General features: G+C 44.1%; 1 protein-coding gene across 2 annotated transcripts; it reads right to left on the bottom strand.

Annotated features, from left to right (window-relative positions):
* Positions 1–26090: 26090 nt before the first annotated feature.
* LOC125461609 (endothelin-1-like) lies at positions 26091–64093 on the bottom strand. 2 transcript variants are annotated; one of them, XM_059652645.1, is made up of 4 exons: positions 63888–64093; positions 47259–47451; positions 37347–37507; positions 26091–26694 (listed from the first exon to the last, which is right to left on the bottom strand). In XM_059652645.1, the coding sequence occupies exons 1-4, from the start codon at positions 63934–63936 to the stop codon at positions 26651–26653; spliced, it is 447 nt and encodes a 148-aa protein (XP_059508628.1). In that variant the 5' UTR covers positions 63937–64093; the 3' UTR covers positions 26091–26650. The 2 variants fall into 2 exon arrangements, with proteins under 2 accessions (XP_059508628.1, XP_059508629.1); XM_059652646.1 differs by lacking the exon at positions 37347–37507.
* Between the last annotated feature and the right edge of the window lie 7996 nt (positions 64094–72089).

Raw genomic sequence — 72089 nt, 5'->3', positions numbered from 1 at the left:
CATCCTTCTCAAAAACAGAAATTGCTGGAAAAGCTCAGCATCTCTGACAACAACCAGAGGAAAGGCCATTAGACCCAAAACGTTAACTTGCTTTCTCTCCACAGATGTTGCTAGACCTATTAAGCTTTTCCAGCAATTAGGTCTAGCAGCATCTGTGGAGAGAAAACAGAGTTAACGTTTTGGGTCTAATGGCCTTTCCTCTGGTTGTTGCCAGAGCTGCTGAGCTTTTCCAACAATTTCTGTTTTTGCTTCTAATTTACACCATTTGCAGTCTGTTAGTCGGTTTTCACCTCCATCCTTCTCACTGGCAACTGTCTGAACCTGGGCTAGACTATTAACAACATTTGACTCTAAGCACTTAACTGCACTCAGCCTACCTTCTCCACGTTTCAAGCATTGCTGAACACCAATGCTGGCCCAGATTGTCAGCTGCTAAAAACCTTCATTATCTCAAGGTGCAACTATTTCAACACACACCCAGCCACTCTTTGCATGCACCCCTCAGTTTCATTTACTCATCATCCCTGTGTTTGCTTACCTGCATTGGTTCGCACATTTGCAAAGCCTTAGCTTTAAAATGGACTCCACTGCTACAAATTTTCCATTAGCCTCAGCCATGCCGAGCTCTGTAATCTCATCCAGGCCCGCAACTCACCGAGGTATCACACTTGTAGAGCATGACCACTGAGGACAAAAGGGACCTTGGTGTACAATTCCATAAATCCCTGAAGATGCCAGCACAGATGGACATTGTGGTGAAGAAGGCATAGAGAATGCCTGCCTTTATTAGCTCAGGTGCAGAATTTAGGAGCAGGGAAGTCTTGTTACAAATCTATAAAAAACTGATTACTCCACAGATGGAATACTGTGTGCAGTTTTGGTACCACATTATTGGAAGGACATGATTGTACTGGGGAGGGTGCAGATGAGATTCACCAGGATGTTGCCTGGGATGAATGTCTCAGTTATGAGGAGAGAATGGACTGGCTGGGTTTGTTTTCCTTGGAGTAGTGGAGGCTGAAGGGGGGGGGGGGGGGGAATCTGATGGAGGTGTACAGAATTATGACGGGCTTAGACAGGGTTGATCTTGAAAATGTTTTCCCCACAGCAGACATGTCTAAGACTAAATGGCTTAAGGTGATGAGTAAGTGGTTCAGAGGGAATCCGAAGAAAATCTTTTTCACCCATATGGTGGTAGAAATATGGAATGTGCTGCCTGAGAGGGTGTTGGAGGCAGATACTCTTGAAACAGTTCAGAAACAGCTGGATGAGAACTTAAAATGCCAGGGGCCTAGTAGGATGTGGAGCAAGTGCAGGTAGTTGATTTAAGTGCGGTTTGACGAATGTTGGTCAGCACAGACATGGTGGGCTGAAGGGCCTGTTCCTATGTTACTTGATTCTGTGATTGCATGAGAAGAAATTCTGTCTCATCTCAGTCTTAAGTTGCCACCATAATAAAAACTCAGAGACTGCAAATCAGAAACAAAAACAGAATTTGCTGGAAAATCTCAGTAGGTCATGCAGCAACTGTGAAGAGAAATCCAAGATAACGTTTTGTATCCAGTGACCCTTCCTCAGAGCTGATGGTAGCTCGGAAAATGTCGGTTTATGTGCAGAAGATAAAGTGAAAGTAGGGGGTAAAAAGTAAATGATGGGTAGGGATAGAGCACAAAGAGACAGAAATGCAGTTGGACAGACATAGGAGTAGATAATGATCTGGCTAGAGGGATGAATAGCTGTTAATGGAGACTTTTAGTGGCTAACAACAGGTAGTGTTCAATGGCAGATTATATGATAACAAGGCCTGGAATGTCGGGTAGGGGGCTAGGGCATGGAAGAGTTTAGGATCTCAAATTATTGAGCTTGTTATTGAGCCTGGAGGGCTGCAGGGTGCCCAAGTGAAAAATGAGGTGTTGTTTTTCCATCTTGTTCCAGTGAAACTCAGTACACTGCAGCAAGCCAGAGACAGAGATGTTGGCCAGGGATCGGGGTGGTATTTTAAAGCAGCAGGCAACTGGAAACTCAGGGTCATTTTTGCGGGCAGAGCATAGATGTTCTGTGAAGCAGTCAGCCAGTCCAGCTTCATTTCCCCACTGTAGAGGAGGCCACATTGTGAACAGCAGATGCATTAGGCAAGACTGTGTGAAGTGCAGGTGAAGTGTTGCTTCACCTGGAAGGTATGTTTGCCCTTGGATGCTGGGCAAGTGTTATGCCTTCGGCAGTTACAGGAGAAAGTGCCATATGGGGAATGTTGGGGGTGAAGGAAGACTGGACCAGGGTGTCTCAGAGGAAATGGTCCCTGCAGCAGCAAGTCCCTGGAGCAGCAAGTCCTGGAGTGTGAGCCTGGGGAATGAGCTGGAAAGCCATGTGAAGCTGCAAGACCTGGAGCCGTGTGGGGGATAAGCCAGCACAGTCTGAAGTACAAGATGGTACACTATAGGCTGCGTGGGGAATCACAAGTCCTGGGCCGCGTGAGGGAGACAAATCCCAGTAAAGTGTGACTTACCTTGTTGAGGCTGAGTGCCAGTAAGGAGCAGACTGGAAGCTAGTGTGAGGTGGGATAGTTGCTGGACTTGGGCCTGGTGCCACATGCTGAGCTGCTACTGTTTGGTGCTCTTACTGACAGTAATGTAAATCCTAACCTTTCAATCCTCTTGTATAACAACATTATATTTTTTCACTCTAAGATATGTATGCAGCTACTTGTACCTAAAATGGTGTGATTAAAACTTTTCACTGTACTCCTATACTTCTGTACTGGAGTACAAGTGACAATAAAGGATATGCTGTAGTCTAAATGTCTATGGAAGTTGTTTATTTGGACTTCCACAATGAATTTGATAAAATACAATACATGAGACTGTTAACTAAAGCAGAAGCGAAACATGTGGCTACAGGGCTCGTGTAGGAGGAGGGCTTCCATTATGTGGATAATTGGAGCACATTCTGGGGAAGGTGGGACCTGTACAGTAAGGATGGGTTGCACCCAAACCAGAAGGGCACAAATATCCTGGGAAGGTGGTTTCCTTGAGCTATATGGGTTGATTTAAACTAGATTGGCAGGGAATGAGGAACTGGATTTGTAATTCAGAGAATGAGGTATTCAGCCTTCCAACAGACACAACAGAGAATGAAGTTGTTTGCTAGTCAGGGCGAGTACAGCAGCTACTGACAGGCAGTTCGTGAATGGTATGTCTACAGATTCAGTTTGGGTTGAGGTCAGGAACAAAAAGGAGCAGTCACTTTGTTGGGGGGATTTTACAGACATAGTTGCAGAGAAGTGGAGGAGCAGATTGGGAGGCAGATACTGGAACGGTGGAGAAGTCACAAGGTTGTCATCATGAGTGACTTCAACTTTCCACTTATTGATTGGAAACATTTTAGTTGTAATAGTTTAGATGGAGTGAATTTTGTCCAGTGTGTTCAGGAAGGATTCCTGACACAGTACATAGATAGACCAACTTGAGGAGAGGCCACTTTGGATTTGGTGCTTGGCGATGAATCAGGCCAAGTGTTAGACCTGTTGGTAGGAGAGCATTTGGTGGTAGTGATCATAACTCTGTTACTTTTACAACAGTCATGGAAAAGATTAGGTACATACAGCAGGGTAAGATTTATAATTGGGGGAAGGGTAATTACAATTCCATTTGACAAGAACTGGGTAACATAAAATGGGAGCAGATGCTGTCAGGGAACAGCAATATTGAGATGTGGAGATTGTTTAAGGAATGCATACTATGTGTGCTCGATATTTTTTCCCGAGCAGGCAGGGAACATGCGGTTGAGTGAGGGAGCCTTGGTTCTCAAGAGAGGTCGAGCGACTGGTTAAGAGGAAGAAGGATGCTTATGTAAGGTTGAGGAAGCAAGGAATGGAAAAGGCTCTAGAGGGATACAAGTTAGCCAGGAAGAAGCTGAAGAAAGGGCTTAGGAGAGCTATAAGGGGGCATGAGAAAACCTTGGCAAATAGGATGAAGGAAAACTCGAATGATTTTTAAATGTATGTGAGGAATTGGATTTGTGAGGGGTAGATCCTAAACAGATAGGAGAGATCCTTAATGAATACTTTTCTTTGGTCTTCACAACTGAAAGGGACCTAGTTGTAGAGGAGGACAAAGTGAAACAGGCTGGTAGGCTAGAGGAGGCCGATGTTAGTAAGGAAGATGTGCTCGGAATTTTGAGGAAGTTGAAAGATCGATCAGTCCCCAGGCCTGATGGGATTTATCCAAGGATTCTATGGGAAGCGAGGGAAGAGATCGCAGTGCCTTTGGTGATGATCTTTTCATCTTCACTGTCCATGGGTATAGTGCCAGAAGATTGGAGAGTGGCAAACATCATTCCCTTGTTGAAAAAAGGAATAGGGATAACCGCGGAACTTACAGGCCAGTTAGTCTTATGTCAGTGGTGGGCAAATTATTGAAAAGGGCTCTGAGAGATAGGATTTCTGATCACTTGGAAAGGCACAGTTTGATTTATGATAGTCAGCATGGATTTGTGAGGGGTAGATCATGCCTCACAAACCTTATTGAATTCTTTGAAGAGGTGACCAAACATGTGGATGAAGGTAGAGCAGTGGATACATGGATTTAAGTAAGGCGTCTGGTAAGGTTCCCAATGGTAGACTCATGCAGAAGGTAAGGAAGCCTGGGATAGGGGGAAATATGGCAGATTGGATTCAGAATTGGCTGACCCTTAGAAGACAAAGGGTGGTAATGGATGGAAAATATTCAACATGGTGCTCAGTTATGAGTGGTGTACCACATGGATCTGTTCTGGGTCCTCTTCTATTTGTGATTTTTGTAAATGATTTGGATGAAGGAGTTGAAGAGTGGATTAGCAAGTTTGTGGCTGATACAAAGGTGGGTCGCATTGTGGACAGTGCAGAGGGCTGTTTTAGGTTACAAAGCGACATTGATAGGATGCAGAGTTGGGCTAAGAAGTGGTAGATAGAGTTTAACTCTGAAAAGTGTGTGATGATTCATTGTGGGAGGACTTGAAAGCAGAATACAGGGCTTAACAGAAAGATTCTTGGCAGTGTGGAGGAGCAGAGGGATCTTCATGTTCATGTTCATTGTTCCCTGAAAGCTGCCACCCAGGTGGATGGAGTTGTTAAGAAGGCGCACGGTGTGTTAGCTTTCATTTATGGAGGGATCGAGTTCAAGAGCCATGAAGTTACGTTCCAGTTATACAAAACCCTGGTTCTGCCACATCTGGAGTATTGTGTCCAGTTCTGGTGGCCTCGTTACAGGAAAGATATGGAGTCATTGGAAAAGGTGCAGAGGAGATTTAGCAGGATGTTGCCTGGAATTGAGGGAAGGCCTTACAAGGAAAGGTCAGAGAGTTAGGGCTTTTCTCTTTGGAAAGACAAAGGATGAGAGATGACTTGACAGAGGTGTGCAAAATGTTCAGAGGTATAGATAGAGTGGATCGCCAGAGACTTTTTGCTTGGGTGAAGGTAACTATTACAAGGGGGCATTGTTTTAAAGTGAGTGGAGGTAGATATAGGGGAGATGTCAGAGGGAGTTTCTTCACTCAGAGAGTGGTCAGGGCATGGAATGCATTGTCAGAGAGGGTAGTGGAGTCTGCCTCATTAGGGGCATTTAAGCAGCTATTAGACAGGCATATGGATGATAGTATAAGATCGGGTGGAGGTTGGATAGACCTTAGGATTAGGGTAAAAGTTTGGCAGAACATTGTGGGCCTAAGGGCCTGTATTGTGCAGTACTGTTCGATGTTCTAAACCCAAGGAAATGAGGACAAATTCCTGACATGGCTGGGAAATTGGTTGAGTCACAGTCAGCAGAAAGTAGAGATGTTCAAATGGGCATAACACAATAAATGATGTCTCACAAGGATCTGTGCTAGAGTCTTAACTATTCACACTACTTATAGCAACTTAGATTGTGGCTTACAAAGCCATACATCCAAATGTGTTTTTGACACAAACTTAGGCCGCATTGTAGAAATTATAGGTAATAGCACAAAATTACAAAGGCAAATTGAAAAATGTATAGATTAAGTGAATGGGCAAAACGGTGGCAGAGAGAGTTCAAGATGAGCAAGTGTGAGGTTATCCGTATTGAACATAGAACATTACAGCACAGTACAGGCCCTTCGGCCCTCGATGTTGTGCTGACCTGTCACACCGATCTCAAGCCCATCTAACCTACACTATTCCATGTACGTCCATATGCTTGTCCAATGACGACTTAAATGTACCTAAAGTTGGCGAATCTACTACCGTTGCAGGCAAAGTGTTCCATTCCCTTACTACTCTCTGAGTAAAGAAACTACCTCTGACATCGGTCCTATATCTTTCACCTCTCAATATAAAGCTATGCCCCCTTGTGCTCACCGTCACCATCCTAGGAAAAAGGCTCTCCCTATCCACCCTATCTAACCCTCTGATTATTTTATATGTTTCAATTAAGTCACCTCTCGAACTTCTTCTCTCTAATGAAAACAGCCTCAAGTCCCTCAGCCTTTCCTCATAAGACCTTTCCTCCATAACAGGTAACATCCTGGTAAATCTCCTCTGCACCCTTTCCAAAGCTTCCACATCCTTCTTATAATGCGGTGACCAGAACTGTACGCGATACTCCAAGTGCAGCGGCACCAGAGTTTTGTACAGCTTCAGCACAACCTCTTGGTTCCGGAACTCGATCCCTCTGTTAATAAAAGCTGAAACTCTGTATGCCTTCTTAACAGCTCTGTCAACCTGGGTGGCAACTTTCAAGGATCTGTGTACATGGACACCGAGATCTCTCTGCTCATCTACACTACGAAGAATCTTACCATTAGCCCAGTACTTTGCCTTCGGTCAATCCTACCAAAGTGCTTCACCTCACACTTGTCTGCATTAAACTCCATTTGCCACCTCTCAGCCCAGCTCTGCAGCTTATCTATGTCGCTCTGCAACTACAGCATCCTTTGTCACTATCCACAACTCCACCGACCTTAGTGTCGTCTGCAAATTTACTAACCCATCCTTCTACGCCCTCATCCAGGTCATTTATGAAAATGACAAACAGCAGTGGACCCAACACCGACCCTTGCAGTACACCACTAGTAACTGGTCTCCAGGATGAACATTTCCCATCAACTACCACCCTCTGTCTTCTTTCAGCAAGCCAATTTCCGATCCAAACTGCTATATCTCCCACAATTCAATTCCTCCGCATTTTGTACAATAGACTACGGTGGGGAACCTTATTGAACGCCTTGCTGAAATCCATATACACCACATCAACCAGTTTACTCTCATCTACCTGTTTGGTCACCTTCTCAAAGAACTCAATAAGGTTTGTGAGGCACAACATTTCCTTCACAAAACCATGCTGACTATCCCTAATCAAATTATTCTTTTCTAGATGATTATAAATCCTATCCCTTATAACCTTTTCCAACACTTTACCAACAACTGAGGTAACGCTCGCTGGTCTATAATTACCAGGGTTGTCTCTACTCCCCTTCTTGAACAGGGGAACCACATTTGCTATCCTCCAGTCTTCTGGCACTATTCCAGTAGACAATGACGAGTTAAAGATCAATGCCAAAGGCTCGGCAATCTCCTCCCTGGCTTCCCAGAGGATCCTTGGATGAATCCGGCCCAGGGGACTTATCTACCTTCACCTTCTGTAGGATTTCTAATACCGTTTCCTTGTGAACCTCAATCCCACCTAGTCTTGTTGCCTGTATCTCAGTATTCTCCTCGACAACATTGTCGTTTTCTAGAGTGAATACTGTTGAAAAATATTCTTTAGTGCTTCCCCTATCTCCTCTGACTCCACACACAACTTCCCACTACTATCCTTGATTGGGCCTAATCTTACTTTCGTCATTCTTTTATTCCTTAAATACCTAATAGAAAGCCTTAGGGTTTACCCTGATCCTATCCGCCAACAACTTCTCATGTCTCCTCCTGGCTCTTCTGAGCTGTCTCTTTAGGTCTTTCCTGGCTACCTCATAGCCCTCAAGCGCCCTAACTGAGCCTTCACATCTCATCCTAACATAAGCCTTCTTCTTCCTCTTGACCAGAGATTCCACCTCCTTCGTAAACCATGGCTCCCGCGCTGTACAGCTTCGTCCCTGCCTGACAGGTACATACTTATCTAGGACACACAGGAGCTTTTCCTTGAATAGGCTCCACATTTCTAATGTGCCCATCCCCTGCAGTTTCCTTCCCCATCCTATGCTCCCTAAATCTTGCCTAATCTCATCCTAATTGCCTTTCCCCCAGCTATAGCTTTTGCCCAGTGGTATACACCTATCCCTTTCCATCACTAAAGTAAACATAACACAATTGTGATCGCTATCACCAAAGTGCTCACCTACTTCCAAATCTAACACCTGGCCGAGCTCATTACCCAGTACCAAATCTAATGTGGCTTCGCCCCTTGTTGGCCTACCTACATACTGTGTCATATCGGGGCGATAAAGGATAGATCAGGGTACTTTTTAGATGGTATTCAATCACATACAGTGGATAGCTAAAGATTCTTGGGACTTCAGGTGCAGAGATCGTTGATATGTCATGACAAATGGAGAAAATACTCAAGAAAGCTGATGGAATGCTGGCCTTTATATCTATTAGGCTGCAGTATAAGGATGTAGAATTATGCTGCAGTTATACCAATCCCTGGTTAGACATCACTTGGAAAACTCTTCCCAGCACTGATTATGGATTGCCAAACTCATAAAGAACCCCTTATGCCCACTCAATGTTTCCTACTCATTAGCCAACACTCTATCCATGCCAGTATTCTACCTCCAACACTGTGGGCTCTTATCTTTCAACTTAACTATTTGTGAGGTACCTTGTCAAACACCTTCTGGAAGTCCAAATACAACGCATCTCCTGGCTCACGTCTGTCCACTCCAGTTCAGACTTCTTCTACAACCCTCAAATTAATCAGACACAATTTTCCTTTCAGCAAGTCATACTAATTCTGCTGGATTTGATTATGGTTTTCCAAATGTGTTGCCTTACTTCCTTAATTATTGCTTCCAATCCTTTTCTAACAATAGCTGTTAGCTAATCGGCATTTGGTTACCCAATTTTTGTTTCACTTCCTTTTTGAATAGAGTATCACATTGACCGTTTTCCAATCCTCTTATACTTCGCCAGGATCCAAGGATTTTTGGAAAGTTACAAACAATACATCCACTATCTCTGCAGCTACCTCTTTTAAGATCCTCGGGCACAAGCCATCAGGCCAGGGGACTTATGTATTTTCACCCACTAGTTTGAGTGTAACTGGAATTTGAAGAAACTCTAGTTTGGTGAAAGATGGAAGAAGTTATTGGTCCCTCCTTTTCTCTCATTGGTGAACTTCTGCTTTTAATATAAGAGTCAAGTCTGACAGAATTTGGGGCATAAAGGGAAAGGGTGACTTTCAGGAACTCTTACAGTACAGAGAACCAGAGGTCAGAGAGAGTAACCCTAGCCCTAATCCTAACCTTAAACTTAACCCTATTGAAGCTGAGCAGAGTAGCCGGAAAGTTGTCAAAGGAGTTAATCCACTCAGTCCAGAGGCTGAGTTCGTGAAGTGACAGCAGGATCAAAAGTGATATGAGGCAAGTGGAAGCTGCTGGCTGAGTGAATTAGACATTGAGAATTTGTGCTAATGTTAGCACTGATAGTTTGTGAAGTTCTTTATTTTGTTGTTTATAGTTTGTAAAAGCTATATTCCATATAGAACATAGAACATTACAGCATACTACAGGCCCTTCGGCCCTCGATGTTGTGCCGACCTGTCATACCGATCTCAAGCCCATCTAACCTACACTATTCCATGTATGTCCAAATGCTTGCCCAATGACAACTTAAATGTACCTAAAGTTGGCGAATCTACTACCGTTGCAGGCAAAGCATTCCATTCCCTTACTACTCTCTGAGTAAAGAAACTACCTCTGACATCGGTCCTATATCTTTCACCTCTCAATATAAAGCTATGCCCCCTCGTGCTCACCATCACCATCCTAGGAAAAAGGCTCTCCCTATCCACCCTATCTAGCCCTCTGATTATTTTATATGTTTCAATTAAGTCACCTCTCAACCTTCTCTCTAATGAAGGACGTCAGGGGAGAACGCCCTAAAGTAATTGATATTATTTGATTTGAAGAGCCCGCTAAAGTTTAAATCCAAAGAGGGTAAGTGATTGGAGGAGATCTCAAAGCCATTCCTGCTCTTTGTGTGAAAACAGGTACACTTCAAGTTCCTGGGACCGGCAGAAATGCCGGAAATCTCTCCAGCTGCAGTTTCTGGAAGCCCGGGTTTCAGAGCTGGAACGGCAGCTTAGGGACACTTAGGAAGCTGAGAACATTGTGGATAGCATGTGGGCACATCCAGGCTAAGGCAACACAGACACAAAGGGAAAGGTGACCAACAGACAGAGTAAGGGGATAAGGCAGGCAGGGTCGGAACACCGGTGGCTATTCCCCTGCAAAACAGATATACCACTTTAGAGGGAATGGCCTCTTAGGGGAAAGCAATAACAGCCAAATTTGTTGCAACATGGATGGCTCTGCTGTATAGGAGAAGGGGACAAATTCATAGAATCCCTATCGTGTGAGAAGAGGTCCTTCGGCTCAACAAGTTCACGCCAACTCTCAGAGCATCCCACACAGACCCATCCTGCGTAACCCACCTATATTTTTTTCCTTTATTCATTCACGAGATGAGGGCGTCAGTGGCTACACCAGCATTTACTGTCCATCCCTAATTTCCCAAAGGGCAGTTAAGAGTCATCCACATTACTTTGGGTCTGGAGTGACATGTAGGCCAGACAAGGTAAGGATGGCAGTTTCCTTCCCTAAAGGATACTAATGAACCAGATGGGTTTTTCCAACAATCGACAATGGATTCATGATCATCATTTGATTCTTAATTTCAGATATTTATTGAATTCAGATTCCACCCTCTGCTGTGGTGTGAGTCGAACTCAGGTCCCCAGAATATTGATAATGGGAGCTGCAGATGCTGGAGAATCCAAGATAATAAAGTGTGAAGCTGGATGAACACAGCAGGCCAAGCAGCATCTCAGGAGCACAAAAGCTGACGTTTCGGGCCTAGACCTCTATGCTCTCTGATGAAGGGTCTAGGCCCGAAACGTCAGCTTTTGTGCTCCTGAGATGCTGCTTGGCCTGCTGTGTTCATCCAGCTTCACACTTTATTATCCCCAGAACATTGCCTGGGTCTCTGGATTAACAGTCTAGTGATAATACCACTAGGTCATTGCCTTACCATCTACACATCCCTGAACACCATGGGCAATTTAGCATGGCCAATCCACCTAACCTGCACATCTTTGAACTGTGGGAGGAAACTGGAGCACCCGGAGGAAACCCTCACTGACGCGGGGAGAATGTGCAAACTCCACACAGACAGTCACCCAAGGGTGGAATCAAACTCAGGTCCCTGGCTCTGTGAGGCAGCAGTGTTAAACACTGAGCCAGTGTGCAATTGTGTGAATGCAATTGTTACAAGGAATTCAGTTGTAAAGGGAATAAATAGGTGCTTCTGTGGCTGCAAACAAGACTCCAGAATGGTATGTCGAGTCCCTGGTACCGGGGTCAAGGATGCCTAAGAGCACCTGCAGGACTCTGGAGCGGGAGGCTGAACAGTCAGCAGTCCTCGTGCACATTGGTACTAATGGCAGAGGTAGCAATGGGATGAAGACCTTAAAGCCAATTACAGGGATTTCGGAAGTAAATTGTAAAGTAGGGCCTCAAAGGGAGTGAACTCAGGATGATGGCCAGTGCCATATGCCAGTCAGAGTAGAAATAGCAGGATATACTGAATGAATAGGTGGTTGGAAAGATGATGCAAGGGGGTATTTCAGATTCCAGGGACATTGGGAACAGTTCCGGGGGAGGTGGGGCCAGTGCAAACTGGATGAGTTAAACCAGGGAAGACGAGTGCTGATATTTTAGAGCAAGTATTTGCTAGTGTGGTTGGGAAAGGTTTAAGCTAGACTGCTTATCCAGTTGTGCTGCCACTTTCACAAAACTTAGGTTCTGCCAGGGCCACTCAGCCCCTGACCTCATAACAGCCTTGGTTCAAACGTGGACAAAAGAGCTGAACCCCAGAGGTGAGGTGAGAGTGACAGCTGCTGACATCAAGGCTGCATTTGATTGAAGGAGCTTGAGTAAAACTGGAATCAATGGGTACTGAGGGTGGGAAAACTCATACTCAGAACAAAGGGAAATGGCTGTGGTTGTTGGAGGTTAGTCATCTCAGTTGCAGGATATTTCTGCCAGAGTTCCCCAAGGTTGTGTCCTGAGCCTAATCATTTTTAATTAGTTCATTGATGACCTTCCTCTGTCACAAGGTCAGAAGTGGGGATGTTCATCGATGATTGAACAATGTTCAGCACTATTTACAAATTCCTCAGATACTGAAGCAATTTGTGTTCAAATGCAACAAGATCTGGACAATATTTCAGCTATGGCTGAAAAGTAGCAAGTAATATTGGGCTAAGGGCTAAGTAATGACCATCTCCAACAAGAGAGAATCTAACCATTGCCACTTGACAATCAATGACGTTGCCATCACTGAATGAGGTTGTAATTGACCAGGAATTGATTGGCACCACTATATAAACACTGTGGTCACAACAGCATGTCACAGGTAGAAATCCTGCAGCAAGTAACTCACCCGCTACTCTCCACAGCCTTTACACAATCTGCATAATAACAAGAGATAGTAGGAACAGCAGATACTGGGTCATCTGAGATAACAAGGTGTAGAGCTGGATGAACACAGCAGGCCAAGCAGCATCAGAGGATCAGGAGGTTGATGTTTCAGGCCTAGACCCTTCTTCAGAAAGAAATTTTTTTTTGTTTTCTGAAGAAAGGTCTAGGCCCAAAACATCAGCCTTCCCACTCCTTGGCCTGCTGCATTCATCCAGCTCTATACCTTGTCATCTCTGCATAATAACAAGTCAGGTTTTCAGTTCTTTGATCAGTTGTGGGGTAGAGGTGACCTGTGCAAGTGGTTTGGGCAGTATTTGAGCTGGAGGGGATCCGACACACTTGTGGGGAGATTTGCTCGCGTTACCCCAGGAAGGATTAAGCTAACTTGGCAGGGGAGTGGGACTCTGAATAATAGAAAGGCCATCGAGAAGTCAGGGGAAAGTAAAGGGAAGGAAAAGGCTTCTGGATTAAATTGCATTTATTTCAACACATGAGGCCTGACTGGTCAGGCAGGTGAGCTCAGGGCATGGATTGGTTCGGGAGACTGGGATATTATAGCCAAAATGGAAACATGGCTGAGAGAGGGGCGGGGCTGGCAGCTCAATGTTCCTGGATATAAAAGCTACAGGCATGACAGAAGTACAGTAAGCAGGAGGGGGAGTTGCCCTTTTGATAAGGGAGGGCATAACAGTGCTTAGAGAGTGCGTTCTTAAGGGGTCATCAAATGAGGCCATTTAGAAACATAGAAACATAGAAGATAGCAGCAGGAGGTGGCCATTCGCCCCTTCAAGCCTCCTCTGCCATTTTTCATGGTTATGGCTGATCGTACAACTCAATAGCCGAATCCTGCTTTCTCTCAATAACCTTTAATTCCATTCACCCCAAGTGCTATATATTGTCGGCTCTTGAATACATTCAATGCTTTGGCATCAACTATTTCCTGTGGTAATAAGTTACACAGGCTCACCACTCTCTGGGTGAAGAAATGTCTCCTCATCTCCATCCTAAACGGTCTACCCCAAATACTGTGACTCCTGGTTATGGCCACACCTACATTTGGAAACATCCTCCCTGCACCTACCCTGTCCAGTCCTGTTAGAATTTTATACGTCTCTATGAGATACCCCCTTTTGTCCGAACTGCAGCGAAAACAATCCCAACCTAGTCAATCTCTCCTCATATGGTGGATCCACATCCCTGGAGCCAGCCCAGCAAACATTTGCTGCACTCCCTCAAGAGCAACAGGATCCTCCCTCAAAACTGCACAAAATATTTTAGACCTCACCAAGACCCTGTATAACTGCAACAACACACCCCTGTTCTTGTACTTGAAACCTCTCCCAATGAAGGCTAATGTACCATTTGCCTTCTTTACTGCTTCTTAGTTTATAGCCATTCAGGTAGTAATCTGCCTTCCAAAGTGAATAATGTCACATTTATCCAAAGTATACTGCATCTGCCATTGGTTTGCCCACTCACTCAACCTGTCAAAACCATGCTGAAAGATCTCTGCATCCTCCTCACAGTTCACCCACCCACCCAACTTGGTATCATCTGCAAACTTGGAGATGTCATATTTTGTTTCCTCAGCCATATCAACAATATATATTGTAAATCGCTGGTGTCCCAGTACTAATCCCTTTTGCACTCCACTAGTTACTTCCTACCAATTTGAAAAGGACGCATTCTGAAATGTCAGCCTTCTGCTCCTCTGATGCTGCTTGGCCTGCTGTGTTCATCCAGCTCTACACCTTATTATCTCATTATTTCCTACTCCTTGCTCTTTTTCTGCCAACCAGTTTCCTATTCATTTCAATGCACTTCCCCAATCCCATGTGTTTTAATCTTGCATATTAATCTCTTAATATGCCAAACATTTGTCAAATACTTTTTGAAAGTCAAAACATACTATATCGAGCCCCTTATCAACCATAATAGTTACATCTTCATAGAATTCCAACAGATTTGTCACACATGATTTCCCCTTCATAAATCCGTGCTGATTCTGTCTGATCCTGCCACTACTTTCTAAATGTTCTGCTATAAAACCCTTGACTGTGGATTCGAGAATTTTCCCTACTACCAATGTTAGGCTCACCATTCTATGATTCCCTGTTTTCTCTCTAACTCCCTTTTTGAATACTGGAGTCACATTCACCACCCTCCAATCTGTAGGGACTGTTCCAGAGTTTATAGAATCCTGGAAGATGGCCACCAATGCATCCACTATTTCTAGAGCAACTTCTGTAAATTCTGTGGGATGTGATTATCAGACCTTGGGGATTTATCGGCCTTCAATCCCAATAATTTTCCCAGCAGTATTTCTCCACCATTATTCATCTCCCTCAGTTCTTCCCTCTCACTAAATCATGCATTCTCAACAATTCTGGTATCTGATTTGTGTCCTTTTTTGTGAAGACATAACTAAAGTATGTATTCAGTTTCTCAGGCACCTCTTTGTCCCATATTATACATTCCCCCATTTCTGTCTGTTAGAACTTAGAAACTAGAAGGGGATGGTCACTCTACTGGGACTGTATTATTGACCCACAAATAGCCAGCGGATATAAGAGGAGCAGATATGTAGAGAGATTGCAGATACCTGTAGGAATAATAGAGCAGTATTAGTTGGAGATTTTAATTTCCCCTGTATTGACTGAACCACCCAAAATCTAAAAGGCCCAGACAGCGTGGAATTTGCCAAATGTATCCAAGAAAGTTTCCTAAATCAATATGTAAACGTCCTACTCAGGAAGGAGCAACACTGGACCTCCTCTTAGGAAACGAGGTTGGGCAAGTGACTCAAGTGTCAAAGGGAGAGCACTTTGGGTCCAGTGACCATAACTCTCTTACTTTTGACATAGTTATGGAAAAAGACAGGACAGGTCCACAAGGTTAGGTGTTAAACTGGAGCGCGGCCAATTTTGGAGGCTATAGGTAGGATCCAGCAGAGGTTGACTGGGCAAATCTGTATAAAGGAAAAGGAACAACTGGCAAATGGGAGGCTTTTAAAAATGTGATGTCAAGAGTCCAGGAACAGTATGCCCCTGTTGCTGTGAAGGGAAAAGCTGGCAGGTTTAGGGATCCCTGGCTGATGAGGGATATCGAGGGCCTGGTCAGGAAAAAGAAGGCGGCATTGGGTTTAAGCTGCCAGGCTCAAGTGAATTCCTAGCTGCCAATAAAAAGTGTAGGAGCACACTCAAGAGGGAAATCAGAGCGCAAAAAGAGAGTATGAGATGGATATGGCAGATAAGGTTAAAAATAATCCCAAGAGATTCTCTAGCTATATGAAGAGTAAGTGGGTGACTAGGGAGAGAAAACGTTCCCTTATAAATCAGCATTGCCATCTACGTGTAGAGCCACAGGAGATGGGAGAGATTTTTAATGAATATTCCTCCTTAGTGCTTATTGAGGAGTGAATCATGGATGCTAAGGAAATAAAGGAAACAAAGGGTGATGTTCTGGACCACGCTCATATCACCAGAGAGGGGGTGATTGCAGCCTTAAAGCACATTAAGGTGGATAAATCCCTGGGTCTGATTAAGTCCTTCCTCGGATGTTGTGGGAGGTTAGGGAAGAAATTGCAGAGGCACTTGCAGAGACTTTTGCTTCATTTTTAGCCACTGGTGAAGTTCCAGGAAGACTGGAGGGTGGCTGACATGGCTGCATTGTCTAAGAAAGGTAGCGAAGACAAGCCAGGGAACTACAGGCCAGTGACAAAAACAAAGTCGCTAGAAAATCTCAGCAGGTCTGGCAGCATCTTTGAAGGAGAAAACAAAGTTAATGTTTCAGGCCTGGTGATCCTTCCTCAGAACAGGCTAGTTAGCCTGACATCATAGAATCCCTACAGTGTGGAAACAGGCCCTTTGGCCCAACAAGTCCACACTGAACCATGGAGCATCCCACCCAGACCCATCCCCTTATAACCCACCAAATCTGCACCTCCCCTGAATACCTCAGGCAATTTAGCATGGCCAATCTGCCCAGCCTGCACATCTTTGGACTGTGGTAGGAAATTGGAACAACCAAAGGAAACCCACATAGACACAGGGAGAATGTGCAAACTCTACACCGTCACATGAGGGTGGAATTGAATCCAGATCCCTGGTGCTGTGAAGTTGTAATGCTAAACACTGAGCCACCATGCTGCCCTAAAGTGATAGGAAAGTTATTGGAGAGGATACTGACAGGATCAATCAACATTTGGATAGTTAAGGTCTGATTAGGGATAGTCAGCATGGTTTTGAGCAAGGTAAGTCATGTCTGACAAATTTCTTACAGTTTTTCACAGATTAACCAATAGGATAGATGAGGGTAGAGCAGTGAATGTTGTCTGTATGGACTTGACTAAGGCCTTTGACAAGCTCCTGCATGGCAGGCTAGTCATGAAAGTTAGGTTGCATGGGATCCAGGGAGGGCTAACTAATTAGATTCAAATTAGCTCTATGGTAGGAAGAAGAGGGTGATGGTTAAATGTTGTTTCTCGAACTGAAGGCCTGTGACTTGTGGTGTGCCACAGGGGTCGGTGCTGGGATCGTTGTTATTTGTTATTTGCATAAATGATCTGGATGTGAATGTACAAGGCATGATTAGTAAATTTGTAAATGATACAAAATTAGGTAGTATCGTTGATAACGAGGAAGGTTATCAAAGTTACAGATGGATTTTGATCAGATGGGGAAGTGGGCTGAGAATTGGCAAATGCAATTCAATACAGATAAGTGTGAGGTGCTGCATTTTGGAAAGTCAAACAAGGTAGGGCTTATACAGTAAATGGTAAGGTTCTGAGGAGTGTTGTGGAACAGAGGGACGTAGAAGTACAAGTACGTAGTTCAATGAAAGCGGTGTCACAGGTGGATAAGGTGGTGAAGAAGGTATTAGGCGTGCTGGCCTTCATCAGTCGAGGCATTGAGAATAGGAGTTGGGGCGTTATGTTACCATTATATAAGTCATTGGTGAGGCTGCATTTGGAGTATTGTGTACAGTTTTGGTCACTCTGCTGTAGGAAAGACATATTTAAACTGGAAAATGTGCGAGAAGGAATTAAGAGGATGTTGCCAGGACTGGTAGGCATGAGTTATAGTGCAGATTGGCCAGGATAGGACTTTATTATTTGGAACGTACGAAACTGGGGGTGACATCACTGAGGTGTATAAAATCACAAGAGGCATAGATAGGATGAATGCATATAGACCTTTTTCCCAGGGATAGGGAATTGAAAACTAGTGGGCATGGGTTTAAGGTGAGAGGGGAAAGATTTAAAAAGGACCTGAGGGGCAATATCTTCACACAGAGAGTGGTGCGTATATGAAATGGGGTGCCAGAGAAAGCGATTGATGCAGGTACAATAGCAACTTGTAAAAGAAATTTGGATAGGTACATGGATGGGGTTTAGAGGGATATGGACTAAGTGAGGGCAATTGGAACGAGCTGAGTGGGCATTATGGTCAACATGGACCAATTTGGGCCGAAGGGCCTATTTTCATGCTGTATTACTCTATGACTCTATGATTCTATGTCAGGTGTGTGGCGGAATACTTCCCATTTTAATGGATGTGTGCAACTTCAACAAAATTCAAGAGGCTTGACACCATCCAGGTCAAAGCAGCCACTTGATTGGCACCATAATGATAAAAATTCACCCGCTATGCAACCCACGCTCAGTAGCAGAAGTGTGTACTATCCACAGGATGCACTGGAGAAATTCTCCAAGGCCCCTTAGACAACACTCTACAAGCCCACAACCACTTCCATCTTGAAGGACTGGGACAACAGGTGGATAGGAATACCACCACCTACTGTTCCCTTCCAAGCCACTCACTAATCTGACTTGAAAATATATCACCGTTCCTTCACCATCTCTGGGTCAAGAATACCCTCTGGGTCAACATCCTAGAATATCCTCTCTTAATGGCATTGTCGGCCTGTACAGGTTGCAACAGTTCAAAGGATGATAGGGTGCTGGTATGCACTGACAGGGAGGAGGGAAGCATTCCAACCTTGAAAAAGTGTTTGAAATGTTCTTGAAACTTTCAAGGCTATGGGCCAATTATGGGAAACTGGGATTAGTGGGATACCTGATGGGCCAAAAAGCCTCTTCTGTGCTGTTTGACTCTGACTATACATAATCCAGGCCCTGGCACTGATCCTTGTTGCGCTCAACTAGTTATGTCTTTCCAATTGAAGGCGCATTAATCCCAACTATGTGTTGACCAATCCTCGTTTTATTACCCTTAATACCATCAATCCTATCTTACACAATAACCTTTTATGTGACAATAAATCTACTGGTTCCCCTTTATCAAAACTGCTTGATAGATAGAACTCCACAAGTTTCTCAAACACAATTTCCCTCTCGCAAAAAAATGTTGACTCTCTAATTGTGTGACACTTTTCTAAATACCCTGCTATTTCTTTCTAAATAATAGATTCAAGCATTTTTCCAACAACATATGTTAAGCTAACTGCTCTGTAGTTTCCTGCCCTCTGTCTCCCCCCTTTCTTAACAGAGGCATCACATTTAGAGTTTTCCAAGCTGCTGGAACCCTCCCAGAATCCAGAGAGTTCCAGAATATTTCCAAGGGGTATGCTACCACTAGAATATTGTGTACAATCCTAGAATCTACATTATAGGAGAGATGTCATAGCACTCAACAAAGTCAACCAATGCTTCCAATATCTCTGCAGCCACTTCCTTTAAAACCCTTGGATGCAGGTGATCAGGTTCTGACACATCTGTTTTTAGTCTCAATAATTTGTCAAATACTTTGTCCCTTGTGATGGAGACTGTTACAAGATCTTTCCTTCCATTAGCATTTTGCTTAACTGTTATCTTTGAGTGTTTATAGTGTCCTTCACCATGAAGACAGAAGGAAAGTAATGGTTAAGATTATCCATCATTTCTCTGTTCCCTATTATGAATTCGCTAGTTTCATCCTTCAGGTGCCCAGAACTATTTTCTTTATGTATTTTATTACTTTTTTGCATACCCATAGAAGCTCTTGCTGTTTATTTTTATATCTCTTGCTGATTTACCTTGATAATCAATTTTCTTTTCTTTATTAGCTTTTCTGTCATTTGGTGCTGGTTCCTGAAAAGATTCCTAATCCTCTGACAAATTGCTGTTTTACATGATAACACTGGGTGGAGCTGAAGGAAAACAGCAGGCCAGGGAGCATCAGAGGAAATCTGATTTCTGAAGAATGGTCCTGACCCAAAATATCAGCCTTCCTGCTCCTCTGATGCTGCCTAACTTGAGGTGTTCCTCCAGGTCCACACTGTGTTATCTCTGACTTCAGCATTGGCAGTTCTTGCTATCTCTCTAGCTGTTTTGCATGGTTTATTTTTTGATAGGATGCTTTCTTTGGCTGCCTTTAATCCCTTTCAAAGCTCTAACTCCCTTAATATATCCTCGATCATTAGTATCTCATACTTTTCTTCCTTATTTGCAAAGCACACATTGCCCCTTTTTTTGTGAAAACCAGTAATTCTTCATCGTGAACCATCTCTACATTCTGCGACCCTCACACAGGCTCCCTTCATTATTCTGGAAAGGGTTGACGCTTTCTCTGATTATTTTCTTCTAATGCATTTTTTCTTCTTTGATGATTACATTTTCCTTGATTTTACTGGACAGTGTTTTTCTCACTTCCTCAATCTTCTACTAATTTCCTTTTCAATTTCACTCTTACACTTTTTAAAATCCTTTGGGTTTCAACTCTCATGTGTCTGTCATAAATACCCCTTTTTCTCATTCCCCCTTCCTTTAACTCTACTGACACTCAGAGGGCATTCAATTTATTTATCCCAATTGTTTTGTGATGGGAATTGCATTGAGCCCTCACTTTTTGTTCCTTGAATATCTTTTCCTGTTCTGTTGTTCATTTTATTTCAAGTTTCCAATTCATTTTAACTAAACCATACCTCAGTGAAATTAGTTTTTCACTGATTGACAATTATTCCTCCTGGTCTATCTCTGTCCCTTGCCACATTGATCCAGAATCCAACTGAATTATAATTACTTTTACTAGGTCCAGGGCTGCTTGCTGTGAGCTGATGAGCAATGTTCTGATTATGTTTTAAGAATCTAGCACCCTATACATTCCCAGTACATTGATTCCATCCTTGTTAATATATGGATAGTTGAAATCTCACAGTCTTACAACCCTATTATTCACAAAAACTTGAATATACTTTTACTGCCTCACTCCTGACTCTTTGGGGAATCCTAATAATGTGATTGTTTCCTTTTGTTGTTCTTCAGATCCATCCATAAGTCCACATTCGATGATACCTCCACCATATCACCCCTATTCACAGCTAGAATTGAAAACTAAAGTAATAAAGAGAAAAGGAAATTAGTTGGCAAGGTTCGGCTAAGGTAATGGATCGACCATGATGAAGCAACCTCAATAAACTGAATGAGCTGCTCAGTTTCTGTATCTATGTTCCAAGTGGCTACATTTTTCACTGTAACGCATTCTTTGTTGTTTCCTCAACTCGGCCTATTCTTCAACAATATAGCAAGTCTCACCAAAAATTCTATTCCTCATCTTGATCATATTGTTCACCGTAATTGCAATTAGTACCATAAATCATTCTTCACTACAACACAAGCCATAATAATAACAGCCCATTCCTTAATAACACCATTCTTCTTTGGAATAAATTCCTTCACTCGGTCCATAGAATTCAAACATTCTTCAACAAAATCAGTTCCTAAACTTAGTTCCATTTATCATTAAAAATGTTTTATCACAGTCCATTCCTCTTTGTAGCCCCATTCTTTCTTATATTCTTGCTGTAACCCCTTTTCACACTTTAATCCCATTGCACAATCTAACGCCTCACCATAATGGTCTTCTCTAGCCTAATAACATTTCCCAATGAACAATATTCTGACTTTTAAGAATCCTGCCCCTGTATTCCCAGGACATTAATTCATAACAAAAACATAGAAAATGGGAGGAGGAGTAAGGCTACATGGCCCATCAAGCCTTCTCTTTCATTCAACTGATAACTGATTCTCTATCTCAACACTATGCTCCTGTGCTCTCCCCATACCTTTCGAGTCCTTTAGCCTCTAGAAACATGTATTTAAGAAAGAAATAGATCAATATAGTTGGCCTCTACAGACTGTTATGGTAACAAATTCCAGAGGTACATCACACTCTGAGTGAAGATACTTCTCACCTTAGTCCAAAATGGCCCGCTGCATATTCTGAGACTGTCACCCCTTATCCTGGACCCTTAGCTCGGGCGGAAACATCCTCCCTGCATTGAGTCTGTCCAGCCTTGTCGGAATTTTATATCTTTCAATGAGATCTCGTTTCATTCTTCTAAACTCCACAGAATACAGGCCCAGTCACCCCAATCTCTCCGCAAACGACAAACCCACTACCGCAGGTGTCAGTCACCTTCACTGGTGAACCTTCACTGCACTTGCTCCCATCATGGCTCATATATCATTTCTTAGGCAAGAAAACCAGTTGTGGTCTTAACTCTCTTGCAATGAAGGTCAACTTAATAGTTACCTTCCTAATTGTTTGCTGCATCTACATGCTTGCCTTCAGTGACTGAAAGGGCACCCAGGTCTCTTTGTATCGACCTTGGTCACTCCAGAGACATGACTTCATAATCACAATCACATTGTACCCATGTACAACAATTTTCAGTGTTCATTAATCTACCTTGTTGCAAATGTTCTATGTATTCAGATATTATACCTTTAAATTTGTCCTTTTGACACTTCTATAATTTTTTGCTTAGTACTTTTCTAACTTTCATTTTTATCTCTATTTCCCTAACTGTTGTCTGCCCAGTCAGGTCCCTGCCACTCTAGTTTACAGCCTCCCCACTGTAATAGCAAATACGTTCTGCCAGGATATTGGTTCCAGTCCTATTGAGGTGAACCCAGCTTGTATGTGTACTATCTGCCCCAGAATCATTCCAATGTCTCAAGAATCTAAATTTCCCCATCCAACACCACCCCGCCAGACATGCATTCAAATGGTCTATTCTTCAATTTCCAATCTTGCAATCAAGGGGCACTAGGAGTAATCCTGATGTTGTTATCCCTGAGGTCCTGCTTTTTAATTTATTTCCTAGCTGCCCAGACTAGATTTGTAGGACCTAATCCCTCTTTCTAACCCATATCATTGGCACTAAGATAAACCACAACCTCTGGCTTTTTTCCTCAACCTTCAGAATGCAGCTGCTCCTGCAATCACTCAGTGACATCCTTGACCTTGGTGCTTTTCCTGACTCTAATCCCTTAAATGATAGGAGAATATAGAGAAGCAGGTCAGACGGGCTGGTCAATGGCAAACGAAATTCAATCCGGATATATGTGAGATGATGCACTTGGGCAGGACGAAAAAGGCAATGGAATACATGATTAAATTAGGAACCTTGGAATGCACCAACGATCAGATGGACCTTGCTGTGCACTTGCATCAGTCCCTTAAGGTTTCAGGACAGACAGTGAATGTGGTTAAGAAGGCATGTGGAATACCCACGTTTATTATTTGAGGCATAGAGTTTAAGAACAGGAAGGTTCTACTGCAAGTGTATAAAAAGTTGATTAGGCCACAGCAGTTGCGTGCAGTTCAGAATCCACAGAACAGAAAAGGTGTGATAGCATTGAGAAACAATGCTGAGGAGATTTACCAGAATATTGCCTGGGCTGGAGAGTTTAGTTATGGAGAGAGTTTGGACAGTCTAGGGTTATTTTCCTTGGAGCATAACAGGGACTGAGAGGGCACATGATTGAGGTGTATAAGATTATGAGTGGCATAGATGGGGCACACGATAGGGTATGCAGGAATAAATCTTTCCTTTTGATGGAGGGTTTGATGACTGGGGGAATAAACTTAAGATAGGGGGCAGAGGGTTTAGAGGAGATGTGAAGATCTATGCCAGAATGCTGAGGGAGGCAGGTGAGGGAATTGCAGACGCCTTGTATGAAATCTTTGTATCCTCAATAGTCACAGGAGAGGTCTCAGAGAACTAGAGAATAGTTCCTTTGTTTAAGAAGGGTAACAGGGATAATCCAGGAACTGGATGTGAGATTGCTCGCTGACCTGCAAGGTTCATTTTCAGACGTTTCGTCACCATTCTAGGTGACATCATCAGTGAGCCTCCGATGAAGCGCTGGTGTTATGTCCCGCTTTCTGTTTATCTGGTTAGGTTTCCTTGGGTTGGTCTTCTCAAAACTCGCTATAATCCAGGAAATTATAGGCTGTCATGCTTTACGTCAGTAGTAGGGAAAATATTGGAGAGGTTTCTTAGGGATAGGATTTACTCAATTTGGAAAAATATGGACTTATTAGCTTTAGGCAGCATGGCTTTGGGTGGGAAAGTTCATGTCTCATAAACTTAATTGAGTTTTTTGCAGGAGTGACAAAGATGATTGATGAGGGCAGGGCAATAGATATTGTCGATATGGTCTTTAGCAAGGCCTTTGGCAGAGTCCCTCATGACAAGTTGATACAAAGGGTGAAGTCACGTGGGTTCTGTAGTGAGCAGATCAGATGGATACAGAACTGGCTTAGTCATAAAAGAGAGAGTAGTGGTGGAAGGGTGTTTTACTGGTTGAAGATTTGTGACCGATAGTATTCCAAGGAGATCAGTGCTGGGACACTTGTTGTTTGCAGTTTATAATTTGGAGGAGAATGTAGTTGGCCTGATTAGTAAGTTTGTGGATGACACAAAGATTGATGGAGTTGCAGACAGTGAGGAGGATTGCCAGAGGACACAGAGGGTATAGATAGGCTGGAGACTTGTGTGGAGAAATGGCAGACAGAGTTAGTCCAAACAAATGAGGTGAGGAATTTTGGAAGATCTAATGTAGAAGGGAAGTGTACAGTAAATGGCAGAACGCTTAGCAGCATCAACATGCAGACGGTTCTAGCTCTACAGGTGCACAGTTCCCTGAAAGTTGTAACACACAAATGAATAAGGTGGTTGAGAATGCATATGTATGCTTTCCTTCATTGCTGGGGGCATACAGTATAAAAATTGACAAGTCAGGTTGCAGCTGTATAGAACTTCAGTTTGGCTGTATTTGGAATATTGTGTACTATTCTGGTCGCCACACTACCACTGCGTGGCACGGTGGCTCAGTGGTTAGCACAGTAGCCTCACAGAGCCAGGGATCTGGATTCAATTCCAGCCTTGGGCGACTGTCTGTGTGGAGTTTGCACATTCTCCCTGTGTCTGTGTGGGTTTCCTCCGGGTGCTCTGGTTTCCTCCCACAGTCTGAAGATGTGCAGGCTAGGTGGATTGGCCATGCTAAATTGCCTGTACTGTTCAGGGGTGTGTGGGTTATAGGGGGATGGGTCTGGGTGGGATGCTTCAAGGGGCGGTGTGGACTTCTTGGGTCGAAGGGCCTGTTTCCACACTGTAGGGAATCTAATTAACAGAGAGGCTACAGAAATGATTTACCGGGATATTGCCTGGTTTGGAGTGTATTAGCGAAAAGGAGAGATTGGACAAATTTGGTTTGATTTCACTTGAACATCAAAGGATGAGAGCTGACCTGACAGAAGTTTACAAAATTATGACAGGCATGGATAGATTGGATCGTCGGAGTCTTTTTCCCAGGGTAGAAATATCAATTACGTGGGTTTACAGTAAAAGGGGGTAAGTTCAAAACTGATGTGAGAGGCAAGTTTCTTAAACGAAGGATGGTAAATGGCTGGAATATGCAGCTTACAGGAGGTGGTACAGTGGATATATAGCATTTAAGAAGCATCTTGACAGATATAGTCAAGGAACAGAGGGATACACACTGCGTAGAGGCAAAAGGGTTTTAGTTTAAAAAATCGTCATGTCTTGGTGGGCTGAAGGGTTTGTTCCTGAAAATTTCATTATTCTTTGTTCTTAAAAATGTTTTCACCCAAGATAGGAATGTGGACTTCACTGGCTGTAAGGGTGGTAGAAGCAAAAACCTTCAGAACATTTCAGAAGTATTTATGTGCATGAGTGATGCCTAGGAACACAAGGCTATTGACAAAGTGCTGGAAATGGGATTTGAATAGGTAGGTGGCTGTTTCTGACCAGCACAGACATGATGAATTGTAAGGCCTGTTTTTGGTGATCTCTATGACTCCATATTTCTCACTGTAATTCTTCTTCACTGTTTTTCTGCTACCAATACAATTCCTGAAGTGAATCCCACTCCTCACTTTAATCTCGTTTCTCTCTACAATCCCATTCCTCTTGATAATCTAATTCCACCGTAATTTATTTTCATGTGATAAACAACTCCCTACATTAATCCTATTCTTAGCATTCTCGTGCTTGAGTATTGCTGAAGAATTTTCCTGCACATGTAGTTTCTTGTCCCTTGATTTTTTTGGATAATCTCATCAGATGAATCTATTGATGCTGAATGATTTGATTTGATTTGATTTATTGTTGCCACATGTAACTAGGTACAGAGAAAAGTTTTGTTTTTCATGCAGTGCAGGCAGGCACTTCATAACATACAAGGACATACAGATCATAGACCGCAGGAAATGCTACACTTGCCCCCACACCTCCTCCCTCATCGCAGAGCGATACAAGGTTGTGGCTGCATAGGTGGTTCACAAAAAGCAAGGTCAACATTAGATTTGATATTAGAGAGGTCCATTCAGCAGCCTGTTAACAGCAGGGAAGGAGCTGTTCTTGAACCTGTGGTTGTGTGTTTAAGCTTCTGTATCTTCTGCTTGATGGAAGAGCTTGGAAGAGAATATAACCCGGGTGGGAGGGGTCTTTGACGATGTTGGCTGCCTTTCTGTGGGCAAAGAGAAGTATAAATGGATTCCATGGATGAGATGTTGATTGACAGTTCATTATGACCACATAAAATCCTGGAACTTCCATCATATCTTCAATGGACTCATGTAATGTTTCCTCATTAAAAGTTGCTCGCTCAAACTGGCATCATCATAGGGATGGTGAAGAATCGTATTCACTCTGATCCATCCAGGTCTGAAAAGCCACAGAATTTTCTTCCTGAAAATGATAAAATTGGATCTGATAGCAACATGTTTTCAGGTTCATCCCCTGGGAGTGGTTCCTGGTTAGGAATCTCTGAAGGAGATTCAAAGCCAGATGGAGAAGGAGGATTCAGTTGATGAAACTCTTGGAAAAGCCAAAAGTGTTCTTCATACAAAGTTATCCAATTTTACTGGCATGCAACTTCAATAGAATGAGAAATCTTCACAACTTATTATCCAATTTTCTGTAGCCTAAAAATCACATGCCCCTGAAGTGTTTGAGATAGTTCCTCACAAAATGGAATGTAGTCTTCATCATGGCATGACAATTCCTCACAGAATGGATATCAGCCATCATTTTGATATGGAATATCTTTATGTGGGCTATTGGAAAACCACTGTAATTGGACATATGCCTGACAACTCAGCAAAGATTTGTTCTACTACTGTCTAAGATCCTTAGCAAATTTACCATTGTAGGCATGTGGTATTTCAAAATAGAAACAGAATAAACTGTGGATACTGTAAATCTGAAATGAATGCAGAAATTCCTGGAAAATCTTAGTAGGGTCTGGCAGCACCAGTAGAGAGGAATTAGTTAACAGTTCAGGTTAAGCTTTCTCAGCAACTCTGTTTTTGTTGCTTCAAAGTGGCTTTATAAAAAGAGTGTGGTGCCCCAGAACAACAGACTGGATTGGTGGTCAAAGGCATATGTGGTCAATGAGACTTTCTTAATGATCAGGCTGCACAATAATAAATGGTTACAAATCAAAAAATTGTATCAAAATTCTTGATTTTTAACATTGCTGACCAAGAATTCGGATGTAGATCATCCTATGTTGGATGGCCAACAAAGTCCATTTGGCACAAAAATGTGACTTTCATGACTTCTGCTTTCTGCACTTCCGCTTTGTGCACAAATCTAACATAGTAAATATATGGAGCAACCTCAGGCTGAACAATCATGTCGATTACGATAGTATCAGAGATAATGGGAACTGCAGATGCTGGAGAATTCCAAGATAATAAAATGTGAGGCTGGATGAACACAGCAGGCCAAGCAGCATCTCAGGAGCACAAAAGCTGACGTTTCGGGCCTGGACCCTTCATCAGAGAGGGGGATGGGGAGAGGCAACTGGAATAAATAGGGAGAGAGGGGGAGGCGGACCGAAGATGGAGAGTAAAGAAGATAGGTGGAGAGAGTGTAGGTGGGGAGGTAGGGAGGGGATAGGTCAGTCCAGGGAAGACGGACAGGTCAAGGAGGTGGGATGAGGTTAGTAGGTAGATGGGGGTGCGGCTTGGGGTGGGAGGAAGGGATGGGTGAGAGGAAGAACCGGTTAGGGAGGCAGAGACAGGTTGGACTGGTTTTGGGATGCAGTGGGTGGGGGGGAAGAGCTGGGCTGGTTGTGTGGTGCAGTGGGGGGAGGGGATGAACTGGGCTGGTTTAGGGATGCAGTAGGGGAAGGGGAGATTTTGAAACTGGTGAAGTCCACATTGATACCATATGGCTGCAGGGTTCCCAGGCGGAATATGAGTTGCTGTTCCTGCAACCTTCGGGTGGCATCATTGTGGCAGTGCAGGAGGCCCATGATGGACATGTCATCTAGAGAATGGGAGGGGGAGTGGAAATGGTTTGCGACTGGGAGGTGCAGTTGTTTGTTGCGAACTGAGCGGAGCTGTTCTGCAAAGCGGTCTCCAAGCCTCTGCTGGTTTCCCCAATGTAGAGGAAGCCGCACCGGGTACAGTGGATGCAGTATACCACATTGGCAGATGTGCAGGTGAACCTCTGCTTAATGTGGAATGTCATCTTGGGGCCTGGGATAGGGGTGAGGGAGGAGGTGTGGGGGCAAGTGTAGCATTTCCTGCGGTTGCAGGGGAAGGTGCCGGGTGTGTTGGGGTTGGAGGGCAGTGTGGAGCGAACAAGGGAGTCACGGAGAGAGTGAAAGCAGAAAGGGGTGGGGATGGAAAAATGTCTTGGGTGGTGGGGTCGGATTGTAAATGGCGAAAGTGTCGGAGGATGATGCGTTGTATCCGGAGGTTGGTAGGGTGGTGTGTGAGAACGAGGGGGATCCTCTTAGGGCGGTTGTGGCGGGGGCGGGGTGTGAGGGATGTGTTGCGGGAAATACGGGAGACGCGGTCAAGGGCGTTCTCGATCACTGTGGGGGAAAGTTGCGGTCCTTAAAGAACTTGCCCAGTTCGTCCCCTCCCCCCACTGCACCACACAACCAGCCCAGCTCTTCCCCCCCCACCCACTGCATCCCAAAACCAGTCCAACCTGTCTCTGCCTCCCTAACCGGTTCTTCCTCTCACCCATCCCTTCCTCCCACCCCAAGCTGCACCCCCATCTACCTACTAACCTCATCCCACCTCCTTGACCTGTCCGTCTTCCCTGGACTGACCTATTCCCTCCCTACCTCCCCACCTATACTCTCTCCACCTATCTTCTTTACTCTCCATCTTTGGTCCGCCTCCCCCTCTCTCCCTATTTATTCCAGTTGCCTCTCCCCATCCCCCTCTCTGATGAAGGGTCCAGGCCCGAAACGTCAGCTTTTGTGCTCCTGAGATGCTGCTTGGCCTGCTGTGTTCATCCAGCCTCACATTTTATTACATCGATTACGATGTCTCTTTGCCCCACAATGCTAGCAATTCAAACTGCCATTGTTTTACTCAGAACATAGAGCATAGAACATTACAGCACAGTACAGGCCCTTCGGCCCTCGAGGTTGCGCTGACCTGTGAAACCAATCTGAAGCCCATCTAATCAACACTATTCCAAAATCATCCATATGTTTATCCAATGACTATTTAAATGCCCTTAAACTTGGTGAGTCTATGATTGTTGCAGGCAGGGCGTTCTCATTATTAGCAGGCTAATTGTTCAGCAAAAAACTTTTGGCTGAGCTGACTTCCAGGCTCAAACTGAAGCTTGATTTGCATTGAATTGCAATGCCTCCCACACACCTCTATATATGAAAGCTTGATCTACCGATAGGTTTTGTCCAGACTGCAATAAATTTGAGTGTATACTATCACTCATCCCTTAGCATTACATTATTGCAGGAAATGACCAACGTGCATAGGCTGCTAGGACCCTTGTTTGGGCAAAGCAGGCTCAATAATGAGACCCTTGGAACTAAAATAACATCAACACAACTGTTCAGACTGACTCCAGATCTACTGAGATCCATCAACACCTCACCTGACTAGGACAATCCGGAAGTGTGTATGTGCAAGAAAGCATTAACCAGGAGCAACTGCTGCTTCAGCTGGAGACCTGAGGCAGATTGCTTGGCTGGCATGAACATACTGCCACTGCAGCGTTATGTCTCACTTTACCCCACCTTGCATAAGTCTTCAACTGCTTCATTTCACTTTGGGTAAGCTGTAAAGTCACTATAATCAGGATATCGATGAAGATTTTTGCCTCATGATCATTCTACATTGCCTAATCTTCTTCAGATTGCTCTAAAATAAAACACCATCTTCCTTGAACTGGCGTCTCCACTGCTGCCAGTATGTTGTGGTGTGGATTCTTCGGGTCTCATTCAAGCACAGGTCAGACTTCAGGATTGCTGCTAAACAATTTTTATTGATGAACCATGCATAATGGTAAGGCCACAAAGCAATAAGCTCCAAACTGTACAGATCTCCAAGACGAGAATTATCATATGAAGACTGAGCTCACTGTTACATTACAGGTTATCTCATCGGTCACCTACGTATCAATTAATTTCTATCTCAATGTTCCTCACGTTATACTTATGATCTCAGACTAGAAAGCCAATTTGGTGATATTTCTCACATGACTTCATCAATTTATGTCATGTTTTTGGACCAGGCTGTCAAATTTATGTTCTGATCTCTGCAGGAAACAGTAACATTTTATTATTAAAACAGACAAAAGGTTGAATAACTGATTGAATAAAGCTACAAAACTGCCAAGTTTTGTGCAAGACTTTACTATACAATTTAAAACAGTAATCGACATTATATATACAGTGTATTTCTAATGCTCAGAATTAATTTGTGGGCAATACGCTGTTATCAAACAACCCACCATACACATTTAAAAAAAGCAAATGCAATCAAGAATGATCTCTTGGATTCCTCAACAATTCCCATCACATATTAATGACACACAAATCTCATCAAACTTCACAAAGGATCTCAATCCTTTACTTTCACTAATCTGTCTTAAAACACTTTCTCAAGACTTATTCTATTAGGGAATGCCTTAGCCACTGCTCCTGTTCTGGTTGATCACCCTCCGGTCCTTCCTTCAAGTTCCAATCTTGCTCAACTGTGTCAAGCAGAAACTGCTTGTGGTTATTCAACACATCTACTCCCTTAGCTGCACTGAAATAGTAATGCTCGCAGACTTTTTGAGACCCTCATATCTTCCCCCAACATGCAACCAATGAACATCTCAATTTCTCAGTTCCCCAAGATTTCTTCTGAGTCCTTGTTCCAACTGTTAGTTATCTACTAATTTTGAGAACTTCTTCCTGTGTTTGTTCTATCAAAACACATACAAACGTAGAAAATAGGTGCAGGAGTAAGCCATTTGGCTCCTTGAGCTTGTGCCTCCATTCAATATAATAATGACTGTTCATGCAATTTCAGTATTCCACCTGCTTTCTCTCCATTCCACTTGATCCCTTTCACCACAACGGCTACGTGCAGCTCCTTCTTGAATATATCTACTGAACTAGCCCCGATAGATTTCTATGTTAGAGCATTCTACAGGTTCACAACCCTCTGAGTAAAGAAATTCTTCCTCATCTCAGTCCTTGAATGGCTTACCACTTATTCATTGACTGTGAGTCCTTATCCTTGACTTTGCCATCATCAGGAACATTCTTCCTGAATCTAGCCTGTCCAGTCCCAAAATGATTTTATATGTTTCTAAGAGATCACCTCTCATTCTTTTAAACTCCAGTAAATAGAAGCCCAATCAATCCAGTCTTTCCTCATATATCAGTCCTGCCATCCTGGTGAACTTCGCTGGTCTCCCTCATTAGCTAGAATTTCCTTCCTCAGACAAGGAGACCAAAACTGCAGTCAGTACTCAAAGTGTGGCCTCACCAAGGTCCTGTATAACAGCAACAAGACATCCTTACTCCGATACCCAAATCCTCTCACTATAAAGGAAAGCATGCCATTAGCTTTCCTCACTGCCTGCTGCACCTGCATGCCAACCTTCAACAACTGTTCCACCATGACACTCAGGTCTTGTTGCACCTCACCTTTTCCTAAACTGCCACCATTCAGGTATTAATCTGTCTTCCTGTTTTGTGTCCAAAGTGGATAACTTCACATTTATCTTCATTATATTGCATTTGCTGGGTATTTGCTCAGTCAGCCAATCTGTCCAAGTCAACCTGCAGCATCTGAACATCCTCTTCACAGCACACACTATCACCCAGCTTAGTGTCATCTACAAATTTGGAGATATTGCATTCAACACAGCCATCCAACTGCTAATAACTTCTCACTGAGGTCCTTTACACAACATCTGTTATTCTGCTGACTTTAGAGCAGTACATTGAACTGCCACATCATCAAGAGCCCACATCTTTCTCATTCTCATAATTTCTGATTTTCATTCAGTTTGTCTCCTTTGAACTCCTGTTCAAACTGTCCTGAGTGATCTGTTGAAAACCTGCCAACAAACCTCACTTCTAAGATTGCGAAGAAATGAATGTTATATTCCAACACCTGTTGAACTAGATGTGCCATAAAGACCACTTTTTCACAGAGAATTTTGGCTTCCTAGGTACAATTTGACACACAGGAAATGGAGTTCAGTACAATACTCACTCTCCACCTTATTGATCACTCATTCAACCTGTAACTCTTTGCAGCCTCTTAATATCTTCCTCACAGTTACAAATACCCCCAGCTTTGAACTGTTAGCAAATACAAATACATTCATCTCTGTCTCTGGAACTCAATTACTAACATAGACTGAAAATATTGGAGGTCCACAAGTGATCCTTGTGACATTCCATTGATTAAAGCCTGCCAACTTGAAAACACCCTATTTTCCCCTTCTCTTGTTGCCTGTTCATTAAATAATTCCCCACCTGTGCTGATATATCACCCTAACTTCATAAAATCTTAGCTTTTGTATTCACATTTTGTGCGGTACTGCATCAAATGTCTTTTGGAAATACAAAGACAGCATATCCATTCACATCCATAAAAAAAGCAAAGGCAGCAAAAGGGAGGCATGAGAAAGGACTTGTCAACAGGATTAGAGAGAGTCCTGGGTTATATATTGCATTAAAGGGAAGAGTTTAACCAGGGAAAGAGTGTTAAATGAATACTTCTCTGCAGTCTTTGCTCTGGAAAAGGAACATCAGTAAGGAATTCAGGAAAAGGGACTGTGAGGAACTTGCACAGGTTGACATAGAAATTGGGGAAGTATTGGAAGTTTAAAAATGGATAAATTCCCTGTCCCGGATGAACTGCTTCCCAGGTTGCTATGGGAGATGTGGCAGAAAATTGCAGGGGCTCTGATACAAATTTTTAATTCTTCTCTGGCCACAGGGTAAGTGCCAGAGGACTGGAGGATGGCTTCATGTGTTTCCACTTTTTAAGAAGGGTCGTAGACATGAATTAAGAAATTACAGACCGGTGAGTTTTACATAAGCGGCAGGGAAACCATTGGAACCAACTCTGAAGGAATGAATAATTATCCATGGAAGGCATGGGTTAATTAGGGATAGTAAGCATAGCTTTTTCAGAGGGAGGTCATGCCTAACAAATTTGTTAGAATTTTTTGAAAATGTAATCAAGTGTGTGGATGATGGAAGTTCAGTTGATGTAATTTATATGGATTTTAGCAAAGTTATTGATAAGTCCTACAAGGGAGAATGTTTGAGATGTTTAAAGCACATGGAATTGAGGGAAACTTGGCAAGATGGATCAGAAACTGACTTAGTAATAGGCCACAAAGAATAGCAGTACAAGGCTGTTTGAGTGACTGCAGTGCAGGGTCCAGTGGTGTACCACAAGGATCAGTACTAGGACCCTTATTGTCACATATAAATGATATAAATGAAAATGTAAGCAAATTTGCAGAACACACCCAGATTGATAGAGTGATTAATAGCAAAGTAGATGGTTTTAGGTTATAGGAAGATATAGATGGATTGCTCAGATGGGCAGAGCAATGGCAGGTGGTATTTAACCTTGACAAGTGTGAGAAGATTCACTTTGGAAGAAGAAACAAGATGAGGGAGTACTTAATGAATGGCAGGAAACTGGATACCCTAGAGTAACAGAGGGATCTTGGGGTAATTATTCACAGATCCCTGAAATCGGCAGAGTCTGTGAATGGGATAGTTAAGAAGGCAAATGGGACATTTGCTTTCATGAATTCTCGCATAGATTTTAAGAACAAGGAAGTGATGTTGGAGTTGTACAGAGCATTGGTTAAGCCACAGCCGGAGTATTGTGTGCAGTTCTGGCCACCTCACTACAGGAAGGATGTGATAGCACGAGAGAAGTACGGAGATGATCCACCAAGATGTTGCTTGGGATGGAGACATTGAGCTATAAGTAGGCCTGGATTGTTTTCTTTGGTGCAACGAAGATTGAGGTGGGGCATGATTGAGGTGTATAAGATAATGAGGGATACGGACAGGGTGAATAGAGAGTAGCTAGTTATCTTTATTGAGGGGTCAATCATGAGAGGCCATATTTTTAGGGTAAGGGGCAAGAAATTCAAAGGGTTTGTGGGGAAAAAAAGACACTCAGCCATTGGTAGGAATTTGGAATGCACTGCCCGTGAAAGTAGTGGAGCCGGAAACTCTACAACCTTTAAGAAATGTTTCAATAAGCACCTGAAGTATCATAACACTCAAGGATATGGGACAAGTGCAGGAAATTGGGATTAGTACACTTTAGTGGTAATTATGTCAGTGCAGACCTGATGGGCCAAAGGGCCTCTTCTGTCATGGGTGAGTCTATGAATTCATTCCCTTTCATCTGTCCTACTAATTATATCTTCAAAAGACACCAATAAATTTGTGAGACAGGATTTTCCTTTTGTAAAGCTATGTTTACACACCCACTGATCTCAGTTCAATGTTAAGACTTACTTAACAATAAACTCCAATACGAAATGTAACTCCCTGTTTTCTCTCTCCCTCCATTCTTGATAGCTGTGTTTGCTAACATTCAAGGTCCATGACAAATGCCAACCTCCTGACCCTACATGCATCCCTGGAACATCTGGATAACAAAGATTCCTACATCAGACTCCTATTTATTGACTTTAACTCCACCATCAACACCATAATTCCAACTAAACTTAGCTCTAAATTCTAAGACCTTGGACTCTGTTCCCGGCTCTGCAACTGGATCCTTGGCTTCTTGACCTGTAGACCACAATCAGCAAGGATAGGCGACAATGCCTCCTCCACAATAATTCTCAACACCAGTGCCCCACAAAGCTGCATACTCAGCCTTTTATTGTAGTCCCTATATACCCACGACTGTGTAGTCAAATTCAGCTCTAACTCCATTTACAAATTTGCTGCTGACACGACCGTTGTGGATCAGATGTCACACACTGATGAGACATGGTACAGGGAAGAGGTAGCTAGCTTAGTGGCATGGTGTAAAGACAACAATTGTTCCCTCAATATCAGCAAAATGAAGGAGCTGGTCATTGACTTCAGAAAGCGGAGCGGAGGACACATCCCTGCCCTTATCATTGGTGCTGTGGTGGAGATGATCAAGATCTACAAGTTCCTCGAAGTAAATATCACCCAACAATCTAGCCTGGCCCATCCACATCCATGCTACAATTAAAAAAGCACACAAAAGGTGCTACTTCCTCAGAAGGCTAAGGAAGATCAGCATGTCCACAACCACTCTTATTTTATAAATGTCCCATAGAAAGCATCCTATCTGGATGCATCCTAGCCTGATTTGGCACTTGCTCTGCCCAGACTGCAAGAAATTAGAGAGTTGTGAAGCCCAGTCCATCATGCAAACTAGCCTTCCATCCATTAACTCCATCTACATTTCCTGCTACCTTGTAAAAACAACAAATATAATCAAGGATCCACCCACGCCAGTGATACTCTCTTCCATTGGGCAGAAAATACAGAAGTTTGATACCATGTACTAACATGTAAGAACAGCTCCTTCCCTGCTATTATCAGACTCATTAACAGACCCCTCATATATTAGAGCTGACCTTTTTCTGCACCTTCTCTTGTAGCTGTAACACTATGTTCTGCATCTGTTCTATTACCCTAATATATTTAGGTTAAGTATGATTTGTTTGGACAGCTTGCAAAACAATGCTTTTCTCTGTAATCCTGGTACATGTGACATTAATAAATCAAATCAAACATTCCTCAGACTGCTTTAGAATCAAAGGAATGAGTAAATCCTAACGTGGACATTTACTTGCTGCTATCTCTATTTGAAAGTTATGAGTGAGGATATCAAATCTTGGGGCTTTATCAACTATTAGCCTCTTGAGTTTTTAGTTGCTGATTTCTAGCTCTACCTGCAGATGAAGTATGATGTGGATATATGTGAGGTCATCCCTTTTGGTAGCAAAACAGGAAGGTAAGAATGGTAATAGATCGGGAAAGGGGATTCGGGTCCAGGAGCAGGGATGTCTTGCTGAATTGATGAGACAACACCTAGTGTATTGTTGCAGTTTTGAACTCCTTATCTAAGGAAGGATATTCTGGCTATGGAGGGCATTCAAAACTTTACCAGACTAGTTCCTGGGATAGCAGGACTGCATATGAACAGAGATTGGGTTAGTTGGGATTACGTTTACTGGGGTTTAGGAGAGTAAGGAGCGATCTCAGAAACTTATAAAATTTTGACAGGACTAGGCAAACTAAATGCAGGAAGAGTGTTCTTAATGAGTGAGAAATCAAGCATGAGGGGTCACGGTCCAAGTTGCAGGGTAGGCCATTTAGGACAGAAACAAGGAGAAATTTTTTTCACACAGTGCAGTGAAGATTGTCCCTTTGGTACAATCCCATGGAAGCGCATGCAGGCCATGAGTCAAACACCATTTTTCCCCCAAGAGACATGCACCCAATTCCTTGTCATATTCATTCTACTCCCGCGTACTCACAGCTCAAGCAACAATTCAGAGTTTGTTATCTCTGGGTTCATGTATTTCTACCAGCCCCCAACCCCCACCCCCGGTTGCTTGGCCTTCCTTTGCAAAGCCCTTTTCTATCTCTGCCGTTGGTATCCACTTTGGCCATGAAACTAAATCCTTCCTCTCCCACTGCAAATTCCTCTCTAGCCTAGTGGAGATTTCCTTAACCTGGGTCACCATTCCAGATCACATCCAGTTCTTGTTCTTTCCCCAATTGATTCATCATGCACCAGCTGTGGATCGCTCTCCCCTGAGATTCACAATGTTTAAATCCCACAAGTTGCTGGTGGTCAGCTTGGGAGAGACCCCTGCCAAGCCAGATCGAAAGAAGGTCCCTGCTGGGCCAGTTTAGGAGACAATCCCTGCCATAGAGTATGAGTGGGTTCCTGCTCGGACAGGTTAGGAGTGGATCTAGATTTAAACAGAAGTTCCTTTATAGACAACAGAATGTCATCTGGTTGATCTCCTGATTTTGTGCATAGTTGCCACAAATCGTTTGCATTTAGCTTGTATCTGACCTCTACATCGCTCATTCTGTTGACAAAATTGGCTGCACTGCCAATCAGTTTCCACTGTGCAGATACATCGAGCTCTTGGAACCATCAGCGACACACTTGTCTCCACTTTGTCCGAACGTTTATGTCTTTGCACATTCGTTAATCCATATGGTACAATTCGTCTGGAATTAAGATGCCATAACATTAAGGACGAGGAAAATGCCCTGTCAGAAAAGGTCAAAAATCTCAAAAACAAGTCACTGTGCAGTCAACATCATGTGTTCTCTTTGAAACACTATTCACCTACTCCACCTCCTCATCCCAATCCCCTCTTCTCCCTCCTGCCCTCCCCACTCAGCTCCAGTCCCCCTCATCTGCTTTGCCCCTCCAAATCCTCTTCTTTCTACTTTCCACTACCTTCCTCACCTCCCCATCCCACATACTCAAAAATTGGCCTACATTCCTTTTCTCATTCCTCCATTTTCTTAGCCTCACATCACTGCCCTCCAAATTCAAAACACTCCTTGTTTTTCATAAAGCACAACCACTAGGAACAGAATTAAGCCATTCAGCTCCTCCATCCAATTCCATCATTCAATTAGATTATTGCTCTCCTGTGTCTTCCCACCACCTCTGACTCTTTTATCAATTGAAAATATATTCAAATTCACCTTGAATTCTTGCAAAGTCCCAGACCCTAGTAGACAGTACACACTGTTGCTTTTGTGTTGCCAGCGAGAAAGGGTGAATATTGACATGGTAGATGTAGTGCCAATCAAGCAGCTGCTTCTTCTGAGATGGTGCCAATCCTGTTATTGAGGCTACTACCACTCAGGCAAATGGGGACTATTCCATCACATTCCTGACTTGTGTCTTGTAGACAGGTTTTGGGGAGTCAGGAAGTGAGTTACCCATTCCAGAATTCCTAGCATCTGAACTTCTTTTATAGACACAGTATTTATATGGCAAGACCATTTCAGTTTATGGAGGGTGGCTCTGTGGCTGGCACTGCTGTCTCACAGTGCCAGGGACCCAGGTTCGATTCTAGCCTCAGGCAACTGTCTGTGTGGAGTTTGCACATTCTCCCCATGTCTGCATGGGTTTCTTCCGAGTGCTCCGATTTCCTCCCACAGTCCAAAGATGTGCAGATTAGGTGGATCGGCCATGGGAAATTGCCCACAGTGTCTAGAGCAGGATAGGGTAGGGGATGGGTCTGGGTGGATTGCTCTTCAGAGGGTTAGTGTGGACTCGATGGACCAAATGGCCTGTTTCCATACTGTCGGATTTCTATGAAGTTTCTTGTCAATGGTGACTCCCAGATGGTCAGAAGAAAATTACATCATGTAAAGGAGCAGGATTAAATTATTCAGCCCTTTGAGCCTGCTCCAACATCCAATAAGATGATAACTAATTTACCACAATACCATTTTTCCAAACCTCATGTCCCTTGAGACCATTAATATTGTGAAATATATTTGATCTCTGTCTTTAACATGCTCTATGCTCTACAGCCTCCTGGAGTAGAAAATTCAAAAATTCACCATCCTATGAGTGATGAAACGTCTCCTCAGCACAGTCTTAACTATCTTGCATTTTATCTAAAAATACGTCCTCTGATTCTACATGATACAGCCTGGTAAATCAATTGTCCCACACCTATTTTGTCACTCTGTGTAAGAGTTGGTTCACCTCAATTAGATCATCTCATATTCTTCAAAACTGTAGAGAATATAGGCCCTGACTCCCCAATGGTAATGCCATTGGATGCTAAGGAGGGTGGCCATTACTTGGCATCTGTGTGGTGTGAATGTTACTTGCCACTTGTTAGCTCAAGCCTAGATCTTGTCCAGATCTTGTTGCATCAGAAAATAAACTACTTCAGTATCTGAGGAGTTGCAATTGTTACTGCATATTAAGCAATCACTGGCAAACATCCCTACTTCTGACCTTATGATGGAAGCAAGGGTTTTGATGAAACAGCTGAAGTTAAGTGGTCTAGGACACTACCCTGAGGAACTCCTTAAAGATGTCCTGGAACTGGGTTGACTGACCTCCAAAAATCACAATCATCTGTTAGTAGTAGGTAAAGCTCCAACAAGTAGAGACATAACTCCTGATTCCCATTGACTTCAGTTACTCTCGAGCCTTGATCGTAGAATCACAGAGTACAGAAGATGACCTTCATCTTTTCCAGTCTGTACTATCAAAAAACACACTACTACTTACACTAGCCCCATTTTACCACATTATACCCATAGACATGAATGCTGTGACACTGCAAAGGCTCATCCAAGTACTTTTTAAAAGGTTGGAGTCTGTATGTTCCAGACCCCAACACCCTCTCAGTGAGAAAACTTTTCCACAGTCCCCTCTCAGCCTCTTGCCTTCTGCATTAAAATCATGTCTCATTGTTATTGACCCTTTGACTTAGGGGAACAGCTGATATCCACGAGATTCACTCTCACCTCCCCTCTGAATTTCAGCTCTTTTGTCCATGTTCTATTGTCTTCCCCCATTTATATGTTGAGTTCCACAGGGCTCTGTCCTTGGGCCTCTACTGTTTGTAATTTTTATTAATGACTTGGACGAGGGAATTGAAGGATGGGTCAGCAAGTTTGCAGACGACACAAAGGTCGGAGGTGTCGTTGACAGTGTAGAGGGCTGTTGTAGGCTGCAGCGGGACATTGACAGGATGCAGAGATGGGCTGAGAGGTGGCAGATGGAGTTCAACCTGGATAAATGCGAGGTGATGCATTTTGGAAGGTCGAATTTGAAAGCTGAGTACAGGATTAAGGATAGGATTCTTGGCAGCGTGGAGGAACAGAGGGATCTTGGTGTGCAGATACATAGATCCCTTAAAATGGCCACCCAAGTGGACAGGGTTGTTAAGAAAGCATATGGTGTTTTGGCTTTCATTAACAGGGGGATTGAGTTTAAGAGTCGTGAGATCTTGTTGCAGCTCTATAAAACTTTGGTTAGACCGCACTTGGAATACTGCGTCCAGTTCTGGTCGCCGTATTATAGGAAAGATGTGGATGCTTTGGAAAGGGTTCAGAGGAGGTTTACCAGGATGCTGCCTGGACTGGAGGGCTTATCTTATGAAGAGAGGTTGACTGAGCTCGGTCTCTTTTCATTGGAGAAAAGGAGGAGGAGAGGGGACCTAATTGAGGTATACAAGATAATGAGAGGCATAGATAGAGTTGATAGCCAGAGACTATTTCCCAGGGCAGAAATGGCTAGCACGAGGGGTCATAGTTTTAAGCTGGTTGGTGGAAAGTATAGAGGGGATGTCAGAGGCAGGTTCTTTACGCAGAGAGTTGTGAGAGCATGGAATGCGTTGCCAGCAGCAGTTGTGGAAGCAAGGTCATTGGGGTCATTTAAGAGACTGCTGGACATGTATATGGTCACAGAAATTTGAGGGTGCATCCATGAGGATCAATGGTCGGCACAACATTGTGGGCTGAAGGGCCTGTTCTGTGCTGTACTGTTCTATGTTCTATGTTCTATGTTCTAACTCCACCCCCAAATTCGCAAATGACACCCCCTCTCTATGCTGCCTCCAATCCCTACAATGTGTTCCTCAGCTTTCCACCCAAAGCAGTGGCCCCTGATAACACAAAATAAAAACCAAAATAACAACAGAAGCTGCAAATCTGGAACAAAAACAGAAGTTGCTGGAAAAGCTCACCAGGTCTGGCATGCATCTGCGAACAAAAAAAATGTTCTGAGGAAGGGTCACTGGACCCAAAATGTTAACTCTGATTTTTTTCTTCACAGATGCTGTCAGACCTGCTGAGCATTTCCAGTAATTTCTGTTTTTGCCCCTGATAACACCCTATGTTGACTTTTAGTGCATGGATCTCCTGGACTAACTATGACCACCCCTCCTGGAACAAGTTGAATGGGTAGTCCAGAGTGATAACTGACCAGCTCTCTGAAAGACCTCGCATGATTCCTGGACTGGAGCCATGGGGCTGACCGTGGTCCACAGTCCAGCCTGTAGAAGTCTGGAATTCCAGGCCCTGACTGCCCCGAGCAGCTGACTGGCCACACCCAATTCCCAAGACTGATATCAGAGGCAGTCCTTGGCTTACTGACCCTGAATGTCTCCATAGACTTTGGTGAGGACTTCTCCCTGAAGATGTTCAGACATTACTGCCTGCTTGCTGCACATGCTGTGCTTTTGCTGTATCTAGCACACAGTGCTGGCTCAGATTCATGCAGCGCACTGCATGATGTACTCCCTTTGGCTCAGGATTGCTAACAACCAGTAGCATTTTTGCTTCTGTGCAAAAAGGCAAGACAAGACAGAAGGACTGCAAGTCTTTCATTCCTAGCTGAGAAGGCAAAGCACAAGAAAGCAAGACAAGGCCAGGCAAGGCAGAATGCTGTAAGCATGAAAGTAAGCATGGAATAAATGAGTGCTAAGAGAGTGAGCAGGCAGCCCCGAGGTGCAGTCCCCTCTCGGATTTGCGAGCTTATCCCTGTGCAGAAAGTGTCCTGACGCAGTAATCCAATAAAAGGTGCCACAAAACCATATTTCTGGAGAAACTCAGCAGGTCTGGCATATTTGCGGAGAGAGAAACAAAGTTAATATTTTGGGTGCAGTGACTCTACTTCAGACTGATAGTAGGTAGGAAAAGGAGGTAGTGAGGCTGATGACAGATGATCGGGGAGGAGGAAAGTGCCGGAGAAGAAATTGTTAGACAAAATTAAAGATCATGGGATTAAGGTTAATAGTTTGAAATGAGGATTGATTAGTGGACAAAAAATAAAGAGAAAGAACAAGCAGATTCCTTTGACATGAATGGATGCATCTAGTGCCTGCTACAAGAATGGTGGTGGACAGTTAAATAATTCACCGCAGGAGGAACAAGCTTCACAGATATCCCCATACTCAATGATGGGGGAGTGCTACACGATTCCAAAAGATCAGGCTAAAGAATTTGTAACAATCGTCAGTCAAAGTGCCATGTGGATAATCCATCTCAGCAACCTCCACAGATCCTCAGCAACACAGATGCCAGTTTTCAACCAAATTGTTTCACTCAAAAAATGGCTAGCAGCACTGGACACTGCAAAGGTTATGGACCCTGAGAAGTTTCTGGCATTAGTACTGAGGACATGTGCTCTAGACGTTGTTGCAACCCTAACCAAACCTGTATTGGAGCCTCAGTTGTTCACATCATTTATTCACATCATATTGGAAAACATAGTCATACATCCAAATTCGCTGATGACACCAAGTTAGGTTGAATTCTACGCACAGTAGATAATAGCACAAAATTACAAAGGGATATTGATAAACTAACTGAATGGACAAAACTGTGGCAGATGGATTTTGATCTAAGCAAGCATGAGATCCTCCATTCTGGATGGCCAAAAGATAGATCTGGATACTTCCCAGATGGTTCTTTACTCAGAGAGTAGTAAGGGAATGGAACGCTTTGCCAACTTTAGGTACATTTAAGTCGTCATTGGACAAGCATATGGACGTACATGGAATAGTGTAGGTTAGATGGGCTTGAGATCGGTATGACAGGTCGGCACAACATCGAAGGCCGAAGGGCCTGTACTGTGCTGTAATGTTCTATGTTCTATGGTCTTAAGTTAAACAAAAAAATTGGTGCAGAAAATATTAAAGAAAACTTTTAGAATGCTGCTTATATATCTATAGGACTACTAGGATCTGTAATGCTGTCATTAGACAAAACTCTGGTTAGACCCCACTTTGGAGTACTGTGAGGAGATCTGGCATCTCACCTTAGAAAGGATATATTGGCCTTGGAGTTTACAAGAATGATTCCTTGTCTTCAGGGGTCAAGTTATGAGGAAAAATGTACAAATTAGGCCTGTTTTCTCTAAAATTCAGAAGGTTAAGGGGTGATCTGATCAAAGTCTTCAAGATTATGACAGGAAAAGATAGGGTAGATAAAAGTAAACTATTTCCACTGGTTTGGAATTCTAGAACTAGGGGGCATAGTCTAGAATTGGGGTCAGACAATTCTGGGCCTGGAACGTCAGCTTTCCTGCTCCTCTGATATTGCTTGGCCTGCTGTGTTCATCCAGCTCTACACCTTGTGATCTCAGAAGCCAGATGAGGTTCTGCCAGGGCCACTCAGCTCCTGACCGCATAACAGCTTTGGTTGAAAAATGAACAAAAGAGCTCAATTCTAGAGGTGAGGTGAGTGCATGCAACCCATGACATCAATGCTGCACTCGACTGAGTGTGGCATCAAGCAACCTTCGCAAAACTATAAAAGTTTTGAGTATAAATGTTGGCCAGTCGTGTTTCAACTGTATAAGACTTTGGTCAGGCTACATTTGGAGTACCGTGTGCACTTCTGGTCACCACACTATAGGAAGTATGTGAAACCTCTGGAGAGGTTACTGCATCCACTGTACCCGGTGTGGTTTCCTCTACATTGGGGAAACCAAGCGGAGGCTTGGAGACCGCTTTGCAGAACAGCTCCGCTCAGTTCGCAACAAACTACTGCACCTCTCAGTCGCAAACCATTTCCACTCCCCCTCCCATTCTTTAGATGACATGTCCATCATGGGCCTCCTGCAGTGCCACAATGATGCCACCCGAAGGTTGCAGGAACAGCAACTCATATTTCGCCTGGGAACCCTGCAGCCTAATGGTATCAATGTGGACTTCACCAGTTTCAAAATCTCCCCTTCCCCAACTGCATCCCCAAACCAGCCCAGTTCGTCCCCTCCCCCCACTGCACCACACAACCAGCCCAGCTCTTCCCCTCCACCCACTGCATCCCAAAACCAGTCCAACCTGTCTCCGCCTCCCTAACCTGTTCTTCCTCTCACCCATCCCTTCCTCCCACCCCAAGCCGCACCCCCATCTACCTACTAACCTCATCCCACCTCGTTGACCCATCCGTCTTCCCTGGACTGACCTATCCCCTCCCTACCTCCCCACCTATACTCTCTCCACCTATCTTCTTTTCTCTCCATCTTCGGTCCGCTTCCCCCTCTCTCCCTATTTATTCCAGAACCCTCACCCCATCCCCCTCTCTGATGAAGGGTCTAGGCCCGAAACGTCAGCTTTTGTGCTCCTGAGATGCTGCTTGGCCTGCTGTGTTCATCCAGCCTCACATTTTGTTGTCTTGGATTCTCCAGCATCTGCAGTTCCCATTATCTCTCACAGGCAGATAGGGATTAGTTTAGGATAACATCGTTGTTGACAATGGTGGTCTGAAGGCCTTGTGCTATTGTTCTGTGTTCAAAAATGCAGTCAATGAGAATTCAGAGGAAAAAGTTTCCATTGGTTGGAATTATGCCTAGAATAAAGGAAGATGATTGTCATTGTGGACAGCCATCTCAGCTCCAGGACATCTTTGCAGGCGTTTGGTCTAACTATTTTGAGCTGCTACATCAATGACCAACGTCATAAGGTCAGAGTGACATGTTTCCTGATGATTTCACAATTTTCAGCACCATTCACAACCGAAGCAGTCTGTGTCCAAATGAAACAAAATCTGAACAACATTCAGGGTAGGGCTGATAAGTGGTAAGTAATACTTGTGCCACACAAATGCTAGGCAACGATCAATTATAAAGAGAGAATCAAACCATCACTTCTTGACATTGAACTATGTTACCATCACTGCGGATCCCTCAATATCAACAATCTGGGGGTTAACATTGATTATTTAATCAATGACCTGGGCATAGATTTAAGGTCAGGTTTAGAAGAAATGTGAGAAAAAGCATTTTCCCCCAAAGGGTGTCGGGATTTTGGAACTCATTGCTTGTAAAGTGGAGGCAGAAACTCTCATAATATTTAAGTAGCATTTAGATTGTGCAGTTGCGATGCGAAGGCATACAAGTCTCTGGGCCAAGTGCTGGGAAATGGGATTAGAATGTTTAGGTGATTGTTTATGGCTGGTAAGGATGTAATGAGCCAAAGGAACTATTTCAGTGTTCCAGATCTCCATAACTCTATTAACTGAACTGGTCTAACCATGTAAGTACTGTAGCTACATGAGCAGGTCAGAGACCATAAGACCATTAGAAATCGGAATGTGGGAGATTGTTCAGCCCTTCAGATCTGCTCCACCATTCATTTGGATCATTACTGATCTGACAATTCTCATGTCCACTTTTCTGTTCTTTCCCCATTATCCTTGATTTCCTGACTGATCAAGAATTTGTCTCAGTCTATAATGTAGGCAAGGACCCAGCCCCCACAGCCCCCCATGGCAAGACTGTCAACCCTCTGAGAGAGAAAAAAAGTCTTCTTCACTCACTCTTAAATTGGCACCCCTTTATTCTGAGACTATGAGGGGAAACCTCCTCTCAGCATTTAGCCCCTAAACAGTCCTATATGTTTCAATGAGGTCACGACTCATTCTCTAAACGCCAGTGAGTAATTTCCCAAACTTGTTCAGCCTTTGCTCATAAGACAATCCCTCCATATTCAGGGTCATCCTAGTGAAACTTTTCTGAATTGAAATATGAAATAACACCTCTCCTGCTCACACTACTCCAGATGTGGTCTCACCAGCACCTTGTACAGTTGCAGTGAGAAGTCCCTACTCTCATACTCCCACCCCTTTGCAACAAGCACCAACATACCATTAGCCTTCCTGATTCCCTGCTGTACTTGTGTGTTAGTTTTCAATATTTCATGCACAAGTTCCCTCAAGTCCCTTTGCGTTGGAGATTTCTAAATGCCCTCTGAAATGGCCTTAGAAATTCTACTTTGTTCAAGGGCAATTAGGGGATGGGCAACAAATGCTTGCCTTGCCAGTGACACCCAAACATGAAAGAAAAAAGAAAAACATCAGGAGTAAACCATTCAGACTTCAGGCCAGCTGTGCTATTCAGTATGATCATTGATGATTTCCACCTCGACTCCACTTTTTTGCTTAATCCACAGATTGTTTGATTTTCTGAGAGATCAAAATCTGTCTTTCTCAGCCTTGGGTATCCTAAACAGATCACCCACAAGTCTCACGGGTAGAGTTTACAAAGATTTACAACCCCTTGAATGAAGGCAGTTTTTCTCATTTTAGCCCCTGTCCTAAGACTGCGCCCCATGTTCTAGATAGCACAGACAGAAAGAAACAAGCCCTCAGTGTTGAATCTATTGAGTTTCAGAAATAGTCTCAGGATATGGCATCGACTCTCCATGACTGAGAGGATCAACAATGCTTTCACTGGAATGTAGTGGATTTTCAGACATTGAGTACATTTAAGGCTGTGATAGATTTTCTTTATTGGATGCAGTGGTACAGAGTCGAGAACAAATTATTCTGGGAGTTCTCAACTTTGACTCTAGACTGCAGAGAATCTGATCACAACAGGTTAAACATGGCCAAGGATAGGCCCTGCTGATTACTAACTCACTCAGCTGATGAGTCAGTGTTCCTCCATGTCGAACACCTACTGGAAGAAGAACTGAGGGTAACAAGAGAACAGGACGTACTCTTGGTGAGGAATCTCACTGTCCAACACCAAGCGTGGTTCAGTGCCACTGCTATTGGCTGGGCTGCCTGGCTCCTAAAGAACAGAGCTTCTATGGTTAAGTCAGTGGCAGGCAGTGAGGGAAACCCGACCCGATTTCATCCTACAGTCGACTTGTTGTAATTTTTCACATTGTGGGTAGGTGCCAGTGTCGTGGCTGTCACCCTACTCGGAAGGTTACGAATCTTTGGGATTCTCTACTGCAGACAGCTGTCGAAACTCAGTCTTTGAGTTTGTTTAACTTGATAGGTTTCTAAATAGCAATGTTTCAAAGGGATCAGGAGTTGATTTTGGAAAAAGACTTTGAAGTGGTTGATTAGCCATGATTGCACTATTTGGAGGAATAGGTTCAAAGAGCTGAATGGCCTCCCACTGCCCCAGTGTTCCTATATACCTGACCTGAGTTTGAGTTCAGTACACATCTAGCTCCACCTGTTCACAACTTACTCCGGGGTGTTCATCCAGATGACATCTAGGTGGCAGTAGTACACACACTCTTTGTCCTTGTACGAGTAACAGGTACAACGTTTAACACGCGCTCGGGGTCGCACCAGTGCAGCATTGATCCCTGAATGAAAGGGGGCTCGTAGGTCTACCTCCATGCCTCTGGCACTGTTTGAGGGCTCTCCCCCATAGATACCTGCAAAGAAAGAGCACAAGTTGGAGGATTAATCACATTGACAAGCTTCAATTACACTTATATACAGACAAATGAGAGATTCAACAACTGATTCACTGAATACCCCTTCACTTCATTCATTTATTAATTAAACACATGTAGCCATTTTCCATTGATGCACTAAATATTCGCACACTTCATCCAACACTTATCAAATGCCCACCTCATTCTGACCATTAGTTCTGACCATTTACCCCCTCATTCCATGCATTATTTAACAAATCCTCAACATAACATCATGGTGTAAGATCCAGCTAGTAAGTTTACTGCAGTCCTCTCTCCTGGTCTCTCTGCTGGTTGGGAATTATACTGCTTGCTTGATCTAGTCTAGTGAAGGAATGCCACTTTGTAATCCAACAACAAGAGGCTCTTGTCTTGAACAAGATGTAGTTTGCTCCATAATACTAAATGGGAATGGGTTCAGCTTGGGTTCTGCTGGGTCCACTCAACCTAATCTCATTGCAGCTTTGGGTCAAATATGATAAGAGGCAAAGTGAGACTGATTGCCCTTGACGTTGCTTTTAACTGAGTGTGGTATCAAGGAGTCCAAACAAAACTGGAATCAGTGGAAGTCTCACTGCTGGTTGGAGTCAAAACTGACACATAAGAAGATAGTTGTGCTTGTCGGAGGTCAGACGTCTCAGCTCCACCACATCTCTGCAGGAGGTCCTCTGGTTGGTGTCATAGGCCATACCATCTTCAGCTGTTTCATCAATGCCTTCCTTCTATCATTAAGTCAGAAGTGGGGATGTTCACTGATGATTTCACAATTTTCAGCACCATTAATGAGTCACGTGAAACTGAAGCAGTCCATGTCCAAATGGAACAAAATTTGGACAATATCCAGGTTGGTCTGAAAAAGTGGCAGGTAACATTCATGCCACACCAAAGGCAGGCAGTGACCATCTCCAATGACAGAGAAGCTAACCACTCCCTCTTGACATTCCACAGTGATACCATTGCTGAATCCACTGCTATCAACATTGACCGTTAACCAGAAACTGAACTAAATTAGCCATATAAATACAGTGGCTACAACAGCAGGTCAGAATCTAGGAAGTGAGCCATGTTTCCCAAAGCCACACAACCATCTTCATGATAACAACTCCACTGTCTGCATCAATGTGGCTCCAAGAATAATTATGAAGCTTGACATCATTCAAGATACAGCAGTCTACTTGTTTGGCACTACCACACTTTTTCACTCCCTCCACCATTGATGCTCAGTCACTGCAGTGTGTACCATCTACAAGATGCACTGCAGAAATTCACCAAAGATCCATGTTCTTTTAGTGTCACTGTTTCAAAATCCTGAAATTCCCTGCCTTACAAACATTGCATGTCTCCCTATAGCACATGGACTATAGTGGTCACAGAAGGCAGCTCATCAATACCTTCTCAACAGTGACTAGAGGTGAGCAATAAATGCTGGCCCAGTCAGCAACACCTATTTGCCATGAATACATTTTTTTAAAAATCCTCATTACGTTGCTACAATAGACATTATTAATGGGACTATGAGGGAGATTTCGATGTTATTTCTCTTTCCTTCAAGATCCAGTGTTGTTCCCCTGCCTGATGCATGTGACATCTTCATATTGAATAATGTTTAGTTCACTCTTTCAGCATTAACTCTTTCACACCTGTACACAAACATCTCACCCAAGCTTTCATCCCATCAATGTTCTTTATAATCACACTTTCCACAAACTTATCCCCCACAAATTTAGGTGTGGAGTTTTGACTATTCTACAAGAATATGTCATCTTTGGATTTGTGAGATTGGTGGGTCTTTGGGTCGAAGAATCTGTTATTTCATTTGAGGACTGAAAGGTTTTTTTCATTCTGACATTCCTTATTCGGTTTATCCCAGTCGCTTGGTTGACAATTAAGGTGAAGTTCATAAAAAAAGCTGAATATCTTCTTAAATATCGGGCAATTCTTCTCCGTTATTCTACATATCAGCTCATTTTCTCAATTCACGTTGCCAACTCAGTTATCATTCTCTAGAGCGAGACCTTATTTATGCTTAACAATTGAATCTACACTTCTCACCCTCAACCAGATTGTGGAATTCTAGCAGTTATGGTTACTTTTGTGCTTTACAATGCATTTATTAATTAATCCTGCCTCCTTGCCTGCTACCAGTTTTAAAATAGCCTGCTTCTGGGTTGGCATCAGAATGTACTGCTCTTAGAAATCATTCCAAATACAGTTTCTGAACTTGTCTTACAGACTACCTTTACTAAGCTGATGCATCTAATCTGTATGAAGATTAGAAACCACCCATGTTTGTTGCACTAACTTTCTTACAAGCCATAGTAATTTTTTCCTGCATACTGTATAGTGTAGCTACATTGGAGGCCTATGAGCTACTCCCATATGTAACTTTTATTATTACTATTCCTTATCTCTACCCAAACTGATTCTACACCTTACACAGTTCTGAGGAAGGGTCACCGAATCTGAAACGTTAACTCTGCTTTTTCCTTCACGAAATGCTGCCAGACCTGCTGGCCTTTTCCAGCAACAATGTTTTTTTTCCTTGGTTTACAGCACCCATAGTTCTTTCAGTTTTGATTCAACACCCTGATCTTCAGTGGTCACCTCTCACTAATGTAACTTCACCATCCTTAATTAACAAAGCTTACCCCCCGAATCCCCTTTACCTAGCTACCCATCCATTCAAACACATGAATGAGGAGCAAGAATAGGCCATTTGACCTCTCAAGTCTGCTCTGCCATTCAATAATATCATGACTGATTTGTTTCTGTTTTGAATTCCACATTCCCATTCCACATCTACACAAATAGCCTTTGATTCCCTTGTGACCAAGAACCTACTTACCTTCACCTTAAAAAAAATCCAATGACGCTTCATCCATCTCAGACAGAGGTTTCCAAAATCTCACAATGTGCAGAGAAAAAAACATATCTCATAGATTCATAGAATTTAAATTTAATGAGGAGGAGGTATTAGACATTTTAGTGGGCATATAGGTGCACAAATCCCCAGGATGTATTCCAGGCTTCTATGGGAGGCAAGGGAGGAGGTTCCTTGAAGAAATATTTAATACTTTGCTGATCATAGGTGAATTGTCACCCTGGAGGATAGCTATTGTAGTTCCTTTGTTCAAAATTGACAGCAGGAATAGGCCAGAAAATTGCAGACTGGTCAGTCTGATGTCAATTGTAAGGAAATGATTGAAAATAATTTTGAGGACTATACACCAATACTTGGAAGGGCAAGGATTGATCGGGGGTAGTCAGCATGGATTTGTTAGAGGAAAATCCTGTCTTGCTAAGTTAGTTGAGTTAGAATCATAGTCATAGACACTTACAGCCTGCAAACAGACCTTTCAGTCCAACTTGTCTGCGCCAACCAGATATTCTAAATGAATGTAAAGGGCGGCACGGTGGCTCAGTGGTTAGCACTGCAGCCTCACAGCGCCAGGGACCACGTTCGATTCCAGCCTCGGGTAACTGTCTGTGTGGAGTTTGCACATTCTCCCCGTGTCTGCGTGGGTTTTCTCCGGGTGCTCCAGTTTCTTCCTACAGTCCAAAAATGTGCAGGCTAGGTGGATTGGCCTTGGGAAATTGCCCATAGTGTTCAGGGGTGTGTGGGTTATAGAGGGATGGGTCTGGGTGGGATGCTTCAAGGGGCGGTGTGGACTTGTTGGGCCAAAGGGCCTCTTTCCACACTGTAGGGAATCTAACCTAATCATTTGCCAGCATTTGGCACACATCCCTTTAAACCCTTCCCATTCATGTATGATCCAGATGCCTTTTAAATGTTGTAATTGTAACAACCTCCATCACTTTCTCTGGCAGCTTGTTCTGTACATGCACCACCCTCCACATAAAAAAGTTGCCCCTCAGCTCACTTTTACATCTTTCCCCTTTCACTTTAAACCTATGCTGTCTAGTTATGGACTCCCCTATCCTGGGGAAAAGATCTTGGCTCTTCACCCTATCCATGCCCCTCATGATTTTATAGACCTCTGAAAGGTCACCCTTCAGCCTCTGACATTCCAGGGAAAGCACCCCCAGTATGTTCAGCCTGTCCCTATAGATCAAACCCTCCAACCCTGGGAACATCCTTGTAAATCTCTTCTGAACTCTTTGAAGTTTCATACCTTTCCTATAGCAGGGAGACCAGAATTGTAAAAGTGGCCCAACCAATGTCCTGTACATGACCTCCAAACACCTATACTCAATGCACCGATCAATAAAGATATTTGGTACCAAATGGCTTTTTCACAATCCTGTCTATCTGATTCCACTTTCAAGGAACAATGAACCTGTACTGCAAGGTCACTTCCCAGAACCTTACCATTAAATGTACTTATCCAGTCCTTATTTGGCTTACCAAAACACAGCACATCACATTTATCTAAATTAAATTCCATCTGCCACTCCTTGGCCCATTGGCACATCTGATCAAGGTCCCGTTGTACTCTGAGGTAACCTTCTTCACTGCCCCTACACTGTAAATTTTGATATCAACTGCAAACTTACTAACCATACCTCCTATGCTCACATCCAAATCATTTGCATAAATGACAAAAGAACGATGGAACCAGCAATGATCCTTGTGGCACACAGTTGATCACAGGCCTCCAGACTGAAAAACAACCCTCTACCACCACCACCCAATGCCTTCTATCTTTGAGCTAGTTATGTGTCCAAATGGCTAGTTCTCCCTGTATTCTGTGTGATCCAACCTTGTTAATCAGTCTTCCATGTGGAACCTTGTCAAAAGCTTTACTGAAGTCCATATAGATCATGTCCACTGCTTTGCCTTCATCAATCCTCTTTGAAAAGGTGACTAAATAAACTGATGAGGGTAGTACAATTGATGTGGTTCACATGGGCTTCAGTAAGATCTTTGACAAAGTTCTACAAAGAAGGCTGGTTCAAAAGTTCCAAGAGATCCCTATGGGATCCAAGGCAAAAATTGATTGGCAAATTGGAGGCAAAGGATAATAGACTGTGACCAGTGATGTATCACCAGGATCGGTGCTAGGGCCATTGTTGTCTATCATATACATTAATGAGTTGGATGTGAATCTAGAAGGTTTAATTAGCAAGCTTGCAGGTGACATGAAAATTGGTGGTGCTGATGATAGTGAAACAGATGGTCTCAGGCCACAGTCTGATATTGGACAGAGCAATGGCAATTTAATCCTGATAAGTGTAAGGCAATGCATTTCTGGACATCCAATAAAGAAAGGACTTACAGACTAAATGATCCCTATGGAGCATAGAGGAGCAAAGAGACCTTGATGTCTAAGTTCTGTTGATCCCTGAAGGTGTCAGCACAGAGAGACAGTGTGTGTGGTGAAGAAGGCATACAGGATGCTTGCCTTCATTACCCAGGGTGTAGAATATAGGTAGACAAACAGGAGGCTGGAAGAACACAGCAGGCCAGACAGCATCTAGAGGAAAGGAGAAGTCAACGTTTCAGGTATAGCCTTTCTACAGGACTGGATGTGGGAGTACGGGGAGCTATAGATAAAGGTGGTGGTGGGAACGTAATGGAATGGCGGTGATGGGCAGAAGCAGAGAGAGATAGGGAATGGAAGATGTTCTGGGTGCTGGGGTCTAATTGGAATTGGCAGTAGTGTTTGAGGATGATACGTTGGATGCGGAGACTGGTGGGGTGGAAAGTGAGGATAAGGGGGACCCTGTCTTTATTATGTTTGTGGGGGGTCAGAGCTGTGGAGCAGGGAATGGAGGAGGCATGGTAGAATCCTGTCTGGATGTCAGAGGGAGAAAGAGCGTTGTGTGAAACAGGAGGACATCAGGGAGTTAGGGAGTGGAATGTCTCCTCGTCTGAGCAGGTGCGATGGAGACGGAGGAATTGGGAAAACGGGATGGGGTTTTTGCAGGATATAGGGTGGGAGGCGGTGTAGTGTAAGTAACTATAGGAGTCAGTGGGTTTACAGCAAATGCCAGTCCATAAATGGAAATGGAGAGGTCAAGAAAAGGGAAGATGTCTGGGATAGACCAAGTGAATTTGAGAGCAGGATAGAAGTTGTTTGTGAAGTCGATGAACTGCTCCAGTTCAGTCTGGCTGCAGGATGCAGCACCGACGCAGTCATCGATGTAACAGCAGAAGAGTTGGGGAACTCAGGTAGGTATTGAAGAGTACTGTTTGGCATAACTGACAAACAGGCAGGTATGGCTGAGGCCCATGCAAGTGCCCATAGCCACCCCCTGGATTTGGAGAAAGTAACAAGAACTGAAGGAAAACTTATTGAGGGTGAGGACTAGTTTGGCGAGGCGGAGGAGGGTATTGGTGGGGGAAAACTGGATGGATTTGTTGGAGAGGAAAAATCTGAGGGCCCACAGGCCATCCTTGTGGGTTATGGATGTATAGGGGGATCGCACATCCATATTAAGATGAAGACCTGGGAACTAAGGAACTGGAAGCTTCTGAAAAGATGGAGGGTGTGGTTTGTGTCCAGGATATAGGTAGGGAATGCCTGGGCCAAGAGAGAGAGAATAGACTCGAGATAAGAACAGATGAGGTCAGTGTGGCAGGAGCATGTGGGGATGATGGGTTGGCTGGGGTAGTCAGGCTTGTGGATCTTGGGGAGCAGGTAGAACCGGACAGTGCAAGGCTGGGGGTTATAAGGCTGGAGGCGGTGGAGGGGAGAGCTCTGGAGGTAATGAGATCACTGACAATGTGGGAGACAATGGCTTGATGGGCCATTGAGAGTGCATGTTCAAGGGGGAGGTACGATGTGGCATCGGAGAGTTGGCATTTGGCCTCTGTGGCATTTAGGTCCGTCCTCCAGACTACCACCACCTTGCCTTTACCAGCGGGATTGGTGCAGAGAGAGTGAAGTGCTGCTTGTTCAGAGAGGGTGGGGGGACTCAAAAAATCAAGGCAGCCGATGTCATGTTGGCAGTTAGCAATGAACAAAGGACAGAACATTCAGCCTCAGAGAGTTCGAGGTCGGGGTGATGGCGCATATGCGGCAAAGTTCAGGGGTGCGGTTTTGTGGGGGTCCCAAAGAGGCTAAAGGAGGGGATAGGAGAGGGTGATAGCATGTGATGGGTGAGGGTTGGACACAGTGTGGTGGGAGGGAAAGTAGAATGGGACGGTATTAGGCTGGGGAGTGGGATGGACGATTGGATGGGGGGTGGGTGTGGGAATGATGAGGTAGAGAGGCGGGAGGAAAGGTGGAGGGGTAGGGTGTATTATTGGGGTGGACAGATGAGGAGCGAGAAGTGTGCTGGTTAGCTGGAGGTGGGCAGCAGGTCCAAGGAGTGAGCCTGTGCTTAGGAGTCTGTGTGTTGATTGGAGAATGGGCAGCGTCCAGAGGAGGAGCGGAAGTTTCAGGAAAGTGTAGGTGCAAGGTTGTCTTATTACAGCATTACAAAACATTGAACTGGACACAAATAGAATACTGTGTGCAGTTCTGGCCATCACACTGTGGAAAGGACATGACTGCACTGGAAAGAATGCAGAGCAGATTCACCAGAATACTGGGATGAGGAGAAACTGGATAGGCTGGCTTTATCTTCTGTGAAGCAGAGGATGGATCTGACTGAGGTATACAAAATTATGAGAGGTGTAGACAGGGTAGATTGTGAGAATCTTTTCCTCATAGAGTAATACAACATGGTAACTGCCCAAACTGAGCCATGCTGACCATGGTGTCCACCCAGCTAGTTCCAATCACCTGCATTTGGTCCATATCCCTCTAAATCCTCACCATCCACGTACCTATCCAAATGTTTATTTTAAATGTTGCTACTGTACCTGCCTCAACTACTTTCTCTGCCAGCCCTTTCCATATACTCACCACTCTCTGTATGAAGAAGTTGCCCCTCAGTTCCTCCTTAAATCTTTCCCCTCTCACCTTGAACTTATGCCCTCTAGTTTTCAATTTCCCATCCCCATAGCAGATGTGTATAAGACTGGAGGGCATAAGTTTAAGGCATGGATTAAGTGGTTTAGCATGGATTTGAGGAAAGGGTAGCTGCTAAGTTTTAAAGAAATAGTTGATTGGTAATACAGAACATGAGTCCATGCGAAAAAGGCTTATTTGTAAAAGCATGTGGTTTTATATGCATTAGGAAAATTCATGAGGAATGCCATGAAGGTATGACAATAAGAGATCACTTGCCAATCGATCAGCACTCTCCTCTCATACAGTTTTTCCTTTAAAATCAGTGATATGAAAGGAACCCTCTCCATTGAATCCTGAGTACTGGTGACATTGAACTGTTTCCCCTTGACCTTTTCCCCACATCCCTAACATTTTTTAAAAATTTGCAGATGTGTGAGTATTGAAAATTGTGCAGGGAGAGGTGAGACATCCTGCTAACCTGAAAAAGACCTTTCATTCTTACTCTTTGCATCCTGCTCTCCAGCCAATTTTCTATCCATCTGAATATGTTACCCCCCAATACTATGAACTTTCATATTCTGCAAATACCCTTTGATTTGGAATCTTATCAAATACTTTCTGGAAAGCTAAATATGATACATCCACTCGTTCCCCTTTATCTATGGTACAAGTTAATCATCAAAGAACTCCGATAAATATAACTTAAATGTGATTTCCATTTGACAAAAGCACCTTGAACTTATTTCAGTCTGAGGCACATTGTCCTCCCTTCCAAACATATTGTGGTCACCTTTTTATGATATAAACTGTGTGGTTACATTTGAGGAGCTTCTTTGTCAGCATTAATGGACTTTTGTTTACTTAGGATATTGTATGACTTAGGAGGATGGTCCATTGTGCTTTAAGGTCTGTTAGACATTTCTAGACTTCTGGACTTCTTTTTAAGCTTAGGATAAACACCCACAGCATAGTGGGGAAAAATAGCTTCTATTTTCATTTTCCAAAGTTTTGGCCAGTTCTATGAAGTCTTTAGGTAGAGGTGGTTGTATAGGGCCATGTTCCTGAGAAATGGAAAATATAGCAAAATTAGATCACCTTAAAGTAAGAAGTTAGTGATTGTCCCAAACTGGAAGTTTGGGATAAAATCTTGAACAGGTTAAATGAATCTCAATATATTTACTCTGTCAATAAGGAACTAACATGTTCAAATCAAAACAAAACAAAATCAAGCCAGATTTCAGTCTGGCATCTGACTTGTCCAGTAAAACTACTTAGGGTGTCTTTACTGTAAGGTCATTAATTAATTCTATCAGATTACACAATACCAAGTCCAGTTTAATCTACTCTCAAGATGATATCAGAATGCGTATCTCTGCGAAATTCTCTCAAAATCACTATGAGAAGTCTTCATCCAGGCTATCATCATCAATGTGATTTGTTGAGTCTGTATGTAGATTAAAGTCACCCATGATAATTGTCATCCTGAATCACAAGAATCCAATATTTCTTCTGGTGTATTTTGTCCCAGATTATGGTTATTTAAGGGGCCTGTTGACTACTCACAATAGTGAGTTCTTTTCCCAATAATTTCTCATCTCCATTGAATCCTGATCTCCTCAACCAGGTCTAAAGAATGCACTAATGTGATATTTGATTAAAATCGCTACACATCCCCCTTGATGTTTACCCATTTCCAATTCTGCTTACATATCATATACACTTCAATATTCAGGATCCAATCCTTGTTATCGTGTAGGGATGGCTACATTATGGCTATCAGGTTATATCTATTTATTTCAGTGTATACGATCAATTTGTTTACTTTTCTATGAATGCTATCTTTAGATACAAAGCCATTTATTTCGTCATTCTGCTTTCTTTGAAACAGTCATGATTTAACTGGGAAAAATGCTCTGATAATCACTCCCCACTGTTGCATAAATTGTTAAGATCTGTATAAATGTATAAAGATCCCAAAGATACGATCAAAACTCAATTTGCTTGACTGACTGCCACCCAGAAGGAAATTAAACCACACCATGCTTTTTAAAAAGTAAAAATGAGAAATATTTCTATTTATTGTAACATACTTTAGCAAGAGCCATGTAAAGAAAGGAATTATAACTTGTGCAACTTAAACTAGACCCCTTTCAAGCCCCTTTCTCTCTTTTGCTCTTTCACTCACACACACGCAGAGACAGACAGCCAAACACACACACACACACACATACACACGCACACACATACAAAGTCCAGACCATAAGGTGTAAAGTAATATTTCTCTCACAGTCCTTTTGATTTTTGCAGCAATGCGACACTATCGTATGTACCATGAAGATTGTCCTCTGTTTTGATCGCTGGTCAGATGAATGTAGATCGTTTCTTATTTGAACCTCTTTCTTTTTATTTTTCAGACTTTATTAACATGGAGGTAGACGGAGAGAGAGAGAGACAGAAAGTAGTGAGGGATGGAGGGAGGATGGGAGAGACTGAGAATGAGCAGAAGCAGATGAAATTAAAAAAAGAGTGAGAGATGCTGGCCTTCCTTCTGCGAGCTCTGGATGTTTCTCACTCTGCTGCTCTTGCACTTACAGTTTTTCAACATTTAGAAAGTCAACCAATCAGAAAGCCATTGCCAGGAAGACTTTCCTTAACTGAAAACTTGTCATTATCATTCAGCCTTCGTTTCTCCCTCTTTTTGTTTCCAAAAAAGCAACATTGCAATGTCAGCTCAACAATACGCAGTGTTTGATTTTCCAATTGTAAAACTTTCGTTTTTTCAGTTATGGCAGTCCCACTTCCACGTCTGTTCAAAGTTTCAAAGAAATTGAAAAATATGTGGTCTCTTACATAACATCTATTGTTGGTATATCCTTAGATTTATCCTCTTTGTTTGCATCAAATCATTCTCTGATCTTCATTTCTCAAATCACTATTTTTGCCTGAGTTCTGAGGAAGGATCACTTGACCCAAACCTTTCACTGTGAGTTCCTCTCCACAGATGTTTTTAGACCTGCTGAGCTTTTCCAGCAATCTCTGTTTTTGTCACAACTTTGCTCCCTTGCCTTCACCCTGCCCCTTCATTTTCTAAACGTAATCTTTCAATCCCACTGTTTAGCTTAATGTTCTTTCTGCTTCCCTAGTTGGTTGGAACACCCGCGCCAACCACCCCCACCACCCCCCATACTGTTCTGGTATGGGTGCTCCCAATAGTACAGCCCTATTTTCTCTGTGCCCCATAATGTGGAACCCATTTCTCCCACATTGAATCATATAGTAATTTCACTAATTGCATGTATCAACTGCTAATTAGTGTGTGGTTAGGAGATAATTCAAAGATTATTACCCTTGAGGTTTTGTTCATTAATTTGGAGCCCGGCTCCTTATACTATCTATGATGTGGAGGTGCCAGCGTTGGTCTGGGGTGGGCAAGATCAGAAATCACACAACACCAGGTTATAATCCAACAGGTTTATTTGAAAGCACAAGCTTTTGAAACCTCACTCCATCAGGTGTTAGTGAGAGAAGTAGTATCAGATGCAAAATTTATACATAAAAGATAATAGGTTCACACCTCTGATGAGGACTAAACAAACCTAAAATGCTGTTAAATCTTTAATCAGTTACAAGGTGTTAATTCATTAATATGTATATGTAAATCCCTGAATTCCTTTCAAGTCACTGTCCTGGGTTTTATCAGTGTAAAGAAGAGGTGACATTTTAGGTCAGACAATGCACGTTGGGTGTGAATCCTTGTTTAGAAACAGTTTGTGTTTTTGTCTGGAGTCAGACTGGTTTTATTTCGAAAGTAGGAATTTATAAAATGCCACATTGACTGACCGTCTATAAATTGTGTGCTTTTTGAACAAAATAGAATGTATCTGCAAATACAAATTTACCCCATTGATTCGTTTGTGTGTGTTTGTGTGTGTGCCGGGGGGGGCAGGGGGAGAGGTGTGCATGTGCCACACACGCACACACTCTCCGTCTCTCACACACACACACACACACACACACACACACACACACACACACATTCTCTCTCTCTCCCACCCTCCTCACACACAAATGTCAGATCTGGGGGTTTTGGATAGCTAGGGTGCAGGGCTGCACATTCTGTTTCATTGTTAACTCGCAATTAGAGCAGGTTTTAATCCTCCCATGTTTCCTGGGTAGATATTAATCTTCAGTCCGTCGAGACCCCGTAAACTCCTGGATTGTCACCCAGATGTGACGCTTTTTCAGAGGAATACAGACATCAGCAATTGCCCATCAAAAATTTCAATTTGCTGTTTGATTCCTATGTAGTCAGCTGTATTGGGACCACTGCACAGTCCTGACACACAACTTCTGTCAACATTGCTGCAACAGTCTTCCTGTTTTGACTGACTTGACTACATTTGCACAACTCATGTGTATGGATCCCTGAGTCTGGTCTTAGTGACTCAGCATTTCAAGAATTCTTGTATCTATCTTGTTTCATCCAAAATCTTCAACTGTTAAAAATCTATCAGACATAAGAACATAACATAAGAACTAGGAGCAGGAGTAGGCCATCAGGCCCCTCAAGCCTAACCCACCATCTAACAAGACCATGGCTGATCTTTTTGAGACTCAGCTCCACTTACCCAGCCGCTCACCATCACCCTTATTTCCTTCACTGTTCAAAAATTTATCTAGCCTGGCCTTAAAAACAATCAGCGAGGTAGCTTCAACCACTTCACTGGGCAGTGAATTCCACAGATTCACAACCCTTTGGGTGAAGAAGTTCCTCCTGACTTCAGTCCTACATCTGCTTCCCTTTATTTTGAAGCGATGCCCTCTCGTCCTAGTTTCACCTGCTAGCAGAAACAACTTCCCTGCCTCCACCTTATCTATTCCCTTCATAATCTTATATGTTTCTATAAAATCTTCCCTCATTCTTCTGAATTCCAATGAGTATATCCTCGGTCTACTCAGTCTCTCCTCATAATCCAACGCTCTCAACTCTGGAATCAACTGAGTGAACCTCCTCTGCACCCCCTCCAGTGCTAGTATATCTCTTCTCAAGTAAGGAGGCCAAATCTGCACACAGCACTCCAGGTGTGGCCTCACCAGGACCCTATACAGCTGCAGCGCAGCCTCCCTGTTTTTAAACTCCATCCCTCTAGCAATGGCAGACAAAATTTCATTTGCCTTTTTAATTACCTGCTGCACCTGCAATCCCACCTTCAGCGATTCATGCACAAGGACACCCAAGTCCCTCTGTACAGCAGCGAGCTGTAATTTTTTTACTATTTAAAACATAGTCCATTTTGCTGCTATTTCTATCAAAATAGATGACCTCACACTTATCGACACTGTACCCCATCTGTCAGACCTTTGCCCACTCACTCAGACTATCTATATCCCTCTGCAGACTTTCAGTGTCTTCTGCACACTTTGCTCGAGGACTCATCTTAGTGTCATCTGCAAATTTTGACACACCACACTTAGTCCCCAACTCCAAATCATCTATATAAATGGTAAATAATTGTGGTCCCAACACTGATCCCTGAGGCACACCACTAGCTACTGACCGCCAACCAGAAAAACACCCATGAACCCCTACTCTTTGCTTTCTACTAGTCAACCAATCCTCTATCCATGCCAATACATTACCTGTAATACCATGCAACTTTATCTTTTGTAGCAGCCTTTGGTGTGGCACCCCGTCAAATGCCTTCTGGAAATCTAGATACACCACATCCACAGGTTCCCCATTGTCCACCAAGCAAGTAATGTCCTCAAAGAATTCTACCAAATTAGTTAAACATGACCTACCCTTCATGAACCTAATCATGAGGGTGTTCCCAATGGGACAGTTTATATCCAGACAATTTTGCCTGTGCATAATTTTATATTCCACTTCTGCAATATTTATTCAGAATTCACACAACACCAGTTTATAGTCTAACAAGTTTATTTAAAATCACAAGCTCTCAGAACACTACTCCTTCATCAGGTAAAGGCTTAATCTGATGAAGGAGCAGCGCTATGAAAGCTTGTGATTTTGAATAAACCTATTGGACAAAAACCTGGCGTTGTGTGATTTCTGACTTTGTTCACCTCAGTCCCACACCGGCATTTCCACATCATGGCACAATTTATTAACATTTGTGTCACCAGCAAACTTGGTATTTGATGAACCAGAACACTAGCAAAGTCATCAATACTTTGATGATTACTGTGGGACATTATATTCTTCCATTTCATCTACTAGCGATCATCTGCCAGGTCTGCACATTGCCTTCAGTTCCAGGGTTTTAGTTTTAATCTTGACAAATATCATCTGAAAGTCTCTATAAACTACTACACACAGGCTTTTGTACCATCTCCACTCCTTCAAGATTGACATCAGGATTGTTAAACTTGCCCTTTATACTCCATTCAGCTAAATCTTTCTGAGAGCTCAGTTACTCCTTTCATAATTACAGAATCCAGTCAAAATAACAGACGTTAGGCAACCAGATCTGTAATTTTATCTTTTTTTCACAACATGCATAACTAACCGGGTGACATTTGCAATTTTTGGATCCAAAGGGGAAGTCTTGAAACAACAGCTTTGGAAGATTCAGATAAAAATTCAAAATGCTACAAGTTATCAGGCCAACAAGCACCATTCCAGGTGACTGAAACAGGGAATATCAACCTATCCCGATCTCTCCCTCTCCTCCCGCTCCCTATCCCGGTCTCTCTCCATCTCTCCCCCCTCCCCCGCACCTTATCCCAGTCTCACCCTCTCTCTTCGCTCCCTATCCCAGTCTCACTCTCTCTCTCTCCCTCCCTCTCCCCGCTCCCTATCACAGTCACACTCTCCCCCACTCTCCAATCCATGTCTGGGTCTCACACTCTCACTGCCTCTCCCCCAGCTCCCTAACACGGTCGCAATCTGTCTCTTTCTCCCTGCCTCCTATTCCGGTCGCTCTGTCTCCCCCCGCCCCCCTCTCTCCCCCCCGCCCCCACTCTCTCTCTCTCTACACCCACCCCTTTCCCCCGCCCCGCTCCCTATCCCGGTCTCATTCTGTCTTTCTCCCTGCTGCCTATCCCGGTCTCTCTCTCTCCCCCCGTTCCCTCTCCAAGTCTCTCCCTCTCGCCGCTCCCTATTCTGGTCTCTCTCTCTCTCCCCCCCCCCCCCCACCCCCCAAGCTCCCTATCACAGTCTCACTCTGTTTCTCCCTGCATCCTATCCCGGTCTCTCTGTCTCTCTTTCTCTCTCTCTCCCTCTCCCTCTCCCCGTCTCACTCTCACCCCCAGCTCCCTATCCCGGTCTCTCTCTCTCCCCCCGTTACCTATCCCAGTCTCTCCTTCTCCCCACTCCCTATCCCGGTCTCACTCTCCCCCTCTCCCCACTCCACATCTGAGTCTCACTCTCTCTCTCTCCTCCCCAGCTCCCTATCATGGTCCCACTCTGTCTGTTTCTCCCTGCATCTTATCCCGGAAGCTCTGTCTCTCCCTCTCTCTTCCCGTCTCCCCCCGCTCCCCATTCCAGTCTCTCTCACCCCCCCTGCTCTCTATCCCGGTCTCACTCTCCACCCGTTCCCTCTCCTGGTCTCTCTCTCTCCACTAGCTCCCTATCCCGATTTCTCCCTCTCTCCCCCCGCTCCCTACCCCGGCCCCTCTCTCTCTCTCTCTCTCTCCCCTCCACTCCCTATCCCAATCTCTCTCTCTCCCCCCCGCTCCCTACCCCGGCCCCTCTCTCTCTCTCTCCCTTCCACTCCCTATCCCAATCTCTCTCTCTCTCCCCCCGCTCCCTACCCCGGCCCCTCTCTCTCTCCCCTCCACTCCCAATCCCAATCTCTCTCTCCCCCCGCTCCCTACCCCGGTCCCTCTCTCTCCCCCCTCCACTCCCGATCCCAATCTCTCCCCCCTCCACTCCCGATCCCAATCTCTCTCTCCCCCCGCTCCCTATCCTGGTTTCTCTCTCTCTCTCCCCGCCACTCCCTGTCCCAATCTGTCTCTCTTTCTCGCTCTCTCTCCCGGCTCCCATCCCGGTCTCTCTCTCTTTGGCCCCCCGCCCCAATCCCCATATGTCTCTCTCCCTCTCTCCCCCCACTCTCTATCCCGGTCTCTCTCTCTCTGTCTCTCTCCCCCCGCTCCCTATCCCAGTCTCTCTCTCTCTCCCCCCGCTCCCTATCCCAGTCTCTCTCTCTCTCTCTCCCCCCGCTCCCTATCCCAGTCTCTCTCTCTCTCCCCCCGCTCCCTATCCCAGTCTCTCTCTCTCTCTCTCCCCCCGCTCCCTATCCCAGTCTCTCTCTCTCTCTCCCCCCGCTCCCTATCCCAGTCTCTCTCTTCCCCAGCTCCCTATCCCGATTTTTCTCTCTCCCCCCTTGCACCCTATCCGATTTTCTCTCCCCGGTTCCTTATCCCGGTCTCTCTCTCTCTCCCCCGCCCACCCCCCGCTCCCTATCCCGTTCTCTCTCTCTCTCTCCAGTACCCCCGATCCCTATCCCGCTCTCCCCCCGCTCCGTATCCCGGTTTCTCTCCCCTCCCGCTCCCTATCCCAAGTATTACCTGCTCCTGGGAAAGCCCCGATTAGAAATACCACCGCCAGGGTCCACATGGGCAGAGACGTTCTGGAGCCCGTGTCTCAGTCTGTCCCGGTCTCTGTCTCTCTCCCGGCGGCTGCTCCTCCTTTGGATCTCGGCCTCAGCATCCTCCCCCTCCCGCCCCACATCCGAGCCAGCTTGGGGCAAGGGGAGGGCTCAAGAGCGACAGACACCAGCTCCTCCCGAAATACATCCCCACCCCAGCCAGCCAGACTCCAACAGAGATCTACATCCCCACAGTCGCTGAGACAGAGCCACCCAGAGACCCCTCCCTACTGAGACATCCTCCACTCCAGAGTAATCCTCACCCCAGAGAAACCCTTCCCACTGAGGGAGAGAGAGAGACCCTCACATTCTGAGGGAGGGACCCTCAACTGAGAGAAACCTTAATCCAAAGAGAGCTTCTTTCCCTGGAGATAAATATTTCCACCCAGAGGCAGATACTGTCCCCTAAAGATGAAGAGACTTCACAGACCCAGAGACAGTGAGATTCACACCCAGGGAGAGAGAGAGAGGCCACTCACTGAGATAGGAAGAGAGAGAGTGAGAGACACGCAAGCCCACAAATATAAGGAGAGAGACAAACCCCCAGAGAAAGAGAAAAGGAAAGAGACACGTAGAGACAGATACAGATCCAGGGCAAAGGCCCTTTTTCCTGAAGAAAGTGACCCCTATACCTAGAGAGAGAAGTGTTCACACCAAGAATTGGACTGTCACTCTGGCAGATAGAGACCTTCACACCCAGAGAAAAACAGAGAGAGAGAGACCCTCACATCCAGACAGAGAGAGCAAAATATGTGTTTACCCATAGAGATTGACCCTCATCCCCAGGCAGACAGATACTCACCTGCAGTCAAAGATCCTCATCATATGACATTAAACTGGGTGACAGCGTGTGCTGTGAGGAGGATGGTATAAGAGGCTGCAGGGTGACTTGGATACCCAGGCTGAGTGGGCAAATACTTGGCAAATGCAATATAGTGTGGCTAAATGTGAGGTTACCTACTTTGGTCACAAAAAAACAGATTATTATCTGAATGGTAATAAAATGTGAGGCTGGACGAACACAGCAGGCCAAGCAGCATCTCAGGAGCACAAAAGCTGATGTTTCGGGCCTAGACCCTTCATCAGAGAGGGGGATGGGGGGAGGGAACTGGAATAAATAGGGAGAGAGGGGGAGGCAGACCGAAGATGGAGAGTAAAGAAGATAGGTGGAGAGAGTGTAGGTGGGGAGGTAGGGAGGGGATAGGTCAGTCCAGGGAAGACGGACAGGTCAAGGAGGTGGGATGAGGTTAGTAGGTAGCGGGGGGTGCGGCTTGGGGTGGGAGGAAGGGATGGGTGAGAGGAAGAACCGGTTAGGGAGGCAGAGACAGGTTGGACTGGTTTTGGGATGCAATGGGTGGGGGGGAAGAGCTGGGCTGGTTGTGTGGTGCAGTGGGGGGAGGGGACGAACTGGGCTGGTTGAGGGATGCAGTCGGGGAAGGGGAGATTTTGAAACTGGTGAAGTCCACATTGATACCATATGGCTGCAGGGTTCCCAGGCGGAATATGAGTTGCTGTTCCTGCAACCTTCGGGTGGCATCATTGTGGCAGTGCAGGAGGCCCATGATGGACATGTCATCAAGAGAATGGGAGGGGGAGTGGAAATGGTTTGTGACTGGGAGGTGCAGTTGTTTTTTGCGAACTGAGCGGAGGTGTTCTGCAAAGCGGTCCCCAAGCCTCCGCTTGGTTTCCCCAATGTAGAGGAAGCCGCACCGGGTACAGTGGATGCAGTATACCACATTGGCAGATGTGCAGGTGAACCTCTGCTTGATGTGGAATGTCATCTTGGGGCCTGGGATGGGGGTGAGGGAGGAGGTGTGGGGACAAGTGTAGCATTTCCTGCGGTTGCAGGGGAAGGTGCCGGGTGTGGTGGGGTTGGAGGGCAGTGTGGAGCGAACAAGGGAGTCACGGAGAGAGTGGTCTCTCCGGAAAGCAGACAGGGGAGGGGATGGAAAAATGTCTTGGGTGGTGGGGTCGGATTGTAAATGGCGGAAGTGTCGGAGGATAATGCGTTGTATCCGGAGGTTGGTAGGGTGGTGTGTGAGAACGAGGGGGATCCTCTTGGGGCGGTTGTGGCGGGGGCGGGGTGTGAGGGATGTGTCGCGGGAAATGCGGGAGACGCGGTCAAGGGCGTTCTCGATCACCGTGGGGGGGAAAGTTGCGGTCCTTAAAGAACTTGGACATCGGGGATGTGCGGGAGTGGAATGTCTTGTCGTGGGAGCAGATGCGGCGGAGGCGGAGGAATTGGGAATAGGGGATGGAATTTTTGCAGGAGGGTGGGTGGGAGGAGGTGTATTCTAGGTAGCTGTGGGAGTCGGTGGGCTTGAAATGGACATCAGTTACAAGCTGGTTGCCTGAGATGGAGACTGAGAGGTCCAGGAAGGTGAGGGATGTGCTGGAGATGGCCCAGGTGAACTGAAGGTTGGGGTGGAAGGTGTTGGTGAAGTGGATGAACTGTTCGAGCTCCTCTGGGGAGCAAGAGGCGGCGCCGATACAGTCATCAATGTACCGGAGGAAGAGGTGGGGTTTGGGGCCTGTGTAGGTGCGGAAGAGGGACTGTTCCACGTAACCTACAAAGAGGCAGGCATAGCTGGGGCCCATGCGGGTGCCCATGGCCACCCCCTTAGTCTGTAGGAAGTGGGAGGAGTCAAAAGAGAAGTTGTTGAGTGTGAGGACGAGTTCAGCTAGGCGGACGAGAGTGTCGGTGGAGGGGGACTGGTCGGGCCTGCGGGACAGGAAGAAGCAGAATTATCTGAATGGTGGCAGTTTAGGAGAAGGCAAGGTGCAATGAGATCTGGGTGCCATCATGGAACAGCTGCTGAAGGTTGGCATACAGAATGAAGCAGGCAGCGAGGAAAGCTGATGGCTTGCCGGCCTTCATAGCGTGAGGATTTAAGTATAGGAGTAAAGAAATCTTAATGCAGTTATACAGGGCCTTGGTGAAGCCATACCTTGAGTATTGTGCGCAGTTTTGGTTGACTAGTTTGAGGAAGGACATTATTGCAATTGAGGGAGTCCAGTGAAAGTTCACCAGACTGATTCACATGATGACAGGACTAACATATGCAGAAAGGTTGGATTGACTGGGCTTGTATTCGCTGGAAATTAGAAAAATAAGGAGGGATCTCGTAGAAACATATAAAATCGTCATGGGGATGGACAGGCTAGATGTGGGAGGAATGTTCCTTATGTTGGGGAAGTCTAAAACAAGGGGTGACAGTCTAAAAATAAGGAGCAAACCATTCAGGACAGAGATGAGGAAGAAATTCTTCACTTTAGAGAGTTGTGAACCTGTGAAATTCTCTCCTACAGGATGCTGTTGGGGCCAGGTCATTAGATATATTCAAGAGGGAGACAGATGTGGTACTTGCGGCTAAAGGGATCAAGAGGTATGCGGAGAGGGTGGGAATGGAATACTGAGATTGCATGATTAGCCATGACCGTATTGAATAGTGGTGCTAGGTGGAAGGGCCGAAAGGCCTATTTTCTATGTTTCTATTATCAAAATAAAGAGACCCTCACACCCAGAGTAGGAGACCCTCTCCCAGAGAAAGAGAGAAACAGACTGGCACCCACAGAGAGAGAGAGGTAGAGAGAGAGAGAAAAACGCTCTCACCCCCAAAATGGAGACCCTCATTACATCCCCAGGGAAAGAGAAAAACACACACCTCGGAGACAGCCATTCTCAATAAGACAGACCTCAACCACAGAAAGAGAGAGCTCACCCTCAGAAATAGCAATCACACCGTTAAGAAAGAGAGATCCTCCTTTCTTTGTGTCAGCAAATGAAGTTATAGTCTGTCTTAGATATTGAACTATGAACTTCTGGAATCGTAGCACTGATCCTTGTGGCAATCCCATCACTTACAGCCAACTTGCAAGTGTCAACTTTCTTCCATTCTCTTCCACCCTGTCTATTAGCTAATCTTCTATCCCTTCACAGTGTCTGGGACACACAAACAACGAAACACAAGACTTACATTCATTCATCCTTTCTCCCCATATAGAACCCTCATACAATCAGCATTTCTAAAACCCTTAGATTATTCTGCCACCTTAAGCTCAAGTCAATCATCTACAAACACATTGTCTTTTCCCAAAATGTGAATGACCTTTACATCAAATGGTTGAAGTAACAGACTCCAACATTTCAGTGAAAGTCAGTGTATTGTGGTCTGTGTAGGTTAATGTTTCTCTGTCACTGTGTCGGACAAAGATTTCAAAGTGCTGACGAACCAATAATAACCTCAATGTTTCTATTGTACAGCACTTCTGCTGAGGCTGGTTTACTTCCCTGGAGAACTGTCCCACTGGCTTCTCCATTCTCAAATCATCATTCTGTAACAAGACAGCACCCACCCCCAACTCAAATGCTGTTTTAATAGGTCCGCAAAAATCAGGGAGTGCCAACACTAGTTCTTTTATCAAGATTGTATTCAGCTTCTCAAAGTCTGCCTCACACTCTGCTGACCATAACACATTTGTTGTTTCAGGGATGGAAAATGTAATTCCTAATGCTTTATCCCAAAAAAGACAAGCTGCTGAAAATTTGTTAATGTAACTAAGAAAGTTGTATAATGATTAAAGAATCTGGTGTGAGGAAGAATTGAACATCTGTGAGTTTGTATCTCAGTTGTCATTTAAGTATTATTAATCTTGTCATGAAATGCATTATTGAAATGATGTTTCATTCTTTTGAGGGTGGAGGCACGTTAAGAGCATTGCGGTGGTTTAGTTTTATTTTTCTGATTTTTTTGGATTGGATCTGTGAACTGCAATTGAGAATTTGAACTTTGAACAACAATCTATTTTTAAGAAAGAAAGGAGAGAGCAAAACACTGATGTTTGCTGTTAGGAACTGGCCTGCTTAATAAATTTGTCACTACTTAATATATATATTACCACTGATAAATGTGTTAATTTGGAACACTTAGAGTTTTTTTTGCTACATCCCATTGAATCCACTATCAAACCTTAGCAGTTATAAACATGGTGTCCACAATCTGTTATTTGTTAAATCTAGTTAGGAACATGTGAACAATTTTGAGGTTCATTGAATGTTTTAATTTTACTGTGCTGTGAATCCAGTGATAGAAGTGTTGATTTGGTTTGGCTTACTATTCCAGTGTCGTAACACTTTTGCCTCCCAGGACACCTTATTCTTTGGACCTCCTTTCTCCAAATTTTTTCACCTCGCAGGAGGCACAGGTCAATTAGTAAAGTCTCTGAGTTACTGGTCAAAGTTGACAGGAACTGGTGGGGGAAAGTAACAGTCTTTCTTCCAGCTTCACATACCTTTATTGAGTGGAACCTGGTCTTTTAGCAGTCTGATGGTATCTCCTTCCAGTAGCATCCACAGCTGCTTAGGATGTCAGCTACCCAGGAGTCAATCAGATAGTTGTTGTCAAGCAAATGACTTTCGGCATCCACAACTGGTCACAATTACACAAATCAATCAGCCACTTGTTGCCGTCTAAATCTCACTCTGTACTCTTCCCCTCGTACTATGTCATCTCATCACACCTCCCAATTATGGGCAAAGCAGCAGTGTAAATACAACTCCCAATGAGTTCCATAATGTGTTTTACAAAATGTAACAGTTCCTTCCACAGACCTTGGGTTTGAGACAGTCCTTTTCATATTTTGACCACAATCAAAAATAAAACAATAGAAGATATGTTCTTATGATATTAATACTCAATTTTCTTCAATCTGATTAGTCCTCTGGTTACCCCCTGTTTCTGATATGTATCTTGTAATTTTTCCTATGAAGGGCTCTGTGACTTCTTCGTCTTTGCAGTGATGTGATATATCCTCTCAGTGGTGTGACCCTTTGATCTTTTACTTATAAATTCTGCATCTGATACCACCTCTCTCACTAACACCTGAGAAGGAGCGAGGCTCCAAAAGCTTGTGTTTTCAAATAAACTTGTTGGACTATAACCTGGTGTCGTGTGATTCTGGCCTCTTTGCAGTGATTTTCATATCACCGTGAGGAGACATTTTCACTCAGCTGCCACACCACCTGACCTCAGGCCTGCTTTGCCATTGCACTATTTCCCTTTCACTTAACACTTAGTCCTTTTAACAGAGAGAGGTATGTTCAGCACTTGGAGTTTTTATCATTAGCATCCAGATATGTTACTTGCAGTGTCCAAATATGATGCATTCCAGGGATAATATCCTCAGTATCCAGAGAAGGTATTCACAGCTTCCATGAAGCTGAGAACCCAGGAGATGGAGTCTCTAGACTCCAAGGCAATACTACTAGGACACATGACACAGAACCTCAACACTATGGTGGAGATATCTCAATCCCGAAAATGTAGAAACACACAATTCCTCAGAAACTAAAATAGCCCATGTTCAAATTCAGCAAACCTGGACAATATTCAGTCTGAGCTGACAAGTGGTAAATAATAAAACAAGCGCTAGGCAATGACTGTCTCCAAAAGAGAATCTAAGCATCATCCTTGATATTCAATGGCATTGGCATAACTGAATCCCCCACTATCAACTTTCTGGGGGTTGCCATTATTCAGAAACTCGACTGAACTAGCCATGTAAATACAATGGCTACAGAAGTAGATCAGGGGCTAAGAATATCATCGTGAATTACTCACCTCTTATTCGCCAAATCCTGTTCACTATCTACAAAGAACAAGTCAAGTGTGTGAGGAAGTATTCTGTACTTGCCTGGATGTGTGCTTGACAAAGGAGCTTGACAAAGATCCAAGACAAAAACAGTCTTGGACAATTAGCACTATTAGCACAAACAATTAACACTACACCTACAAACATTTACTCCCTTTAGCACAAATACTTAATAGCAGCAGTGTATACTGTCTACAAGATGCACTGCAGAAATTCACCAAAGATCCTGAAACAGCAAATTCCAAAACTCATTACCACTTCCATCTAGAAAGACAAAGGCAACAGATACATGGGAACACCACCACCTTCAAGTTTCCCTCCGAGCCACTCTAGACCCTGACTTGGAAATATATCAACGTTCCTTCACTGCCACTGGGTCAAAATTCTGGAATTCCCTCCCTAATGGTGTTGTGTGTCTACCTTTAGCCGAAAGGCAGCAATGTTTCAAGAAATCATCTCAGCACCAACTTCTTCAAGGAAGTTTAGGAAGGGTAATCAGTTCTAGTGCTACGTCTTCTGGTTCCCATTTGTCAGAAATAATTATGCTTCTAACTTAATTTTAGAATTTTGCTGAGTGTACTTCTTGCTGTACCCTCATGGGTAATTGTGATCGGAGATAATGGGAACTGCAGATGCTGGAGAATCCGAGTTTAGATTAGATTCCCTACAGTGTAGAAACAGGCCCTTCGACCCAACAAGTTCACACTGCCCCTTGAAGCATCCCACCCAGACCCATTCCCCTATAACCCACACACCCCTGAACACTACAGGCAATTTAGCACGGCCAATCCACCTAGCCTGCACATCTTTGGACTGTGGGAGGAAACCTGAGCACCCGGAGGAAACCCACGCAGACACGCAGAGAATGTGCAAACTACACACAGACAGTCGCTGGAGCACAGCTTTTTTGCTCCTAAGATGCTGCTTGGCCTGCTGTGTTCATTCAGCTCCACACTTTGTTACTTTGGGTAATTGGCCTCTTTTTCTTCACTCTCTGACTGCAATGCAATAGTAAATGTGATGACCTGAGCTATTTTACAGATGATAATTAGTTTCCAGCTTTTTATGAGTAATCATAATCATGGCCCAAGTCTTCTGGTGACCAGATTCTCTGAGATACGGATGTGGGTCAAGATCTTGCAGCATTATCATCAGAATAACAGTATTTCCCAGAAAGATTAAACTCCTGATAGGCTGATGTTAGCACGTAGAACACAGAACATAGAATATAGAACAGTACAGGCCCTTTGGCCCATGATGTTGTACTGAACTTTTGCCATAAACCTAAGGTCTATCTAACCTCCACCCCTACCTTATACTATCATACATATGCCTATCTAATAGCTGCTTAAATGCCCCTAATGCAGCTGACACTACGATCCTTTCCGCCAATACATTTCATGCCTCTACCACTCTCTGAGTAAAAATGCCTACTTCTGACGTTTCACCTATATCTACTTCCACTCACTTT

This window comes from Stegostoma tigrinum, chromosome 19, assembly GCF_030684315.1.
Source record: "Stegostoma tigrinum isolate sSteTig4 chromosome 19, sSteTig4.hap1, whole genome shotgun sequence".
Classification (NCBI taxonomy): domain Eukaryota; kingdom Metazoa; phylum Chordata; class Chondrichthyes; order Orectolobiformes; family Stegostomatidae; genus Stegostoma; species Stegostoma tigrinum.
Note: the sequence above shows the minus strand (reverse complement) of the source record. Positions and strands in the feature narration are given on the sequence as shown.

Coding starts and splice junctions, on each gene's coding strand:
- LOC125461609 (XM_059652645.1), bottom strand. CDS start 63,936: ATGTGGACCCTGGCGGTGGTATTTCTAATCGGGGCTTTCCCAGGAGCA. Junction 37,508..47,258: donor ATCTGGATGAACACCCCGGA/GTAAGTTGTGAA, acceptor TCTTAATTCCAG/ACGAATTGTACCATATGGAT. Junction 26,695..37,346: donor ACAGAATGAGCGATGTAGAG/GTCAGATACAAG, acceptor TATCATTTTCAG/GAAGAAAATTCTGTGGCTTT.